Below are 72,089 nucleotides of genomic sequence, written 5' to 3' on the forward strand. Positions count from 1 at the left end.
ACTTTGTAGCAAAGGTTGTCGAGAGTGTGGTAGCACGTCAGCTTCCCCAGTACCTGGATGAAGCTATCTACCTGGATCCGTTTCAGTAAGGTTTCAGGCCTGGGTACAGCACTGAGATGGCATTGGTCGCATTGGTCGATGATCTCTGGAGGGCCCGAGATAGGGGCTGCTCCTCTGTCCTGGTCCTATTAGACCTCTCGGCGGCTTTCGATACCATTGACAATGGTATCCTACTGCGACCACTCTGGGGATTGGGAGTGGGGGGCACCGTTTTACGGTGGTTCTCCTCCTACCTCTTGGATCGGTCGCAGTTCGTGATCGACCCTGAGGCGCATCACTTGTGGGGTGCCTCAGGGGTCGGTTCTCTCACCCCTCCTGTACAACATATACATGAAACCGCTGGGTGAGATCATCCGTAGTTTTGGGGTACCACGGGTCAATATGCTGATGATACCCAACTTTTCATCTCTATCCCAAACCACCCAAACAATGCCCTTGACCTGATGTCCCGATGCCTGGAGGCAGTGTGGATCTGGATAGGGAGGCTCAAGCTCAATCCCTCCAAGACTGAGTGGCTGTGGTTTCCGTCATCCCGATTTGTGCATCTTTTTCTATCTTTGATGATAGGGGGAGAAATTTTAGCTCCCTTAGAGAAGGCCCGCAATCTGGGAGTCCTCCTGGACACGCGGCTTAGTTTAGAAGAACACCTGACGGCCGTGACCAGGGGCGCCTTTTACCAAGTTCGCCCAGTACATCAGTTGCGCCCCTTCCTGGATCGGGATGTTCTATACACAGTCACTCATGCCCTCGTCCTTTCTTGCCTGGACTACTGCAATGCTCTCTACATGGGGCTGCCCTTGAAGAGCACCCGGAGGCTTCAGCTAGTCCAGAATGCGGCCGCATGGGTTACCATGGGGGTACCTAAGTGCTCCCATGTTACAGCCCTTTTAGGCGGCCTGCACTGGGTGCCGGTTGTTTTCCGGGTGCGATTCAGGGTACTGATTATGATCTTTAAAGTGCTCCATGGCTTAGGCCCAGGGTACCTGCGAGACCACCTACTGCCACCAGTAGCCTCCCACCATCCAGTGCGATACCACAGAGTTGGTCTCCTCAGGGTGCCGTCGGCCAGACAGTGTCGGCTGGCGACCCCCAGGGGGAGAGCCTTCTCTGTGGGAGCACCTTCCCTCTGAAATGAGCTGCCCCCGGAGCTTCGCATCTCCGGTACTTCCGACACGCCCTAAAAAGTTGGCTTTTCCAGCCTGGCCTGTTAATTTTATCTAGTTTTTAAAATGTTATTGTTATGTTAATTGGGTTTGTTTGTTTGTTTGGTTTTTTTGGATACTTATCTAATTTCGTTTTAACTTTTGTGATATGTGTTTTTTAATGTTGTACGCCGCCCTGATTCCTTCGGGAGAAGGTCGGCATATAAATCCAATAAATCCAATCCAAATCCAATCCAATCCAAATACAGTAATGGTGTACAAATACAGTAATAAAGATTTCTGTTTCGATTTGACCTCTGTTTTAGAGAACCCAACTGAAGCTGCAATGCACCAATTTTCTCAAGGTTTATTTAAAAATCAACGTTTCCCCCAAGGAAGAAAAAAACCAAGAGAAGAAATGTACAGGCCTGGGAACTCAGACCCATAGTTCCTAAAGAGACCACTGTGGCTTGTTTGAATGTAGAAAATATTTTAAATACAGAAAGAAACTTTGCATAGACATTAGATACTGAAGTTTACACTCTCAATTACTGTGCGCTTGGTGGAATTATTTCTCTGCTTTTTCTCTTCTCCCTTGGGGCAACCATTCAGCTCTCAGGGGAGTTTAATGTAGAATTCACGCTTCAGAGCAGTCTCTTTTGCTAAAATTGTTGCTGGTGTGACTGCTTCTTTAGGTTTGTTTGAGCCTTGTTTGCTTTAGCTAGCAGGAAGGAGGCAATGGCACCCGTTCTATGCTACTCGCTTCTCCTATGGTTCTCCTACCACTGGACAGCAGACACTGAAACATCCAACGGAATCTTGCAAGTGATCCAGGTCACAGGTGGGTCTTGTAGATGGTTGAAAACTGGAAGCTTAGTTGATAACAGATTTCAGATTAACAGGTAGGTATATTTTGGGAAAGTCAACAGCGTAGAAGTCAAACTTTAGAGAAACAATGTGTGTCCTTTTTCCATCATGGTCAGTCCCAAACCAAATATCTGACGCTTGCAAGTAGTGAGCTTGAGATAAAAAAAAGCTAGGGTTTTTTGCATTTCTTATCACTCTCCATATCTTTTTTCCTGTTATGTCATGTATTTCAGGTAGTAGGTCTATTTTTTTAAGTGCAATACATAGACAATATTCAGTAAGTATTATTTTAACCCATTTTCAGAAAAAAATGAAGATCTAAAATTCAGTTTTGGAAACCATCCGGTACTATTAAACTTAGGGATAAAAAAACGAACCCAGCGTCAGTTTAGATATTGCTTATTAATTTTTAAAAGTTTTGCAAATTGCTCCATTTGTCATTTGATCCTTATTCTAACTTGCTGGGTTAATTTAATCCATTTTAAGAATATCCTTTTTTAAAAAATGTAGTTATATGTTAAATAGTTTTAGAACTGAATTCTTTTTGATAAACTTAACTGAAAAAAATCATTTTTAAATTGTTATTAGCAATGGTATTAGAAATTCTTTAAAGGTTATTATTGTTTTGCTTTGTTTCGAAAGTATTTATTTGACTTGTTGAGCACTTCCATGTGATGAAGAATTAAATACTAAAAAAAAATTGCTCCTAGAAAGAAAGGAAAGTTTTAATAACTATATCTCACGTTCTAGAATCCCAGCAAGTTTCTTTGTCCTGCAGTCTGGATCACACCCGGACTTCAAGTGATTTAGATCTGATCTGGCGTGGTCCAAAAAGGAATGAATTGCTGTATGTAAATGTGGGGTACCACCATCCAGAGGCAAGACTTAATGCTATGTGGGGCTTGTCGATCTACAGAATTGTTGTGCAAAATACCACTTGGTTTACCTGTAATTGGAATGGCCGGTCAGGAAGCCGCCATGTGCTTCCAAACAGAACCAGTAAGTGTTGTAATAACGAAAACTTGTTATAGAATTGACTGCTCTCCCTAGCTCCCTCCACCCCTCACTTCGAAAGCCCATCATCCCTAGCCACATTGGCCCTACTGGCTGGGGGATGAACTAGAATTATAGTCTAAATATGTCAAGGTCCCATTTTGGAAGTTTGCTCAAGATGTTATGTATTGTTGATGATGCATACATCCAGATGAAAAGAATCTAGGTAGGGCAGTGTAGCAGGTAACAGTATTGCCTTCAAATTAGTCATGGGTATCCAGAAAATATGGCAGATATCTTACTAGAGAAGAAACAAGAGAAAGAAGACCCAACAGGAAATGCTAGTTACGTTGATTGATTTGGACCAAGGAGACCCAGGTTAAAGTCTTCCCTCAGCCAAAGAATCTAGCTAAGATGTCTTGGGGCTGATTAGTCTCTCTCTTCTTACCCAATCCAGCCCAATCTCCCAGGGTTGATTTTAATGGGGAAAACTTGAATATCTGTACGGCATCTCCTGGAAGAAAGGTATATTTAACAATAAACAAACGGAAGAAGAATAGCTGTAATAATTGCTTAGATGGTATCACTGTTATGGCCAATACCAGGCACAAAAAAAAAGAGTGGACCAAATAAATAATAACAACAGCATCTGCCTATCCCAGGTCTTTGGGAAGGACTCGATAGACGGATAAAAATGCCAAATCCAATCTAAACGTCTAGCTAATTGTGCAATGAAGCATGATAATAATTCATTAGATTTATATGCCACCCATCTTCAATGACTCCGGATGGTTTACCTGAAGCTATTTTTCCAGGTGGAGATGGCTCTGACAACATCCAAGAGAAAATGAAAGCATATGAAGGCTATGAAGATGCTAGTGGTAATTTTTCAGATGGGAACAGCTCTTTCCCTTATATCAGCCAAAAAGAATCAGAACAACACCGTGAGTTGATCAGAGTTGCTTCTTTATTATTGCCTAGCTAATTACAAGGGAACAGCCAGAGGAAGTATTCAGGAATTCCAAGGTAGGGTGATGGTGGTGGGTCTCCGTGGATTCCTTCTCTGCAAGAACTCCAAGCTTTTCACTCCTTCCCCCCACTCTAGCATGAGATTCCAGGTCAAATCAGAGCTGACTTACATTTTTCATTGGAGAACAGAGTGGATAATTTTTCTATTACCACATGGGTAAGGCGATGACTAAAATGAGTCGGGAAGAAGTATAAATTTGTATGGGGTTGGAAAGAGTATGAGTAAGAGGATTTTACATGAATTAATGTTTGGTAGGATGTAGGTTGTAATCCATCTATCTAGGTCAGGGGTGTCAAACTCAAGGCCTGGTGGGGGGGCGGATCCAGCCTGTGGGGTGCTTAGAACTGGCTCACAGGGCCGCTCTGAAAACAGCAAAGGACTGGCCCGCAGTGCAATGGTGGTTTCGGATCTTGTTGCAATGGTACGGTACAACGGGGCCGGGCATCCACCACATGCATGTGTGCACATGTACTTACCACCCGCAATGCTCCGCAACACTCCAGCTGCTCGGCACAGCGTTGCGCAGGCGCCATACGCTCCATGCGCGTAAGCCCTGACCGGCTCAAATACAGGAGGTGGGTAAGGAGGGTGGGTGGGCCCTCTGGAGCACCATACCGGAACAGTACCTGGTGCTCTCAGCAGGCACTGGTACGCCTGTACCGGGGCGTACCAGTTGTATTCCACCACTGCTGCAGTGCCTCTGCCAGTGAAAACAAAGCTCGGGAGGGCTGCATGCGGTCCTCCCGAGCTCCATTTTCACTGGCAGAGGGTTACAGGAGGCCGTCGCAGCCGAAAACAGAGCTCAGAAGCCCATTTTCGCTGGCTGAGCACTCAGACCCCCTTAGGCGCCCACAACATGAGTAACGTCGAGCTGGCCATGCCCATCTTGGCTAGGCCACCCAGCTCCCCAAGGTCAAACACAATCCTGATACGGCCCTCAGTGAAACTGACACCCCTCATTAGGTGATAGTTGCCTCCCCCCCCAACCAATATTGTTTAATTGTGCTGGGTTATAGTTTCCACTATCTGTAACATAAATTGATAGGAATTGTATTTAAGCACATGAATGGAAGGTTAGAAGATTAAAGGAAGACGATTCCTTTAATTACTAAAGAGTGATAAGCAATGGGCAGGAATTGAATAGCAAATACCATCTATGAGTGGAATTGAGAGTGAGGAGAAAATGAGTGAGGAGAAATAAACTGTCATAGCTCAGATTGCAAACATCTGCATAATCAAATTCAGTAGATGGTGATAATTTTCAGCCTGTCCCGTAATGGGATCCACATTTTTATTGCAAAAATAAAATATTCCTAATGTCTGTCTGTTACATGGAGGCGACAGGCGACACATACAACTACCATGGAATGAACCTTACAAATATTTTAATTTCATTTTTTTAAAAAAATGAAAATTAAAGCTTTTTCAAAACAGAATCATTACTCTTTAAATTTCTGAGCTATTTGAAGTGTAGCCAAAATGCATCAAGAATTTAAAATGTCTTCAAGTTTCATAACTGGAATTAATGTAAAATTGTGCTTCACTTCAACTTATTATTACTAACTTTTCTTCCGTAGAACCCCAGGGAGACCTGCCTCATTCAGCAATAGATCCTGAATATTTTTCTTGTGATGCCCCAGTACATAGAAATTGGACAGAGGGGACACTGCTCTGGATTCAGCATGATTCACTACATAAAAATATAGTTCTGATTAATATGACAATCCGGCGTTCCATTCGCTACTCACTGAATATGAATGCTGGTCTTGTTTCTTTGATCCTTCCAAAAGTAACCCTTGAAGATGCTGGGAACTATTCCTGCCAGTGGAAAAATCAGACACGCTATTTTCAGCTAGAGGTGATAGCAAAGACAGGTGAGGCTCTAAGTAAACTGGTGAGAAGGGAATGCTGTGTTTGGATGTAAGTTAGTATAAACTTAAAAATGCCATCAGGTTTATAAAATCCAAATCTATTATTTCTGATGTTTTTTTTAAAAATAATCACATTGTTTTTTGAAAAGCTCATTAACGAATAATTTCTAGAAAGTACAACCTAGAACTGTGTTTCTCAATCCTTTTTTTTAACCTGTGGCCCACTTCCAACCTTGTTTTTTCTCCTGTGGTGCTACCACCCCACCCCCTCACTCTTGTCCCATTACTGGATAAAAAACACAGGACAGTAATTGGTGTGTTTACTGGCATCAGTAAGACAATATGTGCAACATAATATACTTTATGCATTTTTGTGGCCGGTCAGCAAATGTTATGGTTATATCTATTTTTAACTATTTCTAGTTATCTATTTTTCACTACTGGCACTTTTGACATATCCTGAGATCCTGAGCGGGCTGTATGTCTACTATTTGAAAACTGTTGATCTACATCTAAACCAGTGGTTCCCAACGTGGGGCCCACGCCCCACAGGGGGGCAATTTGATTTTTAATGGGGTCAATTTGAACCTTGTTTAAACCAAGTTAATGGCCTTTTAGGCTTCCTCAGTGTGAGTAGCGTTCACTTTATGAGTAAAGTAAGAATTGTATGTCAGAGTGGGAGATGGGTGGGGATAATCAGGATTTTAGAGATGCTTAGGTGGGGCATGGCCAAAAGAAGGTTGGGAACCACTGACAACAGAGGATTATGCATGATCTATATGATAAAAAAAATTCTCCAAAGGGCAGTCCATAGACCAGAGTGGTACAACTCTACAGGAAAGCTAATATTACTTTTATTGAGAATCATTTTATTTCTCCCACCCCCTTGTTATTATACTCAAGTGAATTAGGAAGGTATCTGTCTGAGCAGCTTCCAAATGTTATCTCGCTTTGGACTTTAAAAATGCTTCAACCTTTTTGCCTAGGAAACAGTTCCTGCAAATTTCTGTCAACGTCATTTTTCTTACACCATAAACCAGTGTTTCTCAACCTGGGGAATTCTGGGAGTTGAAGTCCACACATCTTAAAGTTGTCAAGATTGAGAAACACTGCTCTCTATATAATAACCTAGTCACATTTTTCAATTAACAGCATAAATACATTTGTTGCCTTGTCATGCACACGGGTAACAAGCTATGAATGACACTGTAGCTGGAACCGGTATTTTGTGCTCGGATTTTTCATTAGCATCTAAAATTTCCTCAGGTGCGAAAAGAGTGATAACAGCCTGTAAGCCTAACATCCAGACCCGAAGACAAGAAAATTTGTTTTAAAAATTAAAATCTGAAATGCTTAGTGCCTAATGTTTAATTATACTGTGCAAAATGAAAACATGCTAAAAAATTTGTATTTTTTTTAAAGCACCGCTATATTTAATACAAGAGCTTATTAAAAGCTAGAAATAGCATAGCAGGCACTGTCTTAGAAGACACATCTTCTTTTCTTCTTTCAAATAGAGGAAATAAAAACTGATTTATCATCAAATACAATAAATATTTGTATTTATTTGTTGCAGTTGTTATTTAATCGTTGATAAGGCCTAATAGCATCTTTTTCTTCCTTCCCCTCCATCCCAATCAAAGTTGTTTGGCATTGGATGATTTCGTCTGTAGCAATGGGATATATGATTATTTGCCTTGGCTCTGTTTTTTGCTTTCTAAGGCTCCGGCAAGGTATGTATCTTTACATTTAGAAGCTTAATGAGAGAAATGTATGGATAAATATTTTCTGTAATTTATTAAAACTAATAGGTTAATACAGGTAAACAATTGAGCCCAAACATTCTCTTGCTAAGTGAGACATTTGTTAACTGAGTTTTGCCCCATTTTATGACCTTCCTTGCCACAATTTTTAAGTGAATCAATGCAGTTGTTAAATTAGTAAGATGGTTTGTAAGTGAATCTGGCTTCCCCATTGATTTTGCTTATCAGAAAATCACAAAAGGGGACCACAAGACCTCCGGACATTGCAACTGTCATAAGTATGAGTCAGTTGATAACATCTGAACTTTGACCATGTGACTATGGGGATATTGTCATGGTTGTAAGTGTGGAAAACAGTCATAACTCACTTTTTAAAGGGAGGTTGTACCTTCAAATATTAAATGAACTATTTTAAATCGAGGACTACCTGTAGATCAGGGGTGTCCAAACTTGGGAACTTTAAGACTTGTGGACTTCAACTCCCAGAATTCCCTAGCCAGCCATGCTGGCTGGGGAATTCTGAGAGTTGAAGTCCACAAGTCTTAAAGTTCCCAAGTTTGGACACCCCTGCTGTAGATTAAATCTAATCCTTTCAATACAAATAGTGACAACATTTCTTCCTATTTTGTTATAGGGAGTCCTTGATTTACGACCACAATTGGGACCAGAATTTTCATTTTTAAGCAAAGCAGTTGTTAAGTCAATCCCAATTTTACAGACTTTTTTTGCCACAATATTAAGTGAATCACTGCAGTTGTTAAGTGAATCACAATGCTATTAAGTAAATCCAGCTTACCCCCATTGATTTTGCTTGTCCGAAGCAAGCCGAGACGGTTGCAACTGGTGATCACATGATCTCACTACAATCAATGCAAATTTATGCTAGTTACCAAGTGCCTGAATTTTGATCACATGACCTTGGGGACATTGCAATGGTCAGAAGTGCAAGGACAGATCATAAGTCTCTTTTTTTCCAGTGCCATTGTAACTTCAAATAGTTGCTGAACGAACCTTGGTTGTAAATCAAGGATTACCTGTATTACTTTTAAACCTTAAATGGCTTGAGAAAATGCTCTATGGGTCCTCCTTTCTTGAGATTATTTGAGATTAATCCTTTGCAATGTTTGACAGGAACATAGGTTGACTCCATAGACCCTTTCATTATTTGGGAGTAACTCTCTAGCAAACCCCAAATAGGCCTTTTGGCTGTTGACTTTAACTGCTGTTTTAAATTTTTTTTTATATATCCTGAGCTCTAGTTCTGATGTTTTATGGTCACAAAAGAGGATCACATGACCTTGGGACACAGCAACCGTCATAAATATGAACCAGTCGCCAAGCATCTGAGCTTTGTTCAAGTGACCATGGGGATGGTCATAAGTGTGAAAAATGGTCATAAATCACTTTTTACATTGCCAGTGTAACTTTGAACGGTCATTAAATGAACCGTTAGAAGTCGAGGACTACCTGTATTTGAAATGATCTCTGTCAACCTTTCTTGTTTCAGTCAACCGAGCTCGCAGGCAACAGAAGAAGTTGATAAATCATAACAGGAGGCAAGTACTCAGAATGTTAACAGAGGGACAAAAAATAATGGGAATTGTGCACTGAATTTAGAAAACTATATACAAGAGAGGATTGTGGACTCTACAAGATAAGCCTGGCAAAAGGAAAACAGGAGACAAAAGACAAGAAAAATGAAGGAATGGCTTCGTATTAACCTTAGTGGCAGAGAGTGAGCATCTGGTGGTGAAATTCCAGATGTTTTATAGACTTGAAATCCTAAGGCATAAGTGCTTAAGCTGTATCTGATTCTTGAAAATTTGGCATGCAGAAAAAAAAATCAAATGTGTCTGGCAAATTACAATTTTTAGCCTGTCAGAAGAAGGAAATGATTAAACGCATGCCCAGGTATGTTGTTGTGTGAATTAAATTAAGGCGCTCGGTTTAAGTTAGATTAAATTCAGTCCTTGGCATGTTCATCCCCTCTTTCTTGAAATGTCATGCTCTTAGCATAATACTCGAGCTCAAGTCTGATCCTCAACCCGGAATCAGATATGGGTCTCTCTGCCCCACATCAGTCTTCCCCAATCTGGTTGCATCCAATTTTCTGAGGAAACAGTTGCCAGAAACAGTTCTTATTTCTTATTTATTTATTTCTTTGGATTTATAAACCGCCCCCTCTCCCAAAAAGGGACTCGGGGACTTCTTTTATTACATGTCCAGCCCATTTACAAAAAATAGTCTATAACTATTAATGGAGATTCGTTAACTTTATAAATCCCATTGATACAGTAAGATATTTTTAAGTTCTGAATTAAATGGTTTTAATGAGGCTGGGAAGAACAGTATCTAGGTTGATACTGTGTGTTTCTCAACTCCATGTTGCATATAGGAACCCAATAAGGACCCCAGATATTTTTCCTGACCTTCTCCCCTAATGGCCCAAGTGTCATCAGCTATAGTATTCTAGAGCAGTGTTTTTCAACCTTGGCAACTTGAAGATGTCTGGACTTCAACTCCCAGAATTCCCAGACATCTTCAAGTTGCCAAGGTTGAAAAACACTGTTCTAGAGGACTATTTGAAGTTTAGGCGCGACAACCACAGTTGTCCTCCTAAAAAGACTCACACTGTTGAGCATCTGATGTCCTTTACATTTGTGCCCCGACAAAGCAATTTGTGTTCAACTCAGATCTTGATGTCATTCATATTTTATGTGTCTCTCATTTCTAGAAGATACTTTTATGCCAAACGCAACAAAAGATCTGTCTCCAATAGGATTATGGTATCTGCAGGAAATGATGATGGTGAGTTAATTAGGACCATTTCTAATTTCTCCATTCATAAAATTCTTCCTCAAGAAGATTATGCTAATGTGCATTTTCCACTACTTTAATTTGTGAAAAAGTATGTTACTGAAAGTTGCTTTAGGAATGCAGCACACTGGTGTGGTCCTTATAGATTTAATGCAAGAAAATTAAGGAAAGTAATTGCCAGATCTTCTGGTTCCAGCCAAGCATGATCTACAGTAGGAAAATCGTCTCCCTAACATGGCTTGGGTTGGAGTTGAAGAGAAGAGAAGATTTGACATGTAGCAAAATGTGCTCTGGTTTCACATTACTATGTTGTATGGTACCCAAAACCCTTTGGGGCATAAATTTAGCACTATTCTGAATTAGTGTTGTTGTAAAATGAGTAAAGGCTTAGAACAGCGATGGCGAACTTTGCAGTCAAGTTCCCCAAGCCTTTGCTGTTGAAGCTGAGGATACTCTTACCACAGGCTCCTGAATGCACAGCTGCTTTCACTGCTTTATTTTCATTGAAGGAAGGAAAGCAAGGAGAAATGGCTTCATAGCAGGCCCTTTGTGGCAGAAAGTGAGCCCTGGGAACAGAATTGTTCTGTTCCTCTTAGTTCCCTTGTTACCTAATCCCATGAAGCAATCACTCTCTGCAGTCAGGGAATTTACAGCAGTGACTTGTGGGTTTTTAACTGTGAAGTACTGGCCCTAAAGTAGTCCCCCCACCCCGCCTCTTTCTTCCCTCTTTGTTTCATGTGTAGACAGAACACATGTTCTTCCTATTCAGTTAGAATAGGGACTGGAAGTGCAGCCAGCAATTCTTTAACCTAGTAGACTTTTCTGCCATCACAGGCTACGTAGAACAGAACAGAACAGAACACTTTATTTGGCCAACTGTGGAGTTTGTTTCCAGTACAGAAGCTCTCAGCGAACACACAAAGTAACACAGCAACAACACAACATTTTACTGTTGCTGGGTTTGAAAGCACCCTGCATCAACAGTTACATCATGAATGAGGCAGCCTTGCAGCAGGAGCATTTATTCTTCAGGAGATGAGGACATAGACTAATAGGGTTGGAAAGGACCTTGGAGGTGTTCTAGTCCGATCCTCTGCTCAAGCAGGAGACCCTAATACCATGCCAGACAAATGGCTGTCCAATCTCTTCTTTAAAATCTCCAATGAGGGAGCACCCACAACGTCTAGTGGCAAGCTGTTCCATTGATTAATTGTTCTCACTCTCAGGAAATTTCACCTTAGTTCTAGGTTGGCTCTCTCTTTAATGAGCTTCCACTCCTTACCCATATTTTTCGGAGAATAAGACGGACCTTTTTCCCCCCAAAAAGAGGGTGAAAAATCTGGGTGCATCATACACTGAATACAACATTTTTGGCCTCCTAAAACCCTGCCCCCTTTGCAAAAATGGCAGTGCCTAGCCTCTAGGAGGCTTTCAGAGTTCTCCTGGGGGCTGGGGAGGGCAAAAATGAGTGGAAAATGGGCCATTTTGTGCTTCCCCAGCCCTCAGGAACACTCCATATGCCTCCTAAATGCTATGCATGCCCTTTTTTTTGACAAAAAACGTGCCGTTTTTAGGAGGTCTGCAGAGTGCAAAAACTTTTTTTAAAAAATTTGCCTCTTTAAAATCTTGGTGCGCCTTATACTCTGAAAAATACGGTACTTCTTGTCCTGCCCCCCAAGTGCTTTGGGGGATAGGTCAACTCCCTCTTCTTTGTGAGGGCAATATAATAAGGGCATTGCCTTTGTATAAGTTCTGAACATTCTCATAGACAAAACCAGAACATTTTCCTCATGAGCAAATGCCACGTCTTGTAGCATTTTGAAAGATTGCAGTTTTCTTAATGGGACAAGAAGGTGCATCTTCAAATGATTATGCACCATGTATCTTTATTTGTCTTTAAAACATTCTCCTTTGGAAGAGATATTTTGATGCAATGTGCTTCTTGTCTCTTAAGTCACAGAGCAAGTTGATGCCTATGAAAACATGCCGCCAGATATGGGTGCACAACGTGGCCAAAGGTTACTGCAGAAAGGAAAAATCTTGCCCAATACCCTCATCATGGAAGGTAGGTACAGATAGGCAGGTCATAGAATTAGGTATTGTGTGTGTAATTTGTAATAGGGGAAGTGTCAATAATAAAAATGGTATAAAGAGCAAAGACTGATTATGACTGGAGTAATGTTACAGTAATAGCAAATAATATTATATGATCAAGTAAGGTACCATTATAAACATTGGATTTTCTTTCTCTCTTTTTTCTTTTTTTTTTATGACTCTGTAATCCCTTGATTTGGGGTTCGGGCGACTGGGTGGAGCTCAGAATTTATTGGCCAGATGCCCTTCCTGATACCTATGCAGAGTTTGCAGTAGATATTTTCTCTTTGCACCCTGAGAGACATGACACTTTATTCTACATCCTATGGATTGCTTTTAAAGATCTGGCTTTGAATTGCTACTGGTTTAATTTTGGTTTAATTTCTGAGGGTGTGAAGCCAATGATGCAAAACACAGAAGGGGAATCTGCAGCTCAAGTCTTCTGAAAAAGTAAATGTTTTCAGAGGTGAGGTTAATGCAGGTTTTTATACAATCCAATCCACCAAAGGCCTGTAATGAACAAGACTGTAATTTATGATGTTTAAACATGTTCTAAATGTTCCTAGGCATTTATTTATAACTTTTCCTGTTATTGTAAAGCAACATCACAGTCACAGTCACCTGTGACTAGTAAGGCTTTCTTAAATGAAGGCAGGATGCACACACAAAAAAAACCAGCACAGGAAATGGGTAAAGCTGTTTAAAGACTGAACCAAAGTGGGCCTCCACCTTTCAACGTGAGGCACCTGCCTTTGCCATTCACAACAACAACAACACTCTGAAAACACCAGAAATGTTGGTGTAAATTTCTCACAGAATGTTTGATACTGTATTCCTCAGAATCATAGGGTTCTTCAAGAACTTGGTGAAGTTCCATAAGAGACTAATGGCCAAAACATTTTTTTTACAGACCACATTGTTCTCATCATGACCCATTAAAAAAATTAAGCTGGCCATTTTGTGGATCCTTCTCCACCTTCTCCTCCTCTTCCAGGTTCGCCAGCTTCACAAGGTTTAAAACCCTCTTGTAATCACTAAAAGCAATAGCAAAGTGTGGCAGTAGCACAGAATACTTCGTGCCACCAGTAGTGTTAATGGCATGCTTTGTGCAACAGGCTGGTTCAACTAGGCAACTTTTTGACCCAAACAGCACAGATGAGGGTAGAGGAAGTAAATAACTTCAACTCTTCCTCTTTTTGCATGATTAGACAAGAGTTATTTCAATATGAGTGATTTACAACATCTTCTAGAGTTGACCAATCAGTGTGCCAAACTAGCAAGAGCTGTTTCACTTTCAGGAGCTTCCATGCCTGCCTGCTTTCAAATAAGCTGGTTTTTTGAAAAAAATCACATAGAACAATGTTTCTCTACTTTGGCAACTTTAAGGGCGTGGAATTCAAGTCCCAGAATTGAATGCCAGCTGGGAATCTGGGAGTTGAAATCCACACATTTTAAAGTTGCCAAGGTAGAGAAAAACTCATAGAGAATGGTTCTTTAAAACAAAAGTGCATTTAACAAAGTACACTTTTCTTACTTTACTTCAAAGTGGTGTAAACCAATAGGCAAAAATACAGGTAAAATCAGATGCGATCACAATGGCTTGCTTAGCAACTGCAATGAACTTAACAATGAATTTTCCGGTCCCTATTGTGGTCACAAATCAAGGACTACCTGTAGTATCATGTAGTCCATTCTTAATGTAGGAGGCCAGTGACTCAAAAAGAGGTTTCTCAATCATAGTAATCATGACCCACTATATTATTTACTGAATCAACGAGTGTGGATACTCCCCATGAAGAGAGCCAAGTACCGTAATAAATACAGAAATAATAAAACTATTTGTGATTGACAGATTTTCCAGACAGCTCTTCCACTTGTGCCTTTGCTCCCTGCTGTGTCCAAGCTTCATGGGTGTTCCCTTGCAAGTTGCTTGAGACTATCCAGGGGGACAAGACTTGAGGTCTGAAAATCCATGCCTTATGTCAATCAATCAGAATAGAGCTGAAAGGGACCTTTGAGCTCTTCTAGTCCAATCCCTTGCTCAAGCAGGAGACCCTATACCACTTCAGACAAGTGACAGTCCTTAAAAACCTCCCATGATGAAGCACCCACAACTTCTGAAGGCAAGCTATTCCACTGATTAAATGTCCTCACTATCAGGAAGTTTCTCCTTAATTCCAGGTTGCTTCTTTCCTTGATTAGTTTCCATTGTTTCTTGCTTTCCCCCCTGGTGCTTTAGAAAATAAGTTGAGCCCCTCCTCTTTGATGCAACCTCTCAAATACTGGAATACTACTATCATGTCCCCTCTAGTCCTTCTTTTCTCTAGACTAGCTAAATCCAAATCCTGCAAAATGTTCTTCATATATTTTAGTATTCAGGCCTTTAATCATCTTAGTTGTTCTTCTCTGCACTCTTTCCAAACTCTCAGCATCTTTTTTGTAATGTGATGAAAACTGGATGCATTATTCCAGGTGTGGCCTTACTAAGGCTTTATATATGGTACTAATATGTCTCGTGATTTTGATTGTTTGATGTCAATCAGGCAATTTTCTGATGATTTTCAGATGTTAATCAGAAAAACTACTCCAAAAATTGCACCTAACTGTTTCTTCCTTTTCTTTCAATCAGATGAAGAAGAATATGAATGCCCTGATAGCGAAACTGAGCTGAAGTCAGATGGTAAAATGGGTCAAGTGGGGGGGGAGGGGGGGGGGAGGAGCAGCATGAGATGGGAAAGGAATTTATAGGACAACAGTTAGCTCTCAAGCCGTAGACACAGAGTGACTATCAAATGTAGCACAGTCAACTAACAGCTTAATCTCTTAACTGAAAGAAAATTACCCTCTTGAAATATATAGGGTTGGATGTGGGGAAGGCTTGGATTGGTTGGAATCACTTGCTGTGGTCATCATAATATGATCTTTCTTTGGGGCAATGCACAAATGAGTCAATGAATAAACCATTATTTACTTTATATTAAGAAATCCCATGAAATCTTACCATGCTGTGAACTTATCGATTGCAGTTACAGTTGGCACCAATTGACCTGGTAAACCTTACTCAAGTGGTGCAGTGTTCTGAGAAATTGAACATATTGTTAAATATAATATATGCAGCTATAGGTAAAACCAGAAAAACAAAGGAAACCACAGCTCTTGACCGAGCTTTAATTTGGGCAACTAGTAGCATCATAGTAGAATGTGGAAGAGAAAAATAATAGTGAAAGTGAGAAAAAAAAGTGGGCAGGGCAAAATGGCAGCCGCTTCTGGGTTGCTGCCATGCAACTCGGCAACAAATTGCTTTATTTTGTTGCCTTTACAAAGTCTTCGCAATGCTGTGGATAGCTTCTGAAAGCTACACAAAACTTCTGAAAGCTGCAGAAAGCTTCTGCAGCCCTTGAAGACTGCATTAAGGCAGCAAAAATGAGGGTCCAAAAATGAGCAAAATGGAGCCATCTGCTCCATGGCTGCCATCCTATCCCACTGCCTCAACATGAGATCCGGGAATTGTCAAAAGGTAAATGTGGGGTAACTATGGGCATGTCGGGAGGAAGCCCAAGCACTGCGGAGTCCAGGTAGGGCAGGATGAATCTGGCCCAAGGTTCTGCCTCGATTTATCTTCCTAATAAACAACCGAGTCAGAAGATCATTTAAAAGCAGTTTACTAGGGTACCCTGATAAAGTGGGATCTCCCTATGAAAAGAGAGAACCTGGAAACCCACTTTACATTCCTTTTTTAGTTAACACAACAAAGCAAAATAAAAGAGGAAAGTTGGTTGGACAGGATAAGAGTAAATCCCTCCTTGCACAGTAAATCAATTATAAAGCCTATTTGAAGTTAGATAACCAGATCCCCGTTGACACTAAGAAACTTTTTCCTATCAGGAGATAATCTCCAGGCATCCTTCTGTAAATTATCTGATCAGTTTAGGAATGTTAAAAACTATTAATCTGTACAACCATAAGATGAAGGTTTTCCTACATTCCAGTTTGTCACGAGCCTGAACATCATTTTCAAAAAGAAAATAAGTCAAATTAAAATACAAAGCATCTATGTTACTTAGCAAGTTACAAAATCCATGTCACGTGCCTCTCAAAATCCATGTCACGTGCCCCTCAGGAGAGAAGCAGTGGGGTGTTGCAGCATTCCTGTGGTCAGTCATAAGGGCGAATGACCACAGGGTGGTGCGGTGACCATAACTTTGAAATGGGGTCATAATGTAGTTTTTTTGGGGGGAGGGGATTTGTCCTCAGTTCAAACTGCAGGTAAACGACCTGTCATATCTCAAGGACTACTTGTAATCTTTTAAATCTTATTTGGTTTTGCTTCAGATGATGAAAACTACGAAAATACTCAAGAAGAAGTGAAACCGGGAGTTGTAGTTTTGAATGGTAAACTAATTTCTCTTACAAGCTTTGCTTTCTTAATGTAAGTTCGCATCAGATTTCTTCATTGATTTCCTACATGTTGTGAAGGGAGCTGATGAACTTCTCAGGGCAATTGCAGACAGTTTTGAAACGTTAAGACGCAGGCAATGACCATAGGGTGCAGGTGTCCTTCTTGGTTTGCTTGACCATCTTGTAGACATCCCCTCTGGACCCTCATTTTTCAGCAGCTCTTTGAATGAGTAATGTTACCTGGGGAGGAGCAAAACCCTATTGGATTTGTGGGCAGAGAACTATAATTTTTAAGGGTAGCTGAAAAATAAATACTGAAGGAGAATATTAAACATTCACTTGTGTGTGTATGAAAGAGGGGTTTCTGAATTTTGTACAGGTAGTCCTCAAGGTACAATCATTTGTTACTGACTACTCAAGGTTGCAATGGCAGTGAAAAAAGTGACTTACAACTGGCCTCACACATAATATGACTATTGCAGCATCCCCACAGTCATACAATCAAAATGTGGGCGTTTGGCAACCAGCATGTATTTATGATGGTTGCAGTGATTCTAGCAAACCTATAGCATGCATGTTGTGATGGCAAACCTATAGCATGCATGCCAGAGGTGACACGCAGAGCCCTCTTCGTGGGCACATGTGCCGTTGCCAGCTGCTTTTCTGGTTTCCGACATGCTCGTGCCTGCTGGCCAGCTGACCTTTGTGCATGCTGGAGTCCCGGAAACCCAAAAACCAGATGGCGGGTGTGCATGCCACATGGTCTTTGGGTTTCAGGGGCTCCAGCATGTGCGAATACCAGCTGGCCGGCACCCATGTGCATGCATGTTCCGGTTTGGACACTCGGTGCCAAAAAGGTTCCCCATCACTGCTCTAGGTCATATGATCACCATATGTGACCTTCCCAAATGGCTTATGACAAGCAAAATCAACAGAAGGAAGCCAGAATTCGCTCAACAATCACTTAACAATTGGGGCCAAAACTGTAAAATTGGATTGTTGTCCCCAGTTTGGGTCTGAGCCTGATGCTGAAGCCAATGAAGACATGAGATGCAGGTTTTGTTTCCTTTTATTGATGTGCATCCACAAATGGGTCCCAACCAGCAAAATGCCAGGACCCAGAACAAAGGACTAAGAAAGCTTTATACATTTTTATACAGACTCCACAATTACAGGCTTCCCTGTCTCCTTTCAAGTATTTGCCATAACCTTGCTTTGTTTTAGTAGACAGCCCATCACTCCACTTAACATCCATCTTGGTTATCAACCAAAATTCCCATCCCAATTACAGTCATAAGCCGAGGACTACCTATATACCAATCTCTCAGATGTTTATCCACAACACAAGAGTGCTGAAAATCAGAGGCCAGTTATTCAATGATAGGTTCAGGTGGAGACAAAATTCATAATACCAGTTTTTTAATCTCTAACTCTTTCTACATGCCTTCAGCATTTCTTCATCTGAAATATCACTCTCCTTGTCTGAAGAGAACAAGCCGGACAGGGGAACAAGGTGGTCATTTTTAAACTTTCCAAAGTACGCTCAGGAAAAGGAAGAGGGTATATCTGCGCCCATGTCTACCAATTCATCTGGCAGATAGTCCTTGACTTACAACCCCAATTGAGCCCAAAATTTCTATTACTAAGCAAGACATTTGTTAAGTGAATTTTGCTCCATTTTGCTCCACCTATCTTTCTTGCCACAATGGTTAAGTGAATCACTGCAGTTGTTAAATTGAATATGGATGTTAAGTGAATATGGCTTTTCCATTCACTTTGCTTGTCAGAAGCTGAAGATCTATACTCTCAGCTCTCTACTCTGGGCTAATGATCAACCAACATCTTGACTTAAGAAACCCTCTTGCATTCATGTAAATTTAGATACATTGTGTGTTCTGTATGCCTTATGGCCAGATCTTGCTGCCTCTACTATCGGCACGTCTGTGTGAGTGTACCCAAGCTTGGGAACTTCCAGATCTATGGATTTCAACTTATAGAATTCCCAAAATGGACCATGCATACAGTGGATTACTGAATAAATCAACCTGGAATTCTCAATTATACAAATATCTAAACTTACATTAGGCACTGCAAGCAAAGATCTAGCTTTCTAAAGAAGCATAATGCTAGGAAAGGTGGAAAGAAAGAAAAGAGGATTACGAACAACAATGTGGAAGATCTGAAAGAACAGGTTGGAAACAGATTTGTCCTAGAGAAAATATATCTACATGGTCAATAAGATTTGACATCAACTTGATGGCATGTAATAATCAAAACGTTTTTAGAGATAGCATTTTACAATCATTCTTTTCTACTGAATTGCCAGTACCATCCACCTATCTTTGAATATGAGAAAAGCACCAGGATGAAATTTCCTTTCCTTATCAACTTTATCCTGTCAAATCACTGAGAGAATAATTAGCTTGATTCCCCTCCAAATAAATGGATAACAAAATCTAACAGAATTGACATGCCATGAGATTACCCTTAGCTGGTGTTGGAATAAGGAGGGGAGGGGAATAATATTTTAACATCTGATGCCTTATGCACGACTCATTCATGGACTGTGGATAAGATGAAGGCCTCATCACAAAGACACAACAGAAAACACATGTTGCCAGAGTAAATTTGTGCCTTGGTGAGGTACAAGTTGAGAAGTCCTTCAAACTGTTGCTACAAGAGTGGTCCACAGCTCCTCAAGATCTCAGAAAAAATACCCACCCTTCTTCCCCAGATATGTTTCACATACAGTATGCAAAGCATGTGGATTAGCAATGACAGCCATCCTTTACTTCCTCTTTTTTTTTAAAAAAAATGACATCTATTCTTTCTTCTATCATAGATGTACTCATTTACGAAAATAACAAGGACAAGGTGACGTTTGATCTTCACAATGGGAACTCAGGTATTGAGAAATATATGGGTGTGTCTTGACAGAATGAGGAATGCAGGTGTCATGATAAGATACCAGTAGAATATTCTTAATTATTGCTTTCTTATGTCCCATAGCTGACTCATGGTACTCCAATAAAACCGAGCAGGTCGTTGAGAATTTGATCCAAGACCAAGACCCCATTGCTGAAGGTAGTGTCTGGATTTGATATGGAAGTTGAAAGGACAAGCATAGATCAGGGTTTCTAAAACTTGTCAATTTTAAGATGTGGAGAATTCATTTCCCAAAATTCTCACATCAGCATGCTGATAGGGAAATTCTGGGAGTTGAAGTCCATAAATCTTAACATTGCCAAGGTTGAGAAATACTAAATGTAAAGGAAAGCCAACTAGGTTTCCAAAACTGGAGTTTTTCATGCGTTGAAACATATCTTCACAAATACCCAGGTGTTTTAGCTAGAGCAGTGCTTCTCAACCTTGGTCCACCTGAAGATGCATGGACTTCAACTCCCAGAATTCAACTCCCAGCAGAGCTGGGTGGGGGATTCTGGGAGTTGAAGTCCACGCATCTTCAGGTGACCAAGGTTGAGAATCACTGTGCTAGAGGTAATCTAATGTGTAATGTACTGCAACACCATGTTAGTTGGGAACAGCTAGAAGTACATCAAAACTGGTTTTTATTTTTGAAAAGACATCTAGACTAATTTTTTGAGGAAAAAGAAAACATAATCTTTTCATTCTCCCACCACCACCATCAGATCAGAACCTATCGTTCCCCAAAACTAATCTTAACTGTCAATAACCGTCCTTCCATCTCCCACACCATCCAATACTACTTCCAGGATATGAAGCGAAATGTCTTCTTTTTCCTCAAAAATAATCAGTCAAAAGTAAAAATCCCTTTTGATACAACTATGACCTGGACAGATGAGAATCTTCATAGACAGCTACAAGTACTGTATTCTATTCCACATTGTCATATTGTAGATATATTTTTCCCTCTGGTCTAACATGCTTATTCTTGTTTTTTATTCTAACCCAGGTTATTTTTAAACAAAAGTAGTTTAAACAAAGATGTCTGTAGAATTTTGAAATTAATAAATATACTGACTGAACTGATTTTCAAAATTGTAAAGATACTTTACCACTAGTACTGGTTGCAAAACCTTGTGCCCAGGAGCCTTCATTTGGGTGTCCACAATGGGACCAAAGACCCCCTAGTCTTCATAACACTTCATTGTGGCAGCTGCAGATTTTGATGCATCATGTTACTGCAGTAATATTATTTTCCTTCCTTTTCCCTCTTATGGCTTTAGTTATTTTTTATTTATTTATTAAATTTATATGCCACTCCTCTCATTATCAAGTGACCTTGGATGTCTTATGAGAACTTATAAGATACTTCTCAAAACAGAAACTGACTCCATAAGATGCTGACAAAATTATTGAATCATGGGGCTGCTGGTGATAATCAACTGTATATTTATTTAACAGACAATGAAAACTATATAAATTTGGAAGAAGAGTGTCCTATGAGCTCTGGTACAGCACGACTCATAGCAGGTACAAAATAGAAACTAAACAACAACAACAAAAAACCTACAAGTCCAGAATTCCTTATCCCCAAATGTATGACATTTCTCCATCTTTCTTCGTCAGCAAAAGCCAACCTATTTCTAGAAGGCATATTTATTATTACTATTACTGACAGTCTTAAACTTACAAACAGAAGGGGACCAATATTTCCATTGTTAAGTGAGGCACTTGCTAAATGAGTCATGCCCAATTGATGATCTTTTCTTCCCTTAACCATATCACTGCAATGGATACGGCAGGGTAGGGTGGGGCAAGGTAGGTAGGATAAGGTAGGGTAGGGTAGGGTAGCGTAGGGTAGGGTAGAACTGAACTGAACAGAACAGAACAAAACAGAACAAAACAAAACAGAATAGAATAGATTAGATTAGATCCCCTTTTGTGACCTTCTGACAAGCAAAGTCAACGGGGAAACCAGATTCACTTAACAACCAGGTTACTAACTTACCAACTGCAATGATTCACTTAACAACTGAGGCAAGAAAGATCATAAAATGGGGCAAACTTCACTTAACAAATGTCTCACTTAATCACAGAAATTTTAGCCTCAGTTGTGGCTGTAAGTCAAGTACTACCTGTATTTTATATCATATTTATTTAAGGAAATACCATCAAATCAGTGCAGTTGGAAGTTGAGATTTGGTAGACTGGTAAAATGAGATAGAGGGTATGATATATATATATATGTGTGTGTGTGTGTGTGTGTGTGTTTGTGTTACAAACACACACACACATATATATATATATAAAGTCTCCCTTTATTTTATCAGCACAAATACAACATATATATATCATCTCACAGTGATTCCAAATGGGGTTTTATCAATATTAAATACACAAAATATAATGATTAGTAACTGGCTGCTACTTAAATATTATGTCTTGTGTAAGAGACAATCTATTTATATCAATTCTGGGAAACACAACTAGTTAAATACATTCTTTTTATATAGTACCTCATTTGTGGAAATCTTGGATGCTTTAGGCTGCTCAGCATAAAGATTTCTAGAGGGGGAAGTCTCTGTTTTAAGATTTAAATGAATGATATTTCTGTAATCACAGTATAAAATGCCATTTAGCTGCTGGTATCCATTTCTACTTCCAGGTTTACGCTTACAGCTGGCTCTGGATATCCATAAGGACAGGCAGGATGGAGGCAGTGAACCTTCTACAGGTAAGTAAAAAGGAGAACTTTAGTGAACCACAAAACTTCAAACTTTCCCTGGGTCTCCTCTCCTACCTAACAGATTGATGTATAGCATTACCATCTTTTTATTTTTAAAACTTCCCTCCTACATATGTAATTTGAAGTGAATGAAAAATACATTTGCATTTTTAAAGCCACTACAGAAAGAAAACTGAGCATAATGTATTTTATATACATCATCTGAAGTCATCTAATCTTGCCCTGTTCCCACTATGGATTACACTTACAGATAATTCTCATCTTAACACCACAACAGAGACCAGGAAATTTCTTGAGTGAGTATTAAGTGAGGCATCATGGGACCGCATCCAATTTTACAGTCTTTTTTGCCACAGTCATTAAGTGAGATATCACATGACTATGACTTACAAACTTCTCTGCCAGATTGCCCATTGGCTTTGCTTGTGGAAAGATGCTGAAATAGTTGTATTTTTGAGGACTTGTCAATCAATCAATTTAGTTTATCACAGTCATAGACCAGGGACCAAAAAAATAAAAGCACTCAGTAAATGTACAATTAAAAATTCTAGTATAAAATAATAAATAACAACTAAAATCTATGATAAAATTCAATCTGTCAATTATATTGTAAGGTTCTACATTTAGACAAGAGAAACAAAATGCATAAGTGCAGTATATGTGGTACTTTGCTCAATAGTAGTAACTGTGAGAAGGATCTTGGAATCCTAGTGGCAACCATTTAAATATGAGCCAGCAGTGTGCAGCAGCTTCCAAAAAAGCCAACACAGTCCTAGGCTGCATCAATAGAGGGATAGAATCAAGATCCCGTGAAGTGTTAATACCACTTTATAATGCCTTGGTAAGGCCACACTTGGAATATTGCATTCAGTTTTGGTTGCCACGATCTAAAAAAGATGTGGAGACTCTAGAAAGAGTGCAGAGAAGAGCAACAAAGATGATTAGGGGGCTGGAGGCTAAAACATATGAAGAACGGTTGCAGGAACTGGGTGTGTCTAGTCTAATGAAAAGAAGGACTAGGGGAGACATGATAGCATTGTTCCAATATCTCAGGGGCTGCCACAGAGAAGAATGAGTCGAACTATTCTCCAAAGCACCTGAGGGTAGCACAAGAAGCAATGGGTGGAAACTAATCAAGGAGAGAAGCAACTTAGAACTAAGAAAAAAATTCTTGATAGTTAGAACAATTAATCAGTCAAACAACTTGCTTCCAGAAGTTGCTCCAACACTGGACGTTTTTAAGAAGATGTTGGATATCCATTTGTCTGAAGTTGTGTAGGGTTTCCTGCCTGATCAGGGGGTTGGACTAGAAGATCTCCAAAGTCCTTTCCAACTCTGCTATTCTATTCTATTCTATTCTATTCTATTCTATTCTATTCTATTCTATTCGCGTCCATAAGCAAATTGGCAGTAGTGACTGCCAGAACCCACCCCTGATTCTATTCTATTCTATATATGGTCTAATTATACTACAATTACAATCCATAAAATGAGTGGCCCGTTGTGAGTTCAATACTAAAAGGGAAAGGAATAAGCAGTGCAAAGGGTTTGCTACATTTGTTGGTGAATTACGTAACTATGGTGAATTAGACACCTGTTTCCGATGAATCCCCATGCTGCTGTGCAGAATCCAGCCACCTGCACTGTGGTTATGGACTGTTCATCCTGAAGCAGCCACTGGAGATAAGCAGTGTCAGAATCGCCAGGATACCTAGAAATTATTGGCAGAATATATTTTTTTCTGATTCTCTGTGTAAAAGGAACATTGAAGGAATATGTGACCCACAGTGTCCACCTCTCCTGAGCTGCAGGAGCAGAGTCTTTTTCAACCAATGGTACCTTTGAAGACTGGTCATAAATCATCTTTTTTCAGCAGCATCATAACTTTAAACAGTTGCTAAACAAGTGGCCATAAGTTAAAAAAAACTACTTATCATTTCTTAATGTTGACATGAATTTCTCCCACCTCCCATGTTTTGAAACTCTGCATCCCTCTTGCATCTATCCAAGGCTTTTCTTCATCCTTTGGATCAGATACTCTATAAGTAGCCCTCAATTTTACAACAGTTCATTTAGTAACAGTTCAAAGTTACTAAAAAAAGTAACTGAAAAAGTGACTTAGGACCGATTTTCATACTTCGCAGCATCCCTATAGTCATGGGATCAAAATTCAGATGTTTGGTAACTGACTCATATTTATGACAATTGCAGAGTCCCAGGGTCAAGTCATCACTTTTTGCAACATTGTGACTGGAGAAGTGAGTGGGGAGATCTGATTCATTTAACAACCATGATACTAACTTAACAACCGCAGTGATTCACTTAACTACTGTGGCAAGAAAGGTTGTAAAATGGGGCAAAATTCATTTAACAATATCTCACTTCGCAACAGAAATTTGGGACTCAATTGTGGTCGTAAGTCGAGGACTGCCTGTACTCTGATTTATTCTAATCTCATTCTATTGCCACTCCAAATGGCTACAACAGCTGGCATGAGCCATCCCCTCCAAGGGCTGATTGCTGCCCTGTACGACAATGACACCCTTGGGCTGCTTGGAAACTATGTTCTCAGCTGGAAAACAAACAACAACAATATTGTTGTTGTTAGTTGCAAAGTCGTGTCCAACCCATTGTGACCCTATGGGCAACATTCCTCCAGGCCTTCCAGTCCTCTACCATCCTCTGGAGTCCATTTAAGCTCACGCCTACTGCTTCAGTGACTCCATCCAGCCACCTCATTCTCTGTCGTCCCCTACTTCTTTTGCCCTCAATCTTTCCCAGCATTAGGCTCTTCTCCAGTGAGTCCTTCCTTCTCATTAGGTGGCCAAAGTTTCTGAGTTTCATCTTCAGGATCTGGCCTTCTAAAGAGCAGTCAGGGTTGATCTCCTCTAGGACTGACCGGTTAGATCACCTTGCAGTCCAAGGGACTCACAGGAGTCTTCTCCAGCACCAGAGTTCAAAGGCCTCAATTCTTTGGTGCTCAGCCTTTCTTATGGTCCAACTTTCACAGCCATACATTGCAACTGGGAAAACCATAGCCTTGACTATACTAACCTTTGTTGGCAGGGTGATGTCTCTGCTTTTTAGTATGCTGTCTAGATTTGCTATAGCTTTCCTCTCTAGGAGCAAGCGTCTTTTAATTTCTTGGCTGCAGTCCCCATCTGCCGTGATCTTGGAAGCCAGGAAATAAAATCTGTCACCACCTCCATTTCTTCCCCATCTATTTGTCAGGAATTGAAAGGGCCAGATGCCATGATCTTAGTTTTCTTAATGTTGAGTTTCAAGCCAATTTTTGCACTCTCCTTCTTCATCTGCATCAAGAGGCTCTTTAGTTCCTCTTCACTTTCTGCTATTATAGTGGTATCATCTGCATATCTGAGGTTGTTGATATTTCTCCCGGCAATTTTAATTCCAACTTTTGATTCTTTTAATTCCAACTTTTGATTTTTGAAATGTAATAGCATAAAATAGAATAATTAAAAAGTGTTAAATGCAAAGAACTCAAAACAAAGGAGGCCAGATTTATTACTTTTAAAAAATTCTTTTTGAGATTAAATGACAGCAGAGCAACAGTAGCAAGCTGACTGCTAAGAGTCTTTGCAAGAATATAATTCAATAATTCAAGGTCCCAGCCCTTGAATTGATCTATCATAGATAATTTGGCCCTAATCCCATTGTGAATGGGGCACTGCTGAACATAGTAAATGATGTCCTCCATTGGACCAAGAGATCAAGATGCTGTTAAACAGGATGCTTGCGAGACCTCCCTTCAAGACACAATGAAGATGTGGCTGAAGGGTTGGTAGTATTTTCCAGATAAATAGTATCAGGAGTAATTAACATAGCCCTATTTTGAGAAGTTCCTGCTTTGTTCATCAGGGTCTCAATCCTATGAAGAGATGAATGGATCCTTATGTCCCACTGCAAGCAAGCTGTTTTACCTCCATACCAACACAAGCAATGAAGAGGGTGAGTATAAAAACTCCTGGATTCTCTAGGAAGGAAATTAGTTGTAGGAACTTAGAAGAAGAAACTTCAAGGACTGCTTTTATAGAATGTGTGAATGGATTGCTAATAAACAAGCCAATGTCCAATTTGTGATAACGGCTGAGGCATTAAGGAAACCAAGGTTCAAGTTGGGCGTCAGCTATGAAAGGTTGCTAGATGACTTTAAGGCAATCATTCACTCTCAACCCAACCTATCTCACAAAGTTGTTTTTCTCTGGAGAGGAAGTGCTGTGCATGCCACCTTGAACGCTTGAATAAGAGGCGAGATAAAAATCCAATAAACAAAATAGTTATTTTTCATCTTCAAATAATTTAAAGTTACTTCCAGTAGATGCTTGAACAAAACTCAGGAACTGTTCTTCTGCATTTTAAGGACAAGCAGCAGAAAAGGAGAAATGTTTTTCAAAGCCATAGTGATTTTTTTCTCAAGAGGGGCTTTTTTTTGCATTTAAAATTGTGTGGCAGATGGAGGAAAATCTTCTGCTTGGCAAATGCAATAAAACCAACAGCTGCTGTAGTGAGTGTTGAGGGTTTATTGATCTACGAACATAGGATATTTTATTTGAAGAGCAGAAAACATTTGCATGCAAACAAGCACATTTATCAAACTAATTACACACCGTATGTCATCTTTCTGGTTTCCTTATTTAGGAATAATAGCTGATTTAGGCGTGAGGGGAAACAGTCTTGTCCTTGACCCAACATTCTTATTTTTAAGTTGCTTCTTTCCATAGGAACCTGGCCAAGACAGCAAATATGGAACAAAGAGGCTTCTTTCCAATTTCTGTATAGTCTATGTTTGTTATCGCTGATTCTCTTTTCCTTGACAGAACTTTTCTTTTACAATAGTTTCTAGCTTACAGCTAGTCCTTGACTTACAACCTCATTTGAGCCCAAAATTCCTGTGGCTAAGCAAGACAGTTGCTGAATGAGTTTTGCCCCATTTTACAAACTTTCTTACCACAGTTGTTAAGTGAAACATTGCAGTTGTTAAGTTAGTAACATGGTTATTAAGTGAATCTGGCTTCCCCATTGACTCTGTTTCTCAGAAGGTCACGAAGGGTGATTCCATGAGCTCAGGACATTGCATAAATGTCCATCATAAATACATGCCAGTTGTCAAGCAACCAAATTTTGATTTCAAAACTAGGGGGATGCTGCCATGGTTGTAACAATGGTGGGCTCCTACCAGTTCAGCCTGGTTGGTCTGAACTGGTAGTGGTATGATGGCCTGGGTCGCTGGAACCAACGGCCTGGGTCGCTGGAACCAACGGCCTGGGTCGCTGGAACCAACGGCCTGGGTCGCTGGAACCAACGGCCTGGGTCGCTGGAACCAACGGCCTGGGTCGCTGGAACCAACGGCCTGGGTCGCTGGAACCAACGGCCTGGGTCGCTGGAACCAACGGCCTGGGTCGCTGGAACCAACGGCCTGGGTCGCTGGAACCAACGGCCTGGGTCGCTGGAACCAATGGCCTCGGTCGCTGGCACCAGGCCTGACATGCCCCCAAACCAGTTCCCTCATTGCTGCCATTGCCGCTGCCATCTTGTTTTTTAGTTCTGCGCATACACAGAACAATTTTAATTGAACTGCATATTCGTGCGTGCACTTTGCGCGCGACTGAGCAAACTGGTAGTAAAGCCGGGCAGAACCCACCCCTGGTTTGTAAGTGTGAAAACAGTCATAAAACACTTTTTTTCAGTGGCATTATAACTTCAAATGGTCACTAAACAAACGTAAGTCAACCTTCCCAGCATGGCTGACTTCCTGTCTGTTCTCCACAACTGCCCCCCTCTTCCTATAGCAGCACATCAAGTACAAAAAGAGGTTGAGTATTGGGACAACATTTCCACCTCAAAATGGGTCGAGAACCAAATTCAACAAGTTTTAAAGCAGTCAAGTATTGTACCGAGATACCACTGTACTTGGAAAGCCTAGTACAGTATTAAAGACAGTACAGAAAAAAAATGGCTAACTCTGAACCACTTGGATATCTCCAACTCTCCCCAGTTCTGGAAATCTTATTGTCATAAACTGGGATTGGGAATTCAATTAATCTAGAACAAGTTTTCTCACTGCAGATGCCGACTCTTATGAAAATATGGAAAGCCCCACGAGTCTCAACTCACGGAGAGATGGCATCTTGGATCCACATGGAGACGGTAAGTTGAAGGAGAGGGAATTTATGGAGCTGGAAATGTTTCCATAGGAATGCTGCCTATTCAAACTTGTTGTGGCAGTCCCAGAGTTAGAAATTTATCATTTGCCAGGGAAGTAAGTCATGTGGGTCTAATAGTTGTTTTTTTTTTTTTGCTAATTAAAGAAAATATTCGGTTTAATGAATTCAGTTCTATATTATGTTTAAATGTTGCAGATCCCACAGTATGCAAGAAAGTCAAGGGTATATGTTACTTTCCCCAGCATTATCTATCCAATCTTCATTTCTTCCACAGATTCTCCCTCTGGCTCCAGGTGGCAGCACATCTCTGTTCCTTTTGGAGGTGATCTTAGAGGTGGGCTGCTATGCTCAGACTAGTATTGCCACAGGACGAGAACAAGCTGGGATCAATCCTTTCCTTCTCTTAATTAAAGATATTTCTATCCAGAATTCTATTCTGTTGTCCCAAGAGATGAGGAATGTTGAATGTGTTAGATGTCAGTTCTTTTATAAGAGAAGAAAACCCTGGTAGATTAGACTTGTGTCTAGCAGTTGGAGCAGTGAAGAATGGTAGAGATTTTTAAGGAGATGTGGGTAGAAACTTGCTTTTTTCAATTGCTCAGAGACTCTGAAAATGTTTCTTTTGTTTCACAATTACAAACTTAAAAAAAAAACAATTTATGGGTCTGATGAATCAACAATTGGCAAATATTACTCAGAGAATCCAGCTCTGGAATAATGAAGCCGCTTGCTGATTTATTAATTCTTATGATAATCATGAAAACACCCCTTCTTCATTTAAGACTGTATTGATTGGTGCGCATGACAATCACAAAACCACCCTTCATTTTCAGATACTGAAACAGCATTTCAAGCAAGAAGCATACAATTACAAATGCTATTTCAACAAAAGGATCAGTACATACTTTGCTAAATAATTGTTTTAACTGGAACAGATATTCAACTATGTTGATGGGCCTATACTTGCAAAGATCAGAACTGTGAAAACCTTAATATCCTCTGGGTATTATAGGAAAGCGAAAGTTGGACTTTAAAAAAAAAGCAGGCCAAAAAGGGGAGTGATCCTTTTGGGATGCTTGTGTGAAGAAGCCTCCTGAGAATAATGTGGCTAGCCAGGGAAATAAACAAATGAGTCATTGAATGAATCAATCTAGAAGTCTCACTTAACCCACAAATGGCCAGACTCAAATTATCCTAATGTGGACACACCATGTGAAGATCTGACTCTCTTGAAGAAGGTTGTAATGTTGGAAAGGTGGAAAGAAACAGAAGAAGAGACGACCAGGAGTAATGTGGATGGATTGAAAGTGGTGATGGGATCATCAATGGAAGACTGAAGGACTGGATATGGGGCAGATCTTCATACTGAAAATCCGTCTATGTGGGTTCTAAGTGGAACCAACTTGATGGCACATAATCAAATCAATTTTTAAAGGGCAAAATCTGTGAAGGATTTTGGTGAAGGGTATAAGAAGTTACTGTCATTAGACATGCATGTCTCAAGAAAAACAAAAAGTGGGGAAGGACAAAGGGGAAGTACATGTTATGCCCAGTAAAGGCGGGGGGGGGGATTTCTATAAATAGATGTGTTTCTGCATAACTATGAAGAAAGGACACGTTAATCCGGCTGAAGCATTCTATTCAGCCATAATTTAATGAAGATCTACAATAATAATGCTAAGCTATAAATGATAGCTAGGTCCATACAGTATGTTATAATAGATCAACATCAAACCTATTCCATTATAACTTAGTACAGTGTAAGGCCCGTGATTTATTTACCTCCTGGGCATATGAAAAGCATCTCATTGCACTGATAACAAACTGGGAAAACTTGTCCCAGCATATTATTGTTCTTATTTCTCTTGCTGTCATATGTTTTATCAGATCCTATATCCCAAAAAATAAAATATTCTCTATTAGATTGTTTTCTGCTTCTCATCACCTTCTGATCTCAACAAGCTCTCTTTTAATTTTTATTTGAATTTGGGTCAGATAACTGTAATCTTAGGCAGAAACGAAGACATCTTTCTTGAAAAAATTCCAACAGCTGTTGCCGGTGCTACATACAGGTAGTCCTCAACTTACAACAATTTGTTTAGTGACCGAATTTACAGCACTACTGAAAAATGTGGTTTACAACTGTTTTTCATATTTGCAACCATTGTAGCATCCCTAAGGACATGTGAACAAAATTTTGACACTTGGCAACAGGCCTATTTTTATGACGGGAGGATGTCTGGGAATCATATGATTATTTTTTGTGAACTTCTGACAAGCAACATCAATGGATAAGCCAAATTCTCTTAACAACCATAGTGATTCACTTAACAATGGTAGCAAGAAAGTTTGTAAAATGAGACAAAACTCACTTAGCTGTCTTGCTTAGCAACAGAAATGTTGGGCTGAATTGTGGTCATAAGTAACGGACTACCTGTAACGGTGTCTATTACTCTTATACAAATTAAACAGAAAGAGCAGTGATCTGACATGAGGGAAAGGCTGCTGCATACCGACATATTTTCTGATGTATTTGGGATTTATGATCCTGATACAACTCGGGGCCTCTAAATTATCAAAATGCAAAGACAGATTGTCCTTGATATACATCTACACTTGGAATTAGGATGTCTATTGCTAAGCAATACATAATTAAGTTTACGACCTTTTTGCCATGGTTCTTGAATGAATCATTGCAGTTATTAAGTGAAGCCCCCATTGACTTTGTCAGAAGCCAGCTGAGGAAATTGTAAATAGCGATCACATGACCTTGGGACAACCATTGTAAATACATGCCTTTTACCAAGTGCCTAAATTTTGATCGCATGATGCTGGAGATGCTGCAATGATCATAAATGCCAAAATCAGTCCTATGCCCCCTTTTCAGTGCCATTATAATTTCAAGCAGTCGCTAAATGAATGGCTGCAAGTCACTGAGCAGTATGAAGTTTCTATAAAACCTGGATTTTGCTCAAACTTCAATTCTATCAGAATAAACTTTGTACTGTTGGAAAAAATCTACATCTGGGTTCAGTTCCAAGTGGAGGAAAAGACACTGGAAACATGGAGGCTGCTTGGAAAGATGGTTTAATGGTGGACAGGATCGCATGGCTTGAGCTCCTGAACAGGAAAGGGGAGTCACATACTTCCAGATGTTGGGTGAAAAAGAAAAAGGGCAGAGATGCTGAAAGTCCCTGGTTTTATGCCCTCTCTGGGCTTTGAACTTGAGCTTGTATTCTGATTGGTTGTCAGACTCCCATGGGCCATGAAGGGGCAACTCTGTAGGCTGTGCAAAATAGATAAGGAAGTCCTGAGAACAAAAATTTGGCAAATAACTTAGGAAGGAGCATGTAGAAGAGCTGGTGGGAAATATTATGACTGTGCTGCAGAAAACCTTTAGAGGCAGAACTGCCGAAACTTAGATTGTAAATTACACAAGGAAGCAGGAGAGCAGATATAACAAGAAAAGCTATCATGTGTTTGAAGATAAGCCCAGTGCAGAACATGTATAAAAAGACAGGGGGAAAAACCAGGCCTCTTCCTCTTCTCCATAACACATTTACACAATGATCCTTTAAAAGATCTGTATGCCATTCAGATAGTCTAATCAACAATTATATCTCATCCTATTTTTAACTCAGGACGGGCTTCTTTCTCCCTTATTTGCATAAAGATGAAAGATGTATTTATTTACAAGATATGTGTGTGTGTGTACGTGCATATATATATATATGTATGTATGTATGTATGTATGTATGTATATATGTATGTATGTATGTTGTGTGTGTGTGTATGTGTGTGTATTCGTAGATTTTCACGGGTATAGGTATGCAGGTCTTGACGTATTCAGGTCTTGACAGTATCTTGGCAACATTTCAACGAGGTCCCACTTGGCATGTTCAGGCTGGTGCCTTTGGCTTCATGCTTATGCAAGCAAAGCGTGATCGGAGCTGCCGACTTTCTATAAATATTGGTGGGTGGGTGTGGAGTGCTGGCTTTGTTGCTGTAAGCGGATTGGTTGGCTGTGTTGTAAGATCTTGATTAGTTGATGGAGTTGATATTTGCAGATTAGTCGGCTGTTTCGTAACATTCTGTGTGGCTGAGGTACTGGCTGTGTGCCTAGTATTCTTTTGTGTTGTAACGACCTGGGTAATGGGCTGTGTGATGATATCCTGAGCTCTATTGTAGTGATATCCTGAGTCGTGTGCTGCAACCTCCTGGGGGGGTTGGCTGCGTTGTAACATCCTGAGCCTTTGCGTTGTAACCTCCTGAGTTCTGTGATGTAATGTCCTGAGAAGATGGCTGTGGTGTAACATCCCGGGCAGCTCCGATCACGCTTTGCTAGCACAAGCACGAAGCCAAAGGCACCAGCCTGAAGATGCCGAGTGCGACCTCGTTGTGCACTTTATTTACTTGGTTGATGAATGAAATAAAGTGAATTGATTGCCCTTGAATCAGCAATGAATTAGCAATTAAAATTACCAATGACACTGGTGTGGTAGCTAATTACAGTCCAACAGCATTTAGTTGAAAACACACACTCTAGTTGAAATCACCCAAACAGCAGGACCAAAAGATCTAATTAACAAAGTGATTCTGGAAAACTGCAGGAGAAGGAAAACCAACCTGAATGTAGCCTGCATTGATTACAAGAAGGCATTTAGCTCCCTGCCATGTGATTGGACAATAGAAATAACAAGCGGTCAGTAGAAACATCAGAAGCTTTGTGTAAAGAATGACCAAAGGTGATGGATTAGGAAAGGTTACTATCAAAATGGAATCTTTCAAGGAGTCTCATTAACACCACTACTTTTTGTCATTGCACTGATTCCTCTGTTGACAATAGTAAATAAATCAGGGCATTGCTATTGGACATCAAAAATCCTTACTAAATTATCCACCTCAACTTACAACCATTTATTTAGTGACCTTTCAAAATTACAGGGATATTGAAAAAAGTGATTTACTGGTCCTTGCACTTACAACCAACACAGCATCCCCATAGTGACATGATCAGAGTTTGAGTGTTTAGCAACCAGCATGTATTTACAACAGTTGCAACATCCTGGAGTCTTTGGATCACTACATGCAATCTTCCCAGCCAGCTTCCAGTAAGCGAAGTCAATAAGGGAAGCTGGATTCACTTAGTGACCACATTATTTACTTAACAACTGCAGTGATTTGCTTAACAACCGCGATGGAAAAGGTTATAAATTGGGTAGGGCTCACTTAATAGCCGCCTGGTTTAACAACAGAAATTCTGGTCCCAATTGTGCCTGTAGAATGAGGACAGTCTGTCATGGGTTACCCGAAACTGTATGGAAAAACACCACTTGAAATAGAATTGCTGCTCAACTCTGTGAAGTACTACTGCTTTATAAAGCTTTAGAAAGGCCACACCTGGAATGCTGTATCCAGTTTTCGTCACCACCATTACACCATTACAAAAAAAGATGTTGAGATTTGGAAAAAGTGCAAAGAAGAGCAACTAAGACGATTAAAGGATTGGAGACTAAAACAAATGAAGAATATTTGCAGGATTTGGATTTGGCTAGTCTAGAGAAAAGAAGGACTAGGGGTGACGTGATAGGCATATTCCAGTATTTGGGAGGCTGCCACAAAGATGAAGAGATCAACTTATTTTCCAAAATATCAGAAGGCAGAACAAGAAACAATGGATGGAAACTAATCAAGGAGAGAATCAACCTGGAATTAAGGAGAAACTTCATAACAGTGAGAACAATTAAACTGCAGAACAGCTTGCGTTCAGAGGTTGTGGATGCTTCATTACTGGAGGTTTTTAAGAACAGACTGGACAGCCACTTCTCTGAAATGGTACAGGCAAGGATCTCCTGCTTGAGCAAGGACTGGACTAGAAGACCTCCAAGGTCCCTTCCATTTCTATTCTGATTGAACTGTCTGTTTATACAGCCAAGATACTGCAATAGAATTTTGACCTGACAAATGTACCATGGTCACCATCAAACAGGGGGCGGGGAGAGGTGAACATTCAACATTCCCTATGAAAACAATATCAAGAGTCTGGATGAAGATGACCACTACAAATGTCTGGGCATCCTTCAAGGTGATGACACAAAGCACATTGAAGTCAAATAAAAGGCCAGAAGTGAATATATCAAGAGAGTGAAGATCTTAAAGTCCAAAAACTCAGTGAAAGAAATACCATCAAGGCAATTAATACCAGTTGAGCAATTCCAGTTATTAGATACCCAACTGGAATAATAGATTCAAGCAGAACTAAAAACCCTGGATAGAAAGACTAGAAAAATAATGACAATGTTCCTGCAACCGTTGTCTTAGCAGCGATGTTGACAGATTCTATTTACCAAGGAAAATAGGTGGATGCCAATGTTGCAAGTAGTTCAGAAAGTTAATTATGAAAAAAGGGCACTGGAAGAATCCCTGAAGGCCAGTGAAAAATATGCACTGAAGCTAATATACTGGGAAGGGTTAAGCTGCCCCACAAGAAAGACTAAATAAAGAACAGAAAAATGGGAAGATAAAGTATTACATGACCAGTGCATTTTTTAAAAATAGCAGACAAAGCAGATAATAACAAGACTTGGCAATGGCTAAGAGCAGGAAAGTAGAAAGAAACTGAAGTTGGAACTTGGATTAAAAAAAAAAGCTGAACAAAGTAGCTGAAGAAACAGTGGGCCACCTGGTAGCTGCTGCAAGAAGATTGCCCAGACTGGCTACAAGCAACAGCATGAAAAACGAGCTGTAGTGGTGCATATAACTGGTGGGACCATAAAATAGAGAAAGTAATAGAAAATGAAGAAGTTAAAGTGCTCTAGGAGTTTAGAAATCATATAGAAATGCACCTGACATAATACATCAGACTTAACAATTGTGGATAAGAAAGACAAAAAAGTCTGGATATTAGATGAGGCAGTACCCACAGACAGCAGAACGGAAGAGAAAGAATTGGAGAAGATAACAAAACAAAGAGTTGTAAACAGAAAAAGAACAACTGTGTCAAAAGAAAGATAGTGCAAATAATAGCAGGTGCAACACAACTGGAGCACCAAGAGAGTTCCAGTTTTCCTTAGCAATTACAAAAAAACTTAAAATCTATCAATTGACAAAATAATCCCCAAACACCTGGAGCACCACTTAAACACATCAACATTGACAAAATTAGCATCAGTCAATTGCCAAAGTAGAATATACTTGGAATAGTTTTCAACTTGTGATGATATCTTTAACACTATGAAACATCAACATATGCCTACCCCAGATTCTTGGAAAGCTCTCCATAGGTGGATAAAAATGCCAAATCCAGTTATCAGAAGAAAAATATGGTCCAATTCCAAGCTGGGAGAAAGATGCTGAAAATAGAATGGAGGCAGGCTGCATTTTGGAAAGGATGTCTCTGTTTATTTAGTAGCCAGAAACCTCAGCAGCATGTTTCTGGGATAGCTGACAAAATGGGGTTGAGATGGGTGGGCTTTTATACATTTTGGGGGGCTTTGTGTTTGGGATTCCTGTCCATTGTGAAATGTACTTTGATCTCTGCTTGAGCGTGTCCTTCTAGTATTTTGAATTTGAATTTTTTTATTGAATTTATTGAATTTATAGAACGCCCCCTCTCCCCGAAGGGACTCGGGGCGGTGTACAGACAGCAGTTAAAAGACCATATACAAAATAGAAAATCTTAAATACCCCTAAAAACAAATTAAATGTAAAGCTGTACAATAATAATAAAAATTAAAAAGCAACCTAAGGAGCCTTCCCCCCAAAATTTAAAATACAGGCCAGAAAGATTAAAGATTAAAGCTACGGTTAGGCCAGGCCAGCTAAGTGGAACAGGTGGGTCTTAAGTTTCTTGTGGAAGGAGCGGAGATCGGTAGTTGTTCTGATGTCGGGGGGGAGGTCATTCCAGAGGGTCGGGCCCATCACAGAGAAGGCCCTACTCCTGGGCGCCGCCCACTGGCATTGCCTAGTGGACGGCACCCGGAGGAGTCCCTCCCTGTGAGAGCGAATCGGCCACAGGGATGTGTGGGGTAGGATGCGATCCCGCAGATAGCTAGGTCCTGTGCCATGGAGCGCTTTAAAGATGATAGTCAACACCTTGAAACGCACCCGAAAAGCCACAGGTAGCCAGTGCAGCCCGCGCAGGAGAGGTGTTATATGAGAGTACCTAGTTCTAATTATTGTTGCCTGTCTGACCCATTGTGGCTAGGAGGCCATGCCTTGTCCTTGGAGCTGGTTGGGGAATGTAGGTTTTAGGAGTCTGTTTTTCTACTTTTAATCCCATCAGCCTTCGGGGGGAGGGGGCTGAAGGCATTCTGTTTACAAATAGGGTGGTCTGGATTTCTTGATGGGTACAAAATATCCAGTTCTAAAAACTTCTTCTGCTGCTTGAGACTGTTTTCCTATAGCAGGAAGCCTGGGGCTGCTTTCTGTCCTCAAGAACATGTTTCTCCTCTTCTCCTTTAGCAGGAAATATAATGTTCTGCATCTTTTAATATCCCCCAAACTATTTCATTCTCTTGGGTAGGGGTACTTCCGCACAATCTCCAGCCTGAATATCTGGCTGTGTACAACAAATCATAATAAGCTTTGTTGTTACTTTCTCTTGGAAATTCTTGAATGGACAGTCATAGTCCAATGGAACTGAATACATTCTCGCAAACATTCTCAGGAAATAGACCAATCGCACTTTAGTAACAATTGCATAGTAACACGATGGTCAGGCTGAAAGATTGAACAGGGTTCTCTCCAGGCTGTAAACTTAACAACTATCCAGCCCAAATTTGTCTTTATTTTTTTTAAAAAAAAGTTCTTCCCCCCTCCCCCCTTTCAGAGGGATAACTATCATTTATGCCTGAAATTTATTTCCAACTGTTTGCATGTTTTTTTCCCCTTGGTTAATCAAGTAAATGTTTCTTTCAGTAACCTGGAGGGTGAAAAACAAAAACCTAAGCTTGGGTGGATTCCAACCTCTGAGGAAAACAAAACTTTAACATTGGCTTTAAAAAATGTTGCTCTCCTTTGGATATTTTGCCTGCCTGTTGCTGTATCTGCCGTTTACACGTGAGTAACCAGCAAAACCAAAGAACACCAACCAACAGAAGGATGAGAGAGGTGGTGAAAAGCGATGGATGGTGCCCAGTGTCTTATCTTAACAAAATCAGCTTCTCATGGGAAGATCTCTTCCAGGGTGGAGAACTAGGGCCCTTTTATGACTTTTGGACTTCAAGTCCCAGAATCTCTGAACCATGTCAAGAATTCTGGGAGTTGAAGTCCACAAGCCATAAAGGGGCCATAGTTCCCCACCTCTGATGTCTTCATATGGGTTGATGTCAGTCAGTCAGTCAGTCAAATGTTTATTATAATCAAAGATCAGTACACGAGTTGATCTCAATTGAAAAGATCAGTTTTTCAAGTAAAATAGGCAATATTGAGTTTACCTACTGGTAGTCACCAAGCTACCTAATATCTTACGTTGATTTTTTAACAGCAATTCTTCCTGTTGCCTTTCTCTTTCAGAGGCAGCTTTGACCGTTACAGTCCCCGAAGGCCCAGTTCAAGGCAAACCAGGTTCTGATGTCCTGCTGCCTTGTTATTTTGAAGACTCTTCTGGGTCCATAGATCCAAAAAGCCTAAGTGTGACATGGCGTGTGGGTTCAAGAGCTATTGCTAGGTTTGAAGATAATTTGAAAATCTTTCAGCCAGGGGTAAAGATGTTCCCTACGGAAGTGCTACGGGGCAATGCCAGCATTCTGCTTCCAAATGTGCAGGATGCAGATGGAAAGACTTACACTTGCTTTGTTATCCACAGCCCTGACAGGGAAGAGAAGACAATAGAGTTGAGAGTGGAAGGTAAAGGAAACCAGGGGAAGCGGAATGACGGTCATATGATAACCTTAAATATTTTTTATTTAAAACGCGACACAGATTAAAAGCCTTGACCTGGGACAGACCTGGGCATTTTATGGTCTGCAGGCCACATCCTGGTGGGAGATGAGGCATTGGCAACAGGGGCAGGGATGGCAGGGAGTGAAAGGGGCCAGGGGCAGGGATTGGGTGGCTGGAGGGCAGGGGGTAGCACTGGCAGCCCTTCACAACAGTCCTAGTTTCTAATGTGGCTCCTTGGGAAAAGTAATTGCCTATCCCTGATCTAGGCCACACTCTTAAAAGTGTTTTTTTTTGAGGGGGAGGAATTAGGGGTCACTGACTATTAATGATGCTAAAACATACTTATTCAGTAATATCTACAGCACCTGTGTTTGTTTGTTTTTTGCTGGAAAACATTTTCAATTACAAATTGCCCTCAACATTGGAATGTCTGTCATGAAGAAAAGCTGCTATTGCGAGTTATGCCCAATTTTACAACTTTTTTTTCTGTAGTCATTAAGCAAATCAATGTTCACTTAATAACATTGCTGTTAAGCGAATCTGGCTTCCATTGACTTTGCTTGTCCGAAGCTGGATATAAAAGTCAGAAATGGCATCCTTGTGGCTCCAGGACACTGCAAATGTGATAAAGACACATTTACACATTGTATATACACATACGCAATGTGACAATTGCCAGGCACTAGAATTTTGACTGCCTGACTGGCAGGAACACTGCAACAGTTGTTAAGTGCAAGGACTGGTTTTAAGAACGTATATTTTTCAGTGCCATTGTAACTTCAAACAGTCACTAAATCAATTCTCATAACTTGAGGACTGCATCATGTGCTTCTTGCTTTATCAGGATGATGCAATCCACTCCCAGGTTACATAAAGTGTTTGAGACATAGGGATGGCGAGTGGATCAGAAGGAGCTTTGCATGATCTGCCCATAGACCTGTTAGCAGGAGGTGTCTCCTGATAAGACACATAGGGCAATAGATCTGGCAGAAGCAGGAAAACGTTCACTTCAGCCAGCACTTCTTCCTCCTTGCGAAATACTCACCCAGTTGTTAGCCAGTTGGGTGGGAACTTTGTGAGGGCTGCAAGCGGGAGAAGGGATTGTCTCTTCTTGAAGGAACAGGGAGGGATATCCGGTTTCAGCCAACAGCCCCCTTGCTACCTATCAGCACACCACACATGTCATCAGCTGTTGCAGTTTGTCAGAAGGCAGGAATCAATAGGAACAAAACCAGAAATATGCACACACCCAACAAAGAAACAGAGTGCTGTTTATTGCTATGCAAGCTGAGTACACAATGTGTTTAGAAGAATTCTAGTAAATATATGTGTGCATGTATCTATACACATCCACACTGTTACCTAATATAAGTATATACACTATCAAAATCTAAGTAGGAAGTATAGTAACAGAATTTAAATAAGTTTTGCTTCTTTACTTTATGGTACAAGACACTTAGCTGCTGGGGTTTTCATCCACCCACCCTTATTTATTTTTAGTATGCCAACAACTTTTCTTGTTTTGCCCAATTACTGTACCCAGTAGTCCTTGACTTACAACCACAATTGAGCCCATGATTTCTGTGGTTAAGTGAGAAATTCGTTAAGTGATTTTTGCCCCATTTTATGACATTTTGCCACATTTGTTACTGCAGTTGTTAAATTAGTAACACGGTTGTTAAGTGAACTGGGTTCCCCATTGACTTTGCTTGTGAGGAGGTTGCAAAAGGTGATCCCATGACCCCTGGGACACTGCAACTGTCATAAATACGGGTTAGTTGCCAAGCATTTGAATGTAAATCACGTGACTATGGGGATGTTGCAACAGTCATAAGTGTGAAAAATGGCCATGTCACTTTTTTCAGTGCCATTGTAACTTTTGAACAGTCCCTAAATGAACTGTTGTAAGTTGAGGACTACTTGTAGTTACATCTGAACCACTTAGAGTTTGCTCTGCCTATGGTCCTACATTTTCCTTTCCACTGCTACTTTTTGCAGATCTTTGTCTTCTCCTGCCTTGAGCTTCTTCTGGTTCTCTTCTCCCTATAGGCGTGAGTCCTCTGGCTTCCTGCTTCTGCTGCTCTACATCCAAAGGTGGCATTCAGCAGATTCTGACCACTTCTGGAGAATCGGTAGTGGAAATTTTGAGTAGTTCGGAGAACCAGTAAATACCACCTCTGACTGGCCCCGCCCCCATCTATTCTCTGCTTCCCGAGTCCTAGCTGATGAGGAGGGAGTGGGGATTTTGCAGTAACCTTCCCCTGCCATGCCCACCAAGCCACGCCCACCAAGCCACACCACACTCACCAAACCACGCCCACAGAACCGGTAATAAATTTTTTTGAATCTTACCACAGTCTACATCACATTGTCCCTTTTTTTTTCAGCACATCTCCTGTCTTATCTAGATGACTCCACCCTCTCCTTCTCTCTTGCTCTCCCTCCCTCCCTCCCTCTCTCTGACTTCTTTTACTATACATTTCTTTCTTTCAAAAATCTATGTGTCAGGCAAGAAGTGCTTGCAGACAATTCTTTGGATTGTAATGCTTTACCCCCATTTTCTACATGGCCTATATGCATGTGCTATATACTTAAACTATAAGACTGCCAAAGAAGAGGGAAATGGCTTTGACAATTACACATAACATTTTCTTGTTTCAGAGCACCTCTTCTTCCAGAGTGGGATAGTGTGACTGATGGGAAAGTGACAATCTGAATGTGTGCTCTCAGCAATCCTGAGCTTTTTAGAAATGACTTGGAGGGAGAAGGTAGAAGTTATAAAGTAATAAAAAACAAAGTGAGAAAGAGACTGCTTAGCTGTCCTAGTCCAACTTTCTTTTTGTAAGGCATACCCTCTGACCTTCATTTTTATGGGAATATAAATAAAACATATATGTATGTGTGTGTGTATATGTATATGTATATGCAGGTCTTGGGGTATTCAGGTCTTTTCCCATGTAAGATTGACAGTACATTGACGACGTTTTGACGTCACAAAGCCAAAGGCACCACCCTGAAGATGACGAGTGTGACCTTGTCAAAACGTCGCCAAGATACTGTCAATCTTACCTGGGAAAAGACCCGAATATGCCAAGACCTGCATACCTATACCCATGAAAATCTACGAAAATACATGTTATATATGTATATATGTATATATACATATACATATATGTATATATATATATATATATATGTATATATATGTGTGTATATATATATATATATATATATATATATATATATATATATATATATATATATATATATATATATATATATATATATATATATATATATATATATATATATATATATATACATATATATATGTTATATATGTTATATATGTATATATACATATATATATATGTATTTGTGTTACAACCCCTGGTATGCCCAAATATGGGAGGGAGCTCACTACTCCCCCTTTCTGTCATTCGGCTCATTACAGAAGACCATCCAGGCAGAAAACCATATTTTTCCCTGGCTCAGCTGATAAGGAGGAGAGCCTGTGGCTTAGTGGCTAATACAACTGCCTAATATGTAATACAGCCCTGGTTTGAATCCCACTAAGGGTATGGCTAGCTGATGTGAGCTAAATAGCTTGAAATAGATCTATACTAGTCTCCCTTTATTTATTTATCAGCACAAATACAACACAAATATAAAAAGGCAACATTAAAAATAAAAATATGGTTTTCTGCCTGGATGGTTTTCTGTAATGAGCCGAACGACAGAAAGAGGGAGTAGTGAGCTCCCTCCCATATTTGGGCATACCAGGGGTTGTAACACAAATACATACCTATTTCCCTGGCTCAGCTGATAAGGTGGAGAGCCTGTGGCTTAGTGGCTAATACAACTGCCTAATATGTAATACAGCCCTGGTTCGAATCCCAGTAAGGATATGGCTAGCTGATGAGAGCTAAATAGCTTGAAATAGATCTATACTAGTCTCCCTTTATTTATTTATCAGCATAAATACAACACAAACATAGCAAAGGCAACATTAAAAATAAAAATATGGTTTTCTGCCTGGATGGTCTTCTGTAATGAGCCGAACGACAGAAAGAGGGAGTAGTGAGCTCCCTCCCATATTTGGGCATACCAGGGGTTGTAATACAAATACATACATACATACACACACACAAACACACACACACACACACACGTATATGGTACATAATTAGAATTAATGTGTAAATAAAAAAGGCGGTGTCATATCTACCTATGCTTTCTGTATCATCTGAAATTGTCATTAGATTTTGCTATCTGGGAATTAGCCATTATCTGAGCTGGACTGTTGGTCATTGGAGAGATTACTATCAGTAGTGTCTCCTTTTTCCTTGAATTTTTCCCCTAGAAATCAGGCATGAAATCCTCTTACCTTCGCTACCAGATTGGAACTGTCAGCGTGCACACATGCGCAGAACCTTCTGTGCATGGGCAAATCATCCGTAATGACTTCTGGGTGTATGGGTGGAGCCTCCCACCACCACCACTACTGGTTCACCCGAACTAGGGTGAACTGGCAGAATACCACCACCAGAATATCAGAATACTGCTAGAAATGTTTATAGTTTGGTTTGCCCATAGAATTACTTGTCAACCGAAATCCTTCTTTTTGTTGGACTGTGTCCTTTGACTTTACTATACTGTTTCTTAAATGCTAATGTTGTAATCTCACAACTTTTATGCACTTATCTATGCATGAATGCAATTTTTTTAATATGTGCATGTGTGTATGTGTGTTTGTGTGTATGTGTTTCAGTAAATCCATAAGGAACAGAAGTGGATACAACGTCTGCCTAGTCAAATGCCTCTTTCTACAACTCGAATACGTGTTTGATATAGTGTGTATGTGCAGTTGTTTATTGACCCAGAGTAAGAAAGTTGGGAAGGACAGGTGCAGAAGTTGAGCCATGCTTTCCATCATGCCACCTTCTTTGTGACAAAATTATAGCTTTGAAACATTTCCTGTAGGAAACTAATAATCTTTCTATTCTTGTTTTTGGAGTCTTCCCATTCTCTCTTGCATGTGTCTTCCATATGTTGACTTGCACATTTCCAAGCAGTACTGAATAGCAGTAGGTGGATCATGGCTGTTGGACTTCAGTGCTGATTAATGGATTTAATCGTGTCACTAGACAGTAAGAATGTCTTCTTGTATCCTCTCTGTTCCCAGCTCCCCCACTTGTTAAACTTGGCTCTACAAAAGTACAGTTGAACAAGCCAAACACAGTTGCGTGTACAGCAACAGATTTCTATCCTGGTAATATATCCATGACGTGGTTCCGAAATGATAAGATTGTGCAAGGCCCCAAACGTCTTCCTATTCAGCCCAGCACCGGCCAATTGTTCAGAGCAGAAAGTCTCCTGAAGCTTGTACCAGAATTTTCGGATGCCAAAGACAACTTCTCTTGCCATATCAATCACCAAGCACTCAAAGGGCCAGAGGTACTAAAATTCCAGCTGCGCTTGCATTGTGAGTATAATCTTTTGCTCAGAAAGCAAGAAATCCAGGTCAGTCTTTCTCCAGTTGTCCAGTCACAATCTCTTTATTTTAAACTGTTTCTTGAAATTTGGACTGAAAGGCAGAGCTGGGTGCATAAAATCACCTTGTTCATTTAAATCTTTATTTTTAAAAAAGTCCTAATTGACTCCATTTATGTGACCCAGCCAGTTACAGACCCTTATCTTACAAACCTCATGTGGCTTGGTTATCATGACATCATTCCACTTACTGAAACAAAGCCAGCACCCCATCCCCTCTCACCAAGACTTACAGAAAGACGGCAGCTCCGATCACATTTTAAGCCCACAGCTTGAAGTTGGCAGGTGTGATCCTGCCGAAACGTTGCAAAGACAATCTCAACCTTACACAGGAAAAGACCCGAATACAACAAAACCAGCATACCTACACCCGTGAAAATCTACGAATATATATACATACATACATACATACATACATACATACATACATACATACATACTAGCTGTACCCGGCCATGCGTTGCTGTGGCCCAGTCTAGTTAAATGGAAAAGAAAGAAAAGAGAAAGCGCGAGTCCCCTGGCAGAGGCGGCCCCCGCATGGAAGTGAGCCACGGTGGGCCCTGCAAGAGGCGCCACGGAGGACGCTCCCACAGGCCCCAGCCTGGCCAAGCTGAGGAGGAGGAGGCCGCCGCCCCGACCCAGCTTCCCTCAGTGCTGGCGGCGAGAGGAGGAGTCCAGCGTCCCCTGAGGAGCAGGAGGAGGAGGAGGAGGAGGAGGAGGAGGAGGAAGGAGCCGCTCCTGGTGACGCGCACGCGAGGCAGCCCCCGCTGGCGGTGGCCCCATCCAGAGACGCCATTGCCGCTGCAGTTGCCACCTCACGGGGCACCCAGCAGCCACCCCAGCCCCACTGCCCTCAGGCTGACACCGCCGCCGCCCCGCCAGAGTCGCTTTGATGGGGTTGTAGCTGGCTCCCTGTGAGGGGGTGGAGAGTGCGTGCAGCCGGCCGGCTGAGGAAACTCTCCGCCTCCACCTCTGGAGCTCCACTGGGCTGGGCGGGGGGAGGTTGGTTAAGGGTGGGAGGCGGCGGCCGAGGAATGGGGCAGGAGCCGCCCCGCCGCAGCCAGCAAAGGCCTGGCGGGAGGGGAGGAGAGAGAGGGGAGGATGAGGCCGAAAGGTTCGGCTCCCCTTGGTGGAAATGGCAAAGCTCGTTGGAGGAGGGGCGGAAAGGGGAAAGGGTGCAGCCACAGCCCAGCCACACATATAAAGGGACTGTCGGGACGAAGCTGGAGAGAGGCCGAACTGTTCCAAATATATTATACTCAAAAAATGAATGCTATGGTATAGCGTGTGTTGCTTTTACATCCAGTAGATGGAGCTGGTTTTCAAAAAAGCATGTTTTTACAAATAGCATGTGTTTACCTGTCACAGGTGTGACATCTATATAATATACATATATAAAAACATGTGCGTAGTCGAATGCAACATTGTGTCAAAATTTCAAAGCAATCGGTGAAGAACCTTCAGAGATTTGAGATTTTGAACAAACAAACATTACATTTTTATTTATATAGATATTTTTTTTATTTTTGAATAAACACAAACAAGACACAACAAACACCATAAAAACATATTCCATTACAAATTATAAAAAGTGTGTCAATTGGTTACAAAGAACCTTCGTGCATCCCTTCCACAGTCATCACCTAAAATCCATATCAAATTATATATTTTACATCAAATATATTTATATATATTACTATCATCATACCTCATCCTTAACATGACTATAGTTGCTTTAACATCCCTTTATAACAAATATTCCAAAATTCAAAGCAAAACCACATACAATTGCATTCCATTGTCTATTTTCAATATCATCCAACAACATTCTATCTTTGTGAAATGTTCTAAATAAAAATTAATTTTGTTTGATAACAAAATTTCTAAACCTCCTTTCTTAATCACTGTTTACAATTTATATCCAATTTCAATATTATAGGCTTTCATACATAACTAAGTTTCAAAACTTCCTTTCATGGTCACCATTTAAAATTTATACCAAATTTCCTCTTGTCAATACATATATATACATTATATCATTATCAATTATCTATGTAGCTATATCCATTATCACTTCATTTTTAACATAATGCTCTAATTTTAACCATTTAGCTAGTATTTTGTTAATAGTTTTCATATCCCAACCTGTGTCTTTCCAGTAGTAGTACAATCTTATTTCTTTTGCCTTATGTGGGATTAATCTTCTGTTTATTTCCTTAATCAACTTTGTGTGGACTTCTCTTCGCACCTTGTTGCTTGTTGTATGTCTTATAAATTCTTGAAACTCTCCATCAGCTTCTTTAATCAGCTTATCTTTGGTTATCAGTAGTACTTTTGTCAAAGTTCCTCTCCTTAAATCCATCAATTATTCTTTTTTTCCCCTTCTATACCTTGAAATCTGGGGTAGAGCTCCTTTCCATCTCTCTTCCCTTTCCATGTTCCATTCTTTCCATTTCCAACCACGCTTAGATCACTGTCAATATCCACAGTTATCTTGCCTCTTTGTTCATTTTTCCCTTGGGTTTTTTGAGATTCTAGCCTCCACTTTTTCCATTAGCTGGCTATCTTCAATTTCATCAAATTTTGCTATATTACCATCTATATTTTCCAATTTCTTCTCAATTCTCTCTGATGTTTCTAATAAATTTTGAATTTCAAACATAAACTGTTATAATGTTATGGTTTTTTCTTGGTATTGTGTCATTGTCCAATTTATAAACACTGCCACTCTAGTTGGAAACAAAGCTTTGTTTTTCACTTCTCTCTCGCTGCCAAAGAGACATCCAAAGGGCACCTGCATAAACAACCCATCTTATCTCTTTACAAGCTAAAACCTTTGAAGTGCTAGGTCAAAATGATCAAAGAAAAGAGAGAGAAAAATATTTCCAGAACTCAGCCTTCAGCCTCCAAGTGGCAGTGTAACTTCTTTTCCTTCTGATGTTACTGCTCTCTTTATATTCCTTTTATATCCTCCTTATATCCCAAGCTTAAAAGAAACAAGGCTCTTAAATGGAACAAAATAAAAAGAAAAAAACCCCATCCAAGCCAGTATTGTGAAAATTAAAAAAAAAGATTTAATCCATAAGTAAAAAAAAGTAGTAGTAGAAGAAAAGCCAATACTTTCACTTTAAAAAGTAGGAAGTGTTTGCAAAGACAATTAAAAAAAAGGATAACACACTATCCAAAATAGCTTAAATTTGCCGCTTCTTTTCTTTTCTTTTCTTTATAACTTTAATTTGGTTTTAATCTTTTTTGGGTAGTCTCTTTTGTAAAAATAAAATTTCCTCACCAGATGGACACACTTTCTCTTTCCGCTTTACTCCGATTGCGGAGCTGTCCCGACTTCAGCAGCTTTGGGCTGCACTTCTATCACCAGCTAGAAGAGATTCTCTTGGATCAATCAGGGACTTTGCGATGTCCCTGAGATCAGCAAGACATACTCTTCCCTATCACCGTCTCTTCCAGATGGACCAACCAGTGGTAAAAGTATCGGCCATATCATTGTGACGTCAGCTCCTCCTTCTCGGTTATCGTGACATGTTGAAATCGGAACCAAACAAATCTGTGGATGAAGTGAAGCTCTTGTGCACTTGTATATTTTCTCATGCTAAGTTGAAAGTTGAAAGATACCACATGGTTTTTTTTTATATGGGTGCCCCAAAGGATATGCACAACTTGGATATCGGCCGAAGGTGCAAAAAAAAAAAAAAAAATTTAGAATAGAATAACATAGTTGGAAGGGACCTTGAAGGTCTTCTAGTCCAACCTCCTGCTTAGGCAGGAAATCCTACACCACTTCAGACAAATGGTTATCCAATCTCTTCTTAAAAACTTCTACTGTTGGAGCATTTACAATTTCTGGAGGCAAGTTGTTCCACTGATTTCTCCTCAGTTCTAAGTTGCTTCTCTCCTTGATTAGTTTCCACCTATTGCTTCTTTTCCTACCCTCAGGTGCTTGGAGAATAGCTTGACTCCCTCATCTTTGTGGCAGCCCCTGAGATATTGGAACACTGCTATCGTGTCTCCTCTAGTCCTTCTTTTCATTAAAATAGACATGCCCAATTCCCGCAACCGTTCTTCATATGTTTTAGCCTCCAATCCTCTAATCATCTTTATCAAAGTACTAAATTGTGCCCTCTGTAAAATCAAAACATGGCACACGCCATTTTGACAACATTGCACTGGTCAGACACAGTGATACATAACCTAAGGTCCCAGTGCTACCTATAGCTCCCCAAATATTGGATATGGGCCCCTTAACTGTTGCTGTGGGTCAGGGGAAGAGAGAAATAAAAACACAAGAGTATTGCAGCAATTTCATATATCTGTAATGATGGTTGTTCAAACCGCATGTGATAAAAGCTACAGTAGATTTACTGTCTTGATAGATTGGATAGATTGTAAATACACCTCTCCCACTGTTAGCACAACTCAAATGCCAGCCTAGGGGACGGTAGGGCTTAGAGGGTGCTGCCTGGCTTCCCACTGGTAGGTATCTGGCTTCTTGGCTCCCAGTAGGATCCAGGAATATCCAAACTGAGCTTTGAGGTGGCTTCGTGGCACATCACCTGTGTTTATTTCAGATCAGTGTTTCTCAAACATGGCAATTTTAGTATGCATGCCAAAAATCTGACATACAAGCATCCTAAAGTTGCCAAGTTTCAGAAACATTGTTTTAAATGGAAGAGGGGAACAATCAGTAGCTGAAAACAGATTTTGATGTTCCCTGTTGATCAGCTGAAACAAGCCGATATCAACTGACTCTAGTTCACAGAACAGCTGTGTCAACATTACAGGTAGTCTTTGACTTATGACCCCAATTGAGCCTAAAATTTCCATTACTATGCAAGACTATGTGAATTTTGTTGGTAAGTTTTATAACCTTGTTTGCCACAGTTGTTAAGTGATTCACAGCTGTTGTTAACCTAGAAATATGGAGGAATTCTGGGAATTGACGTCCACCCATCTTCAAGTTGCCAAGGATGAGAAACACTGGCCTATTGGTGGAGTTCAAATTTCTTTCCTCTCTTTGCAGCTCGGCCCATCCTTCAGCTGATCACAAGGCCTCAAGGGGAGAGATTTGAAGTAGCTGTGTGCAACCTGAGCAAATTTTATCCCTCTCAAATCAACATTCAGTGGTTGCAAAACGGAGAACCACAAGAGCAAGTAATGTCGAAGGTGCACCACATGCCCAATGGGATGTTTTCCATCAACAGTGTCTTCTTCCCACAGAAGAATAACGCTAAAGTCACTTATGTTTGTCGAGTAGAACATGAAGCTTTTGAGACCCCATTGGAACAGTCTGTCCTTTGGCGGCCAGGTGAGGGAGATCTACCATATTTTTCGGAGTATAAGATACACCAGAGTATAAGATGCACCAAGGTTTTCAAGAGGCAATTTTTTTTAAAAAAGCCTTTGCACTCTGCAAACCTCCCCAAAATGGCCCGTTTTTCACAAAAGCGGGCCCGTTTCCCCCCCCAAAAGGCATGAATATGCTTTAGGCGCCTTACAGAGTGCTCCTGGGGGGTGCCCTCCCCCAAACAAGCAAACAACGGCCCGTTTTTAGTGAAAACAGGCCTGTTTTTTGTCAAAAAACCTGCAGGCATAGCCTTTAGGAGGCTTATAGATTACTCCTGGGGGCTGAGGGGGCAAAATTGAGCAAAAAACACCCCGTTTTTCACTCATTTCTGCCCTCTCCAGCCTCCAGGAGCTCTGTGAAAGTTTCCTAGAGGCTATGCACAGCCATTTTGGTGAAGAGGGCGGGGTTTCGAGAGGCAAAAAATGCTGTATTCAGTGTATAAAGTGCACCCGGATTTTCAGCCTCTTTCTTTGAGGGAAAAGGGTGCGCCTTTTACTCTGAAAAATACAGTAATTATTCATCCCAATCCTCCAGATACCCAAAGCACTAGGAATACATTTTTCTCTCTCACCTTCTCGGCCTACAGATACAAGTGCAGTGGTTCCTTGGCTGTTGGGATTCTTTATTGGACTCGGGACTGGATTGGCAATAGCAGCTGGAATAATGTACTTTAAAGGTAACCTTTCACATCTAAAGAATGAAGGGCTTAATGGCAGTGATGAACTGCTGGGACAAAGCAAAACCAGTGAAAAAAATAGCATAGAAGGGTCAGAGGGGAGCACCGTACAGCTAGTCCTTGATTTATGACTATAATTTAGCCCGGAGTTATGGTCATAAGTTGTTGTGATCCTACGTTAAGGCAACACATGACCAGACCCATTTTTGGGGGCAATTGTTTGGCAACTATTAAGCAAACACAGTGGTTGCTAAGAAAATCTTTTACTTTACTTTACTTTTATTTAGATTTTTATACCGCCCCCTCTCCCCAAAGGGACTCGGGGCGGTGTACAGTCAAATAAAAACACATCAATAAATAGAAAATACAAACACAAAGAGGAGGCAATAAGAAACTGTACATATCTAAAGTAAAGTAGTTAAAAGCAATATTTAAATACCCTAAAAATACCCAATTAAAATATCTGCCAGGAGGTAGAATAAAACTATAAATGGGCCAGGCCGGCTAAACGGAACAGGTGAGTCTTCAGTTTTTGTCGAAAGGAGCGGAAGTCGGTGGTGGTTCTGATATCGGGGGGGAGGTCATTCCAGAGGGTTGGGCCCATCACAGAGAAGGCTCTACTCCTAGGCGCCGCCCGTTGGCATTGCTTAGTGGACGGCACCCGGAGGAGTCCTTCCCTGTGAGAGCGAATCGGTCGCAGGGAAGTGTGTGGTAGGATGCGATCCCGCAAGTACCTAGGTCCTGAGCCATGGAGCGCTTTAAAGATGGTAATTAACACCTTGAAACGCACTCGAAAGACCACAGGCAGCCAGTGCAGCTCGCGCAGGAGCGGTGTTACATGGGAGTACCTAGTACTCCCCATAATAGCCCGCGCGGCTGTGTTCTGGACTAGCTGCAGTCTTCGAGCGCGTCCCAAGGGAAGCCCCATGTAGAGGGCATTGCAGTAGTCCAGCCGAGACGTCACCAGTGCATGAGTGACCGTGCGTAGGGCATCCCGGTCCAGTAGGGGGCGCAATTGACGCACCAGGCGAACCTGGTGGAATGCCCCCCTTGCCACGGCTGCCACATGGTCATCCATTGACAGCCGGGCATCTAGGAGGACGCCCAAATTGCGCGCCCGCTCCACAGGGGGCAATTGCTCGCCCCCTATGGTCAGTGATGGAATCAACTGACTGAACCGGGGTGCCGGTAGCCACAGCCACTCGGTCTTGGAGGGGTTGAGCTTGAGTCTGTTGTCCCCCATCCAGACCCCGACGGCTTCCAAACACCGGGTCATCACCTCGACAGCCTCGTTGGGGTGGTCTGGGGTGGAAATGTACAGCTGCGTATCATCAGCGTACAGATGATACTCCACCCCAAAACCACGGATGATCTCCCCCAGCGGCTTCACATATGCATTGAACAGGAGGGGCGAGAGGACCGACCCCTGAGGCACCCCACAAGTGAGTGACCTCAGGGTCGACCTCTGCCCCCCTGCCAACACACATTGCATCCGGTCAGAGAGGTAGGAGCTGAACCACCGCAGAACGGTGCCTCCAACTCCCATCCCCCCCAGCCGGCGCAATAGGATACCATGGTCGATGGTATCAAAAGCCGCCGAGAGATCTAATAGGACCAGGATAGAGGAACAACCCCTATCTCTGGCCCTCCAGAGATCATCGACCAACGCGACCAAGGCCGTCTCCGTGCTGTGTCCGGGCCGGAAGCCGGACTGGCGTGGGTCTAGATATTCGGATTCCTCAAGGTGTCGTGGAAACTGCTGTGCCACCACATTCTCTACAACCTTCGCCAAAAAGTCAATTTCCCCAATGGCCTTTTTGTGCCAGAAACTGGAAGTAAATGCTGGAAACCCTTGAATAAGTTGCAAATTATGGTCATGTGACTGAGATGCTACACACAGCAGTAAAAGTGATCCAGTTGCCAAGTGCCCAAATTTGACCACATGACCATGCCAAAGATATGGCTGTCCTAAATGAAAAGAAGTTGTAAATAGCTCTTTGGTAAGGTAATTAAGTTCCTTAAGGTAATTAAGGAACCAATAGTAAGTACATTAACATGTATCTTTTAATTGCACTTTTTAAAATTTTCTCTCTATTTACAGGAAAGAATAACTCAGTTACGGGAACACCCACTTAGAAAAAGCCTCTTCAAAAGATAGATGAGGAGAAGGTACTTGACATCTCAAAATAAAGACAAGGAGAGACCAGGAGTGGATTAATATATACAGAAGCGTTAGATCATGTCCAGGAACAATGACTTTGACTGGATGATTACTATATGTATTCCACTGAAAAATGTGATCTGTGAAAAGCAAGCTACAAATTTCTCTTTGGTGATCAGATACAGTGCATTGTTTCCTTCCAAGGCTTAAGGAAACCACAAATATGTGAAGGCGAGGCATCTGTGAAAGACAAGATGTGGAAATTGCTCTTTGGACTAAGCCATCAATCCCAGATTTCTTCTTTTCATTTTTAAAAATCAAGCTGTTCTACAAATTATGCTGTGAAGCCAAACACTAACCCTCTCTTTTAGTTAGTTATTAGAAAAGGAAGGGGGGGGGGGGGAAATAAACCTTTCTGTTTCCTTTTAACAGAAGATGTATGCAAAAGATTTAGAAATGGAAAAACTTCAAATTTGAACTACCCTATTTTAAGGATGAAACAATGATTTCAAGTGGGAAAAAGACTGCTTTTTATTTTATTTTTTTAATATTTTCTCCAGTTCATCCACCAATTCATCCAAAGTTTTATTTATTTATGTATTAATACTATAAAATACAGAAATACAAAAGAAAATAGTAGGAAATTTAAGAGAGGGAAAAGGGAAGGAAAAAATGTGGGAAAAAGGAGAAAAGAAAAAAAAGGTGTTGACTTACTTCTTACTTCTTTTTGTGCAGTAAAATAAAATAATATCAAACCTCAACTTTTTATTTTTATATAATAGTATAAACTACCCATTTTTATAATACCAAACCTATCTAATCAGTAAAACCCAAAATCAAAGTTTCCTCTTTTTTTCCTACCTCAAGCTACAGATATTTACCACTATCCTGTTTTTTTTAACTGTCATAAAAAAACTTAAAATCAATCAGTTGGCAGAATAATCCCTAAACATCTGGAACACTAAACGTCTATGGAGATTCTCAGTCATCCAGATCATGGTTGTCCCAAAGGTGCGTTTTCAAGAGGCAACTGGACTTTCTGTTTGAAGAAGCTTCATCCAAGAAGCTTCTTCAAATCTGACTGGATGGTGGGCAAGGAATATAAATCCTTCCATTCCCCACCATCCAGTCAGAGCTGAAAACGCTTCTTAGATGTGAAGCAAAATGTCTTCAAAGAAAAACCAACAAGTCCAGTTGCCTCTTGAAAAAGCACCTTTGGGGCATCTGGAGCACTACTTATCAGCATTGACAACATTACATCAGTCAGCTGCAAAAGGAAATAGTTTATATCCTGTGGCGATAACTTTAACACCATAAAACATATATGCCTACTCCAGGTTCTTAGGAAGATCTTGATAGGTGGATAAAAGTGTCAAATCCAATCTGAACATATAGTTGACAGTGCAAAGAATCATAATAAGCTTTGTTATCACTTTCTCTTGGAAATTCTTGAATGCAGTCATAGTCCAATGGAATTCATTCTCACAAACAGTTGCTCCAAAATTAGACCAAACTCATCTAGGCAGAGAATCAAAATCAAGTGAAGTATTAGTACCGTTTTATAAATCCTTAATCAGACCATATCTGGAATACTGTATCCAGTTTTGGTCACCACAATACGGAAAAAAAAATGTTTGAGATTTTGGAAAAAGTGCCAAAAAGAGCAACCAAGATAATTAAAGGCCTGGAGACAAATATGGAGAACAGTTGCAGGAATTGGATATTGCCAGTCTAGAGAAAAGAAGGACTAGGAGGGACATGATAGCTGTATTCCATTATTTGAGGGGCTGCAACAAAGAAATCAGGGTCAACTTTTGGTAGGGACTCCTGCTTGAGCAGGGGGCTGGATTAGAAGACCCCCAAGGTCCCTTCCAGTTCTGTTCTGATTGGCAGCTTGTTCCCTGGCTATATAAAAAGTTCTCATTGCGCTGTTAACAAACTGGGAAAACTTGTCCCAGCATATTATTGTTCTTATTTCTCTTGCCGTTATCTGTTTTATCAAGTACTACATCTTGTAAAAGCAAACGTTCTGTATTGCATTGTCTTTTGCTTCTCATCCCCTTCTGATCGTTGCAAACTCGGCTTTAATTTTTATTTGAAATAGGTAATTCGGATAAACTACCCCTTCCAAATTTTATCTTTATTTAATTTTTTTTAATCTTCCCCCCGCCCACCGTTTTTCGCGAGGTAACTATCGTTTATTCCTTATATTTATTTCTGGCTGTGTACGCTGTTTTCTTTCTTTAATCAGCAAACGTCTCTTTCGCTGACCCGGAAAAACACGGAGCGCCGAGCATCCGCATATTCCGAGAAAAACGAAACTTTAACACTGGCTTTAAAAAAATATGTCGCTCTCCTTCGCATACTTCGCCTGTCTCTTGCTGTTTCTGCCGTTTACACGTGAGTAACCAGAAAACCGAATCGCCAAAGTTCCTACAGGGCTCATGAATGTCCCGGGACTGAAAAGACGCTCGCTGGGAGGGAGCAAAGCGAAGCCCGGGACAGGAGGGGGACAATATTGCATCTGGGGGACTGGCCTGAAGGACTTTTCGCTTTTTAGCTCCCGCTCACCTTCTAGGCAGAAATAATTCCCGCCCCCCGGCAGATAATTCTTCCAAGGGAAAAGGCGCAGCGGGGTGTCGCGGCAAATTGCCACGAAGTCTTTGGAATCTAAGAGAAGTTGCTTAAAAGGACGAAAAAGGTTCGGTCTGCACTCCCGCGGTTGCTAATCCGTCGCGTAAGCGTTTCGAAATCAGTCTTTTAAAAAACGGTTCAGCGCTGCGTTTACAATAGAATAGAATAACAGAGTTGGAAACCCTATACCATTTCAGACAAATGAAATGACTGGTTATTTTCAGCATGAAAAGCATAAAGGATACCATTTCTTGCCTCAAATGGCTATCCAACATCTTCTTAAAGACTTCCAGTGTTGGGGCATTCACAACTTCTGGAGGCAAACTGTTCCACTGATTAATTGTTCTAACTCAGGAAATTTCTCCTCGGTTCTAAGTTGCTTCTCTCCTTGATTAGTTTCCACCCATTGCTTCTTGTTCTACCCTCAGGTGCCTTGGAGAATAGTTTGACTCCCTCTTCTTTGTGGCAACCCCTGAGATATTGGAACACTGCTATCATGTCTCCCCTAGTCCTTCTTTTCATTAAACTAGACATACCCAGTTCCTGCAACCCTTCTTCATGTGTTTTAGTCTCCAGTCCCCAAAATCATCTTTGATGCTCTTCTCTGCACTCTTTCTAGAATTTCCACATCTTTTCTACATCGTGGCGACCAAAACTGAATACAGTATTCCAAGTGTGGCCTTACCAAGGCATTATAAAGTGGTATTAACACTTCACGTGATCTTGATTCTATCCCTCTATTTATGTAGCCTAGAACTGTGTTGGCTTTTTTGGCAGCTGCTGCACACTGCTAGCTCATATTTAAATGGTTGTCCACTAGGACTCCAAGATCCCTCTCACAGTTACTACTATTGAGCAAGGTACCACCTAGACTGTACCTGTGCATTTCGTTTTTCTTGCCTAAATGTAGAATCTTACTTTTTTCACCATTGAATTTTGTTTTGTTAGATAGTGCCCAATGTTCAAGTCTATCAAGATCCTTCTGTATCTTAAGCCTATCTTCTGGAGCAAGGATGGCTAAGCTTTTTGTCGTCGCATGCCGAACGTAGGCGTGTCCCTGCACCCAAAATGCAATGCGCACGAGACCGTTTCCGCACCCCATTTTGGACCTAGTAGGGCTCCCTGCAGCCTCCTGGGACCAAAATGGGCCACTGGGGGGCGCTGCACCCCCCACACTCCCCCTCACACTCACACATGCATGTGCGACCCATGTGCCATGTGCCACACACATATGCAGTAGAGACATGAAAATCGGCTGGTGGGAGGTGCATACACAAGTACGGTGGACCTAAGCTGGTGTGACGGTTCGCATGCCCACAGAGAGGGCTCTGCGTGCCACCTGCGTCACACGTGTCATAGATTCACCATCACGGTTCTGGAATTTTGGCTATTCCTGCCAGCTTGGTGTCATCTGCAAATTTGATGAGTTCCGCATTTATTCCCTCATCTAAATCATTGATGAAGATGTTGAAGAGTACTGGGCCTAAAACAGAGCCTTGGGGTACTCCACTGCATACGTCCCTACATGTAGATGCAGTTCCACGGTGAGTGCGGTTGGTCAGCCAGTTACAAATCCATCTGGTGGTGATGTTGTCTAACTCACATTCTTCTACTTTATCTAGTAGTAGGTTATGGTCTACTTTATCAAATGCCTTACTGAAGTCCAAGTAAACTATATCGACGGCATTCCTCTGGTCCACTAATTCTGTCACTTTGTCAAAGAATGCAATAAGATTAGTCTAGCATGATCTGTTTTTGACAAACCCATGTTGGCTTTTGGCTATTACTTTGTTTCTTGATGTTCACTGATTTGTTGCTTGACTATCTTTTCCGGAATCTTCCCTGCTATTGAGGTCAGGCTGATAGGTCTGTAGTTTCCTGGATCTATTCCCCCCTCCCCTTTTTTGAATATGGGAACTACATCAGCTCTTTTCCAGTCCGCTGGCAGTTCCCCAGTGCTCCAGAATCTTTGAAAGATATAGTTCTGAGATCTCATCTGCCAGTCCCTTCAGAACCTTGGGGTGTAAGCCATCTGGTGATTTGAACTTGTCTCGGATAGACAGGTGCTCACTTACCATTTACTTCTCTAATTTAACTTGTGTTCCTAATGCTGTTTTTTGGACTGTTTTTTACCTTTGTGTAAAGACAGATGCAAAATACGAATTAAGTAGTTCCCCTTTCTCGCTGTTGCTTGTCATCTTCTTGCCACTTTCTCCCAATAATGGACCAATTGTTTCCTTGACTTTTTTCTTGTTTTTAACAAGTTTTTTCAAACTTAGCCAATTTAAGATGTGCAGATTTGAACTTCAAAAGTTCTGGCAACCTTTGCGGGCTTTTTGCTGACATTGGAATTGAAAAGTTGATGTTTGTGGGCTTGCTTACAGATAAGGGATGGGATATGGAACGAAGAGATAGCTGTTTGTAACTGTAAAAGGAGGTCAGAGGCTTACTAAATGTGTCTATATAGTGCTATATAGTATGAAAGTTCAAACTATAGTATGAACTATAGTAGTAAATGAAGGTTTGAAGTCGCTTCTTTATGTGTTTCTTTTTTTCACCATTTTCTTTTTTTTCTATTGGTTCTTTTTTTAATCTGCTTTTATTTTTTCTTATGATTCTTTTTTCTTTCATTTGTATTAGTTTTTACTATTTTTATCAACATCCGTAATAAAATTATAGAAAAATGGAAGGTTTCCTTCGTCTTTTTTAAGCACATAAAATTGGCAAGAGTTCTGCCACTTCCCTTTTCAGCCCATATGATAGGAATATATTTTCCCTTTTCTGTCCCCAAGGATGTCAGGGATAAACCATATGGATAAATCAAAGGAAAACTTGTGTCCTTGGGTGGGTGGGTGGGTGGGTGGGGGTTTCAAGGACTGTAGCCAACAGCTTGTTGAGATAGATGTGGTGGAGAAGCTATGGTTGATGCCTGGTGTCTTGCCAGTGGCAAATGCAATGGGATGGCAACGGACCCAGCTGGATGGTCATTTTTTGAGAACTGTGGCAATGGGGATTGGGGGATCAAAGCCCTTAGTTCAAGAGGGCTTGACTTCTGTCTATATAGTTGTGATGAAATATAGTTTCATGGTTTGGATAGCCAGAAGGGGAAATTTATGTATGTATGTATGTATGTATGTATGTATGTATGTATGTATGTATGTATTTATTTATTTATTTATTTAGTGGCAAACATATGCAACCCACCTTCCTTCTCCTTTTTTTGATACAACAACAACAGCCCTGTGAAGTGGATTGGAGTTACAGTGACTGGCCCAAAGTTACCCAGGTGATTTTCATAGGCTAAGGCAGGATTTTAACTCCCAGTCTCCTGCTTTCTAGCCTAGTGCCTTAACCACTAGGCCAAATTGGTTTTCCAGTTTGGCATTCCAGAGGGCAAAGAGTAAAGCATGGAGAGTTTGGTCAGGGGAAAGAGAGTTAAGAAGGATCCTCCTTAGCATTTCCCAAAGTATATCTATAGTATAGTGATGCAAATAGTTGCTTTAGTTTGGCAAGATTTTTGTCTAGAGGTGAGGAACAATAAAGGCAGCTGCTCAAAATTACGGTAACTCCACTTGTTTTTCTTGGTTCTTGGGAGCCTGACACTAGTTTATTTTGTTGCATTTCTTGCCCTAGTAGGCGGGGCTTGCCACTTGAATCTGGACAGGTTTCCTTGTTAGGCTGTCAGAGATGTCAAATTTAAGGCCCGTGGGCCAGATCCACAGTGCCTCTGTCAGCGAAAATGGAGCTCGGGAGGGTCGCACCCTCCCTCTGTGCTCCGTTTTCACTGGCAGAGGAAAGCTAGCAAAACAAACTAAAAACATGTTTCTTTCTCCTTTTGCATTTGAGCATGAAGGGGAAAGGAAAAGAGAAAGAGAAAGAGAAAGAGGAAAGACAAAGACAAAGAAGTAAAGATGGGAAGAGAATCAGGAAGGAAAAATAAGAAAAGAGGGGAAGGAAGAAGAAAGGGGAAGGAAGAGAGAAGGAAAAAGAAGAATAAGAAGGAAGGAAGGAAGATTATAATGAGAGTGAGGGAGAGTCTAAGGAAAGTCCTGCCTTAGCACTTGGCCACCACAGGTGCCACCCCCCCCCAACACAAATGACATCAAACTGGCCACGCCCACCTGGGCCTTCGAGGTCAAACCCAACCCTGATGTGGCCCTCAATGAAATCGAGTTTGACACTCCTGGACTAAGTCATTAGTTTTTATACCCCTTTGAAATGGTAGCTGTTGGCACACTGATCAAATGTCAAGAAATGCCTCACTTAGAGGAGATCATTAGAAAGAAAAACTGTCCCTTTACTGCTATAGGTTAATGTGGAAATAGATTATGAATTTCAGAAGGAATCTACATTCAAATTTTAGCCAGTTTTATCAAGGAACCCTTATAATTGTACGTAGTACAGTCACAGAATAAACCTTCCTTTACAAAACTACTCTTCACATGAAGGATATATAGTATAGTTCCATCCCAATTGAGTATTTATTTGTCAGACTGATATGCATAATAAATTTAGCACAGCAAGATCAAAATAAAATGAGACAGCAATAAATAACCATACGCTAATTAATGAATTAAGCAATAAAGTTTTGTTTCAGATGGTGCATTATGTACCATCCAATAAAACTATTTTCACTAGTTTCACAAGACCATCACTGAGGGCCCAGCCTGCCTTTTGAAGAGGCGCTATGAAGAAAAAACCCAACATTTTCTGGCTTCAACCCCTTCCCAGCTCACAAAAGCTTGGAAATAAAAATTAGCTTCTCATGAGAAAATATTTCAGATGAGTTGATCTCAACTAAGACGACCTCTAGATACAACAACTAGACACAAGGACAGTTTTTCCCCCTATAATCATGACTCTGCCATACAACTATTTCCCACAAAACTGTCTTATGCCCTGGGATGTCAAACTATCTAGGAGGGCTGTGTTACTACTATCCTTCTCATCTTTCCTATTATCTATTTCCTTAGCTTCTTATGACTATAACTGTGTGGTTTGTATCTTATGATTTTTCTTTATTGTTTTTATTAGTATATTTTTATTCATTAGTATAACTAATATTTAAATACTTAACAACATTAATAAATATGTGACAGTTGCCAAGGGTCTGCAACAGCTATAAGTGTAAAAATAAATTCATTTTCAGTGCCGTTGTAATTTTTAACAACCACTAAGTGAACTGTGAGGACCGTCGGTAGTACCTTGTTGATTTTTTAACAGCAATTCTTCCTGTTGCCTTTCTCTTTCAGAGGCAGCTTTGACCGTTACAGTCCCCGAAGGCCCAGTTCAAGGCAAACCAGGTTCTGATGTCCTGCTGCCTTGTTATTTTGAAGACTCTTCTGGGTCCATAGATCCAAAAAGCCTAAGTGTGACATGGCGTGTGGGTTCAAGAGCTATTGCTAGGTTTGAAGATAATTTGAAAATCCTTCAGCCAGGGGTAAATATGTATCCTACGGAAGTGCTACAGGGCAACGCCAGCATTCTGCTTCCAAATGTGCAGGATGCAGATGGAAAGAGTTACACTTGCTTTGTTATCCACAGCCCTGACAGGGAAGAGAAGACAATAGAGTTGAGAGTGGAAGGTAAAGGAAACCAGGGGAAGCGGAATGAAGGTCATATGATAACCTTAAAAATATTTAAAGCGTGACCGCGGCACAGGTTAAAAGCCTTCACCTGGGACAGACCTGGGCATTTTATGGCCTGCAGGCCACATCTGGTGGGAGACGAAGCAGGGGCAGGGATGGAATGGAATGGGTTAAAGAGGGCAGGAATTGGGTGGCTGGTGGGTAGGGGATAGTGCTGGCAGCCTTCCACAATAGTCCTTGGCTCCTTGGGAAAAGTAATTGCCTAACCCTGACCAAGGCCACAATTTTAAAAGTGTTTTGGGGGGAATTAGGGGTCACTGACTATTAATGATGTTAAAACATACATGACTTAGAGAGAGAAGGTAGCAGTTATAAAGTAATAAACAACAAAGTAAGGAAGAGCTTAGCTGTTCTAGTCCAACTTTCTTTTTGTAAGGCATACCCTCTGACCTCCATTTCTGCAGGTATAGATCTATTTCAAGCTATTTAGCTCTCATCAGCTAGCCATACCCTTACTGGGATTAGTGGCTCCTAATACATCTGCCTTATATGTAATACAGCCCAGGTTCTAATCCCAGTAAGGGTATGGCTAGCTGATGAGAGCTAAATAGCTTGAAATAGATCTATACTAGTCTCCCTTTATTTATTTATCAGCACAAATACAACACAAACATAGCAAAGGCAACATTAAAATAAAAATATGGTTTTCTGTCTGGATGGTCTTCTGTAATGAGCAAAAGGACAGAAAGGGGGAGTAGTGAGCTCCCTCCCATATTTGGGCATACCAGGGGTTGTAACACACACACACACACACACACACACACACACACGTGTGTGCGTGTGTGTGTGCGTGTGTGCGTGCGCACATATGCAAACACATACACACATACACACACACACATACGTACAGTACATACATACACATACACACATACACACATACACACAGTACATATATACATATATATACATAATTAGAATTAATATGTAAATAAAACAATTCCCTGTCAATTTACCTATGCTATCTGTATCATCTGCCATTAGATTTTGTTGTCTGGGGATTAGCTATTATTTGAGTTGGCCATTGGAGAGATTATTCTCAGTAGTGTCTTCTTTTTCTTTGAATTTCTCTGAATTTCCTCCCTTGAAATGTTTGCTACTTTGGTTTGCCCATAGAATTACTTGTCAGCCAAAATTCTTCGTGTTGTCGGACTGTGTCCTTTGACTTTACTACACTGTTTCTTACATGCTAATGTTGTAATCTCACAACTTTTATACATTAATTTTATCTATGTATGAATGCAGTTTCTTAATTTGTTTCTTGTGTTTCATTAGATTCATAAGGAACAGAAGTGGATGCAACCTCTGCCTGATACTGAGTCAAATGCATCTTTCTACAACTCGAATACGTGTTTGTTATAGTGTGTATGTGCAGTTGTTTATTGACCCAGAGTAAGAAAGTTGGGAAGGACAGGTGCAGAAGTTGAGCCATGCTTTCCATCATGCCACCTTCTTTGTGACAAAATTATAGCTTTGAAACATTTCCTGTAGGAAACTAATAATCTTTCTATTCTTGTTTTTGGAGTCTTCCCATTCTCTCTTGCATGTGTCTTCCATATGTTGACTTGCACATTTCCAAGCAATACTGAGTAGCAGTAGGTGAATGGTGGATCACGGCTGTTGGCCTTCAGTGCTGATTATGGATTTAATTGAGTCGCTAGATAGTAAGAACGTCTTCTTGTATCCTCTCTGTTCCCAGCTCCTCCACTTGTTAAACTTCTCTCTACAAAAGTACAGTTGAACAAGCCAAACACGGTTGCGTGTACAGCAACAGATTTCTATCCTGGCAATATATCCATGACGTGGTTCCGAAATGATAAGATTGTGCAAGGCCCCGAACAGCCTCCTATTCAGCCCAGCACCGGCCAATTGTTCAGAGCAGAAAGTCTCCTGAAGCTCGTACCAGAATTTTCGGATGCCAAAGACAACTTCTCTTGCCACATCAATCACCAAGCACTCAAAGGGCCAGAGGTATCACAATTCCAACTGCGCTTGCAAGGTGAGTATAACCTTTTGCTCAAAAAGCAAGGAATCTAGGTCAGTCTTTCTCCAGTTGTCCAGTCACAATCTCTTTATTTTAAACTGTTTCTTGAGATTTGGGCTGAAAGGCAGAGCTGGGTGCACAAAATGCATCACCTTGTTCATTTAAATCTTTATTTAAAAAAAATCCTAATTGACTCCATTTATGTGTCCCAGCCAGTTACACACCCTTATCTTACAAACCTCATGTGGCTTGGTTATCATGACATCTTGAAGTCGGAACCAAACAAACTGCACTGTTGTGTAGCATGAACCAGCCACTAGCTTCTTCTCAGAAGGTTCAAAGCTAGCTTTAGACTCAACTTGGAGACATTTTCTGCCTTATGGGTAATGTCACTCTTTCAGCCAATCTGTAGTTAGTGGAAGAAGAGAAGTTCATGGACACTTGTATATTTTCTCATGCTAAATTGAAAGATACCACACGGTGTTTTTTTTATATCAGTGCCCCAAAGGATATGTACAACTTGGATATCTGGTGATAGAAAAAAGAGGAAATCACCCCCTCCCCCAAGGAAATAGGAAAACATAACATTCCCCTTTATAGTCTTTATTGATTAGCCCTTGGGCCATATCAAAGTGCAAAGTTCCAGAAACAAATTATTACTAAAATTTGATAAAAGCAATTTAAAATTGAATTTGATAAAATACAATTTAAAATGGAATTGGAACAAAATACGAAGTCTAAAGTAAAATTGGAATAGAATATAATAATTTAAGTTATAGATAAAATACGATAAAATTATATTTCGGTTTCACCCCTGCAATATACCCCAATCAGTCCCACATATGCAGGTCTCAACTGAACCATTTTGATTAAGTACTGTGCTGTGTTAAATGTTATTTTCCAGTTCTGGCCACACATAAGGTGTTTTGATATGGGGATCCCAATGGGTCATTTGTTTAGTATATAGACCAAGGTACCTGTCTCTCACCACCTTATACAAGCAACAATCAAATAGGATGTGAGCCAGGTCTTTGCTGTTCTGCAAATGCAGAGGTGCTTATTGTAGGGTATAGAATGGAATCTTCCATATCTGACCATTGTGTTAAGCTGTTCGAATCTTGCTTGCGTAAATATCTCCCTAAGATGTTTTGGCAGTTATACCTTCAAACAGCTGTCTACTTGAAACGTACCTTTGTAATCTGTATTTAGTGGAAGAAGACAAGCTCTAGGGCACATATGCATTTTCTCATGCTAACTTGAAAGATACCACATGGTGTTTTTTATCTGGGTGTCCAGAAGGATATACGCAGCTTGGATATCTGGTGATAGAAAAAAGAGCAAATCATCCCCTTCCCCCAAGCAAATAGAAAACATAACAAAGTAATCATCATTCCCGCAGAAGCTGAGCCCCTAACGCAAAAGCTTCAGAATCAAAGTCCTTCACAAAGGAAAAGCTAACTAAAACAGTCCAGAACTCAGCTAAGCATAATAGTGTCAGGCTAGCTGATAAGAGCCTACAAGAGAGCATCTTAAAGTAAACTCTGAAACCACAGGAGATAGTTCTTTTGCTTTCAACTAAAATAATGAGGACTGACAAGATTAAGACAGTAGCGCACCAGATTTACCACGTGAAGTGTTAATACCACTTTATAATGCCTTGGTAAGGCCACACTTGGAATACTACATTCAGTTTTGGTCACCACGATGTAGAAGAGATGTGGAGACTCTAGAAAGAGTGCAGAGAAGAGCAACAAAGATGATTAGGGGACTGGAGACTAAAATATATGAAGAACGGTTGCAGGAACTGCGTATGTCTAGTTTAATGAAAAGAAGGACATGGAGAGACATGACAGCAGTGTTCCAATATCTCAGGGGTTGCCACAAAGAAGAGAGAGTCAAGCTATTCTCCAAGGCACCTGAGGGTAGAACAAGAAGCAATGGGTGGAAACTAATCAAGGAGAGAAGCAACTTAGAACTGAGGAGAAACTTCCTGACAGTTAGAACAATTAATCAGTGCAACAGCTTGCCTCCAGAAGTTGTGAATGCCCCAACACTGGAAGTCTTTAAGAAGATGTTGGATAGCCATTTGTCTGAAATGGTATAGGGTTTCCTGCCTAGGCAGTGGGTTGGACTAGAAGACCTCCAAGGTCCCTTCCAACTCTGCTATTGTATTGTATTGTATTTACATTTCCATCCCTCCTGGTGGCTAGGATTAACCTCTTCCTTCCTCAATGACCAAGCCAGAAGAAATTATCCCATCCAAAGGCACACCAGCAAACCCCATGAAAATATCTGAATCTCATACGCTAAAAAAAAAGAATATAAAACCTTCAATATGTGGTTCTCAGGTCAGCTGGCTAGCTCAGAACCCATTGCGGATGTCCCTATCCTCTGGCTTCCAAAAATAAACTTCTTTGTGGAAGCTTGCTTTCTTGTCTATTTGTCCTACAGTGCTAATAGCCTTATCTCTGCTGGAGGGATGAAACAAGGGAATTTTTCTTCCAATACTGCCAAAGGAGGGGGGGGGGGAGATTAAAGTACTAAGTTGAGTCCCCTATAAAATCAGAACACGGCACACACCATTTTGACAACATTGCACCTTTCAGACACAGTAGTGCACAATCTAAGGTCCCAGTGCTCCCTAACGCTCCCCCAAAATTGGGTGTGAGCCCCAGAGCTGTTGTTGGAAGAGAGAAATAAAAACGCAAGAATACTTCAGCAACTTCATAGATCTGTAACAATGGTTATTCAAACGGCATGTGATAAAAGCTACAATAGATTTACTGTCTTGATAGGTTGGTTCTTTGAGACTGTAAATACACCTCTCCCTCTGCTAGCACAACTCAAATGTCAGCCTAGGGGTCCGTAGAGCTTAGGGAAACTGCCTATATTCCCACTGGTGGGTATCTGGCCTCTTGGTTCTCTGTAGAATTCAGGAATACCCAAACTGAGCTTTGAGGGAGCCTCATGGCTCATGACCTGTGTTTGTTTCAGATCAGTGTTTCTCAAACGCAGCAATATTTAAGATGAATGGACATCAACTCCCAAAATTCCTTGCCTTACAACAGTTCATTCAGTGACGGAAGTTACAACGGCACTAAAAAATGTAACTAATAACCTTTTTTTTAACACTTACAATCCATTGCCGCATCCCCATGGCCACGTGATCAAAATTTAGATGTTAGCTCATGATTATGAGATTTAGACTCATAGTTATGAGATTTATTGCAAGGTTCCAGGATCATGTGATCATCTTTTGCAAAGTTCTGGCAAGCAATGTCAAGTTCTGACCTAGGATTCCCAGCAGCACGAAGTTGAGTCCTCGTCCTTTAATTTACACTGAATTCCTCTCCAGCAAAGTCTTTCCTGTGCCACAGTCTTTCCAGATAGTACACAATTACTAACCTTTATCAGGCTTGGAGAGTGGCCAGGCCAGATATCTCTCAGACTCAACAATACTTGGCAAGAATGCAGAAATGAACTAATTTTCTATTGCAAACACCCCTCTCCTTTAGCTCCTCTTTTATTCCCTATGGGAGGGGCCATTCACCGTCCACCTGTGGACTTACTCCCAAGTCAACCCTTGTTCCTTAGCTGATCCCTTTGTCTAGCAACTCTGCACTTGCGCACACTAGGAACAGGCTCCAGCTGTTTGTCTGCCTCACTGATATCCAACTCAGAAGGCAGCTGATAACTGTCAGATGGCCCTGGCCCAATGTTCCCTCTAATTTTTTTTCAGTGTGAGCAGAAAAGTATAGTGTTTGAGCGGCACATTTTATGCCTGAGCAGCACCTGAATTTTTTTCACAGGTGTCACCTAAGACAACAACAAAATCAGTATTATTTGAAACTCAAAGTTATGTTTATTCAAGGTACCCGCTTAATTAAAAGTGTTATATAGTATCATTTAACAACGCTCCTGCTTAGCAACCAAAATGTTGGGTCAGAAACTCTGGCATTTGAAGCACGCAAGTCTTAAAGCTGTCAAGTTACAAGATCCTTGCATCCCTAACCCTTTAGAAAAAAAAACCCAGGGTCTTCAAACCTGACAGCTTGAAGACTTGTGGACTTCAACTCCCAGAATTCCTCCTCCAGTCATGTTGTGGCGACGTCATCAGCGTGGATCTGCTCCATCTTCGGGTTTTTTCACAGGGGGCAGGGCTGCTGCTGAAGATGCTGACAAGCCCTTGCCGCCACCAGAATAACAGCTGCCTCCTCCTCCTCAAACAACACCACCACATTTGGAGTGAAGCCGCCAAAGCTCCCGCTGGTGCCCCCACCCGTGGCAGCAGCGGCGGCGTGTCCCCCTCCACTCGGAGCGGAGCACCGAGTTACCTGCCTTCTCCTCCTCCGCCGTGCTTTTGAGAAGCCATGAGGCTTTTTCCCCCTGCTCCCACCCCCTCCGCCGCCTTCCTACTGGCTCCTGCGGCCTCATGGCTCCTCAAAAGCACAGCAGAGGAGGAGGGGGCAGCAGGGGTAACGCGGGTGCTCCGAACAGAGGGGGAGGTGCCGCTACCACGGGCGGGGGCGCCGGCGGGAGCTTTGAAAAGGCTTTGGGGGTTTACTTTAGCTGCAGCGCCGGGCGCAAGCAGCTAGGATTGGCCGCCCACAAAGGACCTCCCCGGGCTTGCTTTCCTGAACTCAGTCCCCCGCGCTCATCAAAACAAGTCCGGGGAGGTCCTTTGCGGGCGGCCAGTTCTAGCTGTCTGCAAAGGACCTCCCCAGCCTCCGGCGCCTGTGACCGTACAAAACACTGCGTGGCAGTTGGAAACTGCTGCGCGGTGTTTTCTTGCCACCTGCGCGGGCGCGCAGCCGCGCACCTTAGAGGGAACAGTGCCCTGGCCCCATCTGTGCCTCTGATGCAGAGCCCTCAACAGAGCCTTCCCCAGTCTCCAGGACTGGCCCACGTTCCTCCCCAACCTCCTCACTGTGCAAATCTGCTGCCAGCTCCGCTGACTGCTGGCAGGCCACAACATGTCAATGGGGAAGCCAGACATCACTTAACAAAGATGTTATTAATCACTGCAGTGATTTACTTAACAACCTTGGCAAGTAAGATCACAAAATGGGGCAAAATTCACTTAATAACTGTTTCACTTAACAACAGATATTTTGGGCTCAATTGCATTCATATGTTGAGATGTACAAGCATCTTAAAGTTGCCAAGTTTAAGAAACACTGTTTTAGATGGAAGAGAGGAACAGTCAGTAGCTGGAAAACGATTTTGATGTTCCCTGATTGATCAGCTGAAGCAAGCCGATATCAACTGACCCTAGTTCACACAGCAGCTGTGTCAACAATACAGCTAGTCTTTGACTTATGACCCCAATTGAGCCTAAAATGTCCATTACTATGCAAGACAGTTGTTACGTGAATTTTACCCAATTTTACAACATTTCCCCCCCCCACAGTTAAGTACAGCTGCCACCAAACCTTTGGGCACCAGGGACCAGTTCCATGGAGAAAGTTTTTTTCTGTGGATCAGAGGGGGCATTGCTTCTCATGCTGCCTAAATCCTATGAATGGTGCTATGCTTGTTTGCGTGGCCTGGTTGCTGATATGCCATGGCCTGGTGCTGGTCCACAAACCAGGGGTTGGGGACTCCTGGTTAAGTGAATCACAACTGTTGTTAACCTAGTAATATGGTTGTTAAGTGAATTCGACTTCCCCATTCACTTTGCTTGTCAGAAAGTCCCAAATGTGATCGCATGACGCTGGGACACTACAACCATCATAAATACACACCTTGCTAATCTGAATTTGGATCACCTGTTGATGAGGATGCTGCAATGGTTGTAAGTGTGAAAAATGGTTATAATTCACTTTTTTGCACTGACGCTAACTTCAAACAGTCACTAAATAAATGGTTGTAGTTGAGGGCAACCTGTCATCCCAGGTGGCTCCAAGAGTGGCTTCAAGAAGTTAGGAACTGATGATGGGAATTGTCTATTGCAGTGTTTGTCAACCTTGGCAACTGGCTGACTGAGGAATTCTGGGAATTGACGTCCACCCATCTTCAAGTTGCCAAGGGTGAGAAACACTGGCCTATTGGATGCAGGACTTCAAAATTTCCTTCCTCTCTTTGCAGCTCAGCCCATCCTTCAGCTGATCACAAGGCCACAAGGGGAGAAATTTGTAGCGGCCCTGTGCAATGTGAGCAAATTTTATCCCTCTCAAATCAACATTCAGTGGTTGAAAAACGGAGAGCCACAAGAGCAAGTAAAGTCGGAGGTGTACCACATGCACAATGGGATGTTTTCCATCAACAGTGTCTTCTTTCCAGAGAAGAGTGATGTTGAAGTCACCTATGCTTGTCGAGTAGAACACGAAGCTTTGGAAACCTCATTGGAACAGTCTGTCCTTTGGCGACCAGAAGGTGAGGGAGATGTGATTATTCATCCCAGTCTCCCAGTTACCCAAAGTACTAGGAATACATTTTTTCTCTCACCTTCTTGGCCCACAGTTATTCCTACAGTTCCATCAACTACAGTGGCTCCTTGGCTGGTGTGTTTGGCTGGACTCGGTTCTGGATTGATACTAGGAGCTGGAATAACATACTGTATATATAAAGGTAACCTTTCACATCTAAAGAATGAAGGGTTTAATGGCAGTGATGAACTGCAGGGACAAAGCAAAGCCAGTGAAAAAACTAGCATAGAAGGGTCTGGGGATGTGGGAGGGGGAAGCACCGTACAACTAGTCCTTGACTTATGACTATAATTGAGTCCTGAGTTATGGTCATAGGTTGTTGTGATCCTACGTTAAGGCAACACATGACCAGACCCACTTTTTTTGGCAATTTTTTTGGCAGTTAAGTGAACACAGTGGTCGCTAAGAAAATCCATTTCCGCAATGACCTTTTTGTGCCAGAAACTGGAAGTAAATGCTGGAAACCCTTGAATAAGTTGCAAATTATGGTCATGTGACTGAGATGCTACACACAGCAGTAAAAGTGATCCAGTTGCCAAGTGCCCAAATTTGACCACATGACCATGCCAAAGATATGGCTGTCCTAAGTGAAAAGAAGTTGTAAATAGCTCTTTGGAGGAGTGTAGTGTCTTTTGAAGGTAATTAAGGGACCAAAGCAGGGGTGAAATCCACTTACCTTTGCTACTGGTTTAGCATGCGCACACGCTCGCACGCATCACCTCCATGCATGCACAGGACCTTCTGGGCATGCGCAGAGTGCACCTGCAAAGGTTAGCAAACAGTGAGGGGGGAGGGATCTGCTGTGCCACATGATTTAGATTAACTAGAAAGCTAGAAATCCTGCTTTTTAGATAATATGAATCATGCATCACCCAAATCGGTAACATTTTTTTTACAACCGGTTCAGGTGAACAAGTAGCATTTTTACTACTGATTCAGACAGACCAGTCCGAACTGGCAGCATTTCACCCCTGGGCCAATGGTAAGTAAATTAACATGTACCTTTTAATTACACTTTTTAAAATGTTCTCTCTATTTACAGCCAAGAATAACTCAGTTATGGGAACATCCAATGAGAAAAGGTCTCTTCAAAAGAATGATGAGGAGAAAGCACTTGGCATGTCAAAACCAAGACAAGGAGGGACCAGGAGTGAATTAAGACCTACAGAAGAGTTGGATTTTGCAGAAACACCGATTTTGACTGAATGATTACTATATATATATTCCGCTGAAAAACATGATCTGTGTAAAGCAAGCTACAGATTTATCTTTGATTATTTGTACAGTTCATTGTTTCCTTCCATGGCTTAAATAAATCACAAACATGTGAAGGCAAAGTATTTTTGAAAGACAAGAAGTGGACACTGCTCTTTGTAATAAGCCATCAGTCACAGATTTCTACTTTTCATTTTTTTAAATAAAGTTGGTGTACAAATTATGCTGTGAAGCCAAACACTAACCCTCGCTTTTAGTTAGTTACTAGAAAAGTGGGGAGGGGGGGGGAATCTTTCTTTTTTCTTTTAACTTTCTAGCTAGATGTATGCAAAAGATTTATCAAAGGAAAAAGTTCAAATTTGAACTACCTTATTTTTAGGATGAAACAATTATTTCAAGTGGGAAAAAGACTGCTTCGATCAGTTTGGAAGCTTTTCCAACTAAAAATAGTTGTTTGATATTCAAAATGGACCTGTTTGAATATCTAACATTTCATTCATTCATTCATTCTTCACCATTCATATTTGATTCTTGGCAGCGACTTTACAGATTATTCTCTGTTATCCTGTCAAGAAGAGCTTTTTTCAATTCTTCGATGTTCATCTTTGTATCAGCTTTGATGGTATTAAGCCAGGGAGTTCTTTGCAGCCCCTTTTTCTAACCATTTCTAGCATCCTTGACTTGTCCAATGAATTTGCATGCATGACATGGTCAAAATAAATCAGACATGGTGCTGTTTCTGGTTTAATATGATTGAACACCTTTTGGTTAGTTAGTTAGTTTCTGTTAGTTGTTCTGGCTGACCATGGTATATAGAATCATTTATGCCAGCACTACAGTTCAAAGGCATCTCTTTCATAAAGCCTTGTTTTTTAATCAGAGAGGCTATGATTGACATGCTCCTAGATTAAAGTATAGGTACTTACAACAGTTCACATCGTCATTGTTCAAAGTTACAATGGCTTATGAAAAGTGAAAACTATGACTTAACACCGATTTTCACAGTTTTGACCTTTGCTGCATTCCCATGATCATGTGATCAAAATCCAGGCGCTTGGCAGTTGGTTCATATTTATGTCCATTGCTGTGACCCAAGATCATGTGATCACATTTTGTGGCCTTCTGATGAGGAAAGTCAACAGAGAAGCCATTGACCGGGTTAATAACTTATCAACTGCAATGATTCACTTAACAACTGTGACAAGAAAGGTTGTAAAATGGGGCAAAGCACTGTTAACAAATGTTTCACTTAACAATAGAAATTTTGGGCTCAGTTGTGATCATAAATCAAGGACTACCTGTACAAACTTACGGGGTTATTTTTCATTTAAAAAAATATTCCCTAATGGTTGCTGCCCATTTAAAAAAACAAAACAAACAAAAACGTAAAACATTTTAGTGTTGTTGTATCTGCCAGTTGAGCCTTGAGTGGAAAATAATTCATATTACTTTAAATTAAAATCATATGTTTAAAAATAAGAATAGTGGGTGTAAAGTAGGAAACCAGCAAGAAAATTATGTTTGGGTGGAGTTAATGAGATTTTCAAAAAGAAGGAACTGAGAAGTTTAAAGAACGAAAGGTAATGTATGAAATGGATGTGGAAGTAAGGTTTCAAGATTAGAAAGGTATGAAAAGATATAATAAGTGTTGCTGA

General features: G+C 41.0%; 2 protein-coding genes and 1 gene segment (V, D, J or C); all 3 read left to right on the forward strand.

Moving 5' to 3' along the window:
• Nucleotides 1-1,932: 1,932 nt before the first annotated feature.
• CD19 (CD19 molecule) lies at nucleotides 1,933-30,361 on the forward strand. The gene is made up of 18 exons (XM_081970424.1): nucleotides 1,933-2,043; nucleotides 2,820-3,068; nucleotides 3,878-4,006; nucleotides 5,670-5,966; nucleotides 7,607-7,696; nucleotides 9,234-9,282; nucleotides 10,461-10,534; nucleotides 12,498-12,608; nucleotides 15,267-15,317; nucleotides 16,970-17,029; nucleotides 19,878-19,940; nucleotides 20,045-20,119; nucleotides 21,422-21,490; nucleotides 22,626-22,694; nucleotides 26,586-26,675; nucleotides 28,794-28,874; nucleotides 29,166-29,225; nucleotides 29,725-30,361. The coding sequence occupies exons 1-18, from the start codon at nucleotides 1,941-1,943 to the stop codon at nucleotides 29,802-29,804; spliced, it is 1,800 nt and encodes a 599-aa protein (XP_081826550.1). The 5' UTR covers nucleotides 1,933-1,940; the 3' UTR covers nucleotides 29,805-30,361.
• Nucleotides 30,362-37,896: 7,535 nt separating this feature from the next.
• LOC309402054 (CD276 antigen homolog) lies at nucleotides 37,897-52,768 on the forward strand (the record flags this gene model as incomplete). Its single annotated transcript, XM_081971561.1, has 6 exons — nucleotides 37,897-37,951; nucleotides 38,408-38,740; nucleotides 43,962-44,261; nucleotides 49,365-49,649; nucleotides 50,275-50,364; nucleotides 52,466-52,768. 6 exons carry the CDS (start codon nucleotides 37,897-37,899, stop codon nucleotides 52,498-52,500), a joined length of 1,098 nt encoding a protein of 365 aa, XP_081827687.1. The 3' UTR covers nucleotides 52,501-52,768.
• Nucleotides 52,769-56,955: 4,187 nt separating this feature from the next.
• Nucleotides 56,956-71,152, forward strand: LOC309402053 (tyrosine-protein phosphatase non-receptor type substrate 1-like). The segment is given in 5 exons: nucleotides 56,956-57,222; nucleotides 60,412-60,744; nucleotides 62,507-62,806; nucleotides 68,879-69,361; nucleotides 70,262-71,152.
• Nucleotides 71,153-72,089: the final 937 nt, after the last annotated feature.

Source organism: Natrix helvetica (genome assembly GCF_964273705.1).
Source record: "Natrix helvetica genome assembly, chromosome: Z".
Taxonomy (NCBI): Eukaryota; Metazoa; Chordata; class Lepidosauria; order Squamata; family Natricidae; genus Natrix; species Natrix helvetica.

Excerpts from the sequence above, each read along its gene's own strand:
- CD19 (XM_081970424.1), top strand. The coding sequence starts at position 1,941 with ATGGCACCCGTTCTATGCTACTCGCTTCTCCTATGGTTCTCCTACCAC. Across the intron at positions 10,535-12,497 it reads ATCTGCAGGAAATGATGATG|TCACAGAGCAAGTTGATGCC; the intron begins GTGAGTTAATTA and ends TTGTCTCTTAAG. Across the intron at positions 26,676-28,793 it reads CAACACAAGCAATGAAGAGG|ATGCCGACTCTTATGAAAAT; the intron begins GTGAGTATAAAA and ends TTCTCACTGCAG.